At 45.8% G+C, this 72089-nt stretch overlaps 2 long non-coding RNA genes and 1 pseudogene across 12 annotated transcripts; all 3 read right to left on the reverse strand.

The window, feature by feature from the left end:
* Nucleotides 1-20667: 20667 nt before the first annotated feature.
* On the reverse strand, nucleotides 20668-22793 carry LOC123106780 (uncharacterized). The gene is made up of 3 exons (XR_006451479.1): nucleotides 22575-22793; nucleotides 21587-22476; nucleotides 20668-20995 (listed from the first exon to the last, which is right to left on the reverse strand). It is a non-coding gene; the product is annotated as an uncharacterized lncRNA (long non-coding RNA).
* Nucleotides 22794-24064: 1271 nt separating this feature from the next.
* Nucleotides 24065-30784, reverse strand: LOC123102830 (uncharacterized). Of its 11 annotated transcripts, none has more exons than XR_006449419.1 (5): nucleotides 30341-30784; nucleotides 29938-30186; nucleotides 25657-29420; nucleotides 24987-25081; nucleotides 24066-24492 (listed from the first exon to the last, which is right to left on the reverse strand). It is a non-coding gene; the product is annotated as an uncharacterized lncRNA (long non-coding RNA). The 11 variants fall into 11 exon arrangements; XR_006449418.1 differs by having other exon boundaries at nucleotides 24066-24538; XR_006449413.1 differs by having other exon boundaries at nucleotides 24065-24492; nucleotides 24987-29420.
* Nucleotides 30785-34398: 3614 nt separating this feature from the next.
* On the reverse strand, nucleotides 34399-35481 carry LOC123101278 (THO complex subunit 6-like; annotated as a pseudogene).
* Between the last annotated feature and the right edge of the window lie 36608 nt (nucleotides 35482-72089).

Here is a 72089-nt window from a genome sequence, read left to right on the forward strand (position 1 = left end):
AGCATGATGTGATGGACAAGACCCATCTGTTAGCTTAGCATAGTCATGGTTTAGTTTTATTGCTATTGCTTTCTTCATGACTTATACATGTTCCTCTGGCTATGAGATTATGCAACTCCCGAATACCGGAGGAACACCTTGTGAGCTATCAAACGTCACAACGTAATTGGGTGATTATAAAGATGCTCTAAAGGTGTCTCCGGTGGTGTTTGTTGAGTTCGCATAGATCAAGATTAGGATTTGTCACTCCGTGTATCGGAGAAGTATCTCTGGGCCCTCTCGGTAATGCACATCACTATAAGCCTCGCAAGGAATGTGACTAATGAGTTAGTTGAGGGATGATGCATTACGGAATGAGTAAAGAGACTTGCCGGTAACGAGATTGAACTGAATCTCGGACAAGTAACATACCAATGACAAAGGGAATAACGTATGTTGTTATGAGGTTTGACCGATAAAGATCTTCGTAGAATATGTAGGAGCCAATATGAGCATCCAGGTTCCACTATTGGTTATTGACCTGAGATGTGTCTCGGTCATGTCTACATAGTTGTCGAACCCATAGGGTCCGCACGCTTAACGTTCGATGACGATTGTATTATGAGTTATGTGATTTGATGACCGAAGCTTGTTCGGACTCCCGTATGAGATCACGGACATGACGAGGAGTCTCGAAATGGTCGAGAGGTAAAAATTCATATATTGGAAGGTTGCATTTGGATATCGGAATGGTTCTGAGTGGTTCGGGCATTTTTCTAGAGTACCGGGAGGTTACCGGAACCCCCCGGGAGAAGTTATGGGCCTTATGGGCGATAAGAGGGAAGCACACCAGCGCACAAAGGGCTGGTACGCCCCCCTTGGGCAGGATGCCGATTAGGACTCGGAGTAGGGGGCCGGCTCCCCTTTCCTTCTCCTTCTCCCTTCCCCCTTTCCTACTTTGTGTGGGAGGTGGAATGCTACTAGGACTAGGGAGTCCTAGTACTACTCCACACCTTGGCGCGCGCCCCTAGGGCCGGCTGCCTCTCCCTCTCCCTCCTTTATATACGGAGGAAGGGGCACCCCAAAGACACACAAGTTGACCTTTTAGCCGTGTGCGGTGCCCCCCTCCACAGTTACACACCTCGGTCATATCATTGTAGTGCTTAGGTGAAGCCCTGCATCAGTAACATATCACTGTCGCCACACCATCGTGCTGATGGAACTCTCCCTCGGCCTCAACTGGATCAAGAGTTCGAGGGACGTCATCGAGCTGAACGTGTGCTGATCGTGGAGGTGTCGTACGTCCAGTACTTGGATCGGTTGGATCACGAAGACGTTCGACTCCATCAACCGTGTTACTATCTGCTTTTGGTCTACGAGGGTACGTGGACACACTCTCCCCGCTTGTTGCTATAATTCTCCTAGATAGATCTTGCGATCGTAGGAAAATTTTGTAATACTACGTTCCCCAACAGTGGTATCAGAGCCAGGTCTATGCGTTGATGTTATATGCACGAGTAGAACACAATGAGTTGTGGGGGATAATAGTCATACTGCTTACCAGCAACGTCTTACTTTGATTTGGCGGTATTGTTGGATGAAGCGGCCCGGGCCGACATTACATGACCGCGTTCATGAGACTGGTTCTACCGACATGCTTCGCACACAGGTGGCTAGCGGGTATCTGTTTCTCCAACTTTAGTTGAATCGAGTTTGACTACGCCCGGTCCTTGTTGAAGGTTAAAACACCACACTTGACGAAAAATCGTTGTGGTTTTTATGCGTAGGTAAGAACGGTTCTTGCTAGAAGCCGTAGCAGCCACGTAAAACTTGCAACAACAAAGTAGAGGACGTCTAACTTGTTTTTGCAGGGCATGTTGTGATGTGATATGGTCAAGACGTGATGAGATATAAATTGTTGTATGAGATGATCATGTTTAGTAACCGTTATTGGCAACTGGCAGGAGCCTTATGGTTGTTTCTTTATTGTATGAAATGCAATTGCGATGTAATTGCTTTACTTTATCACTAAGCGGTAGCGATAGTCGTAGAAGCAATAGTTTGCGAGACGACAACGATGCTACGATGGAGATCAAGGTGTCAAGCCGGTGACGATGGTGATCATGACGGTGCTTTGGAGATGGAGATCAAAGGCACAAGATTATGATGGCCATATCATATCACTTATTTTGATTGCATGTGATGTTTATCTTTTATGCATCTTATTTTGCTTAGTACGGCGGTAGCATTATAAGATGACCCCTCACTAAATTTCAAGGTATAAGTGTTCTCCCTGAGTATGCAACGTTGCAACAGTTCATCGTGTCGAGACACCACATAAAGATCGGGTGTGATAAGCTCTATGTTCACATACAAGGGGTGCAAGCCAGTTTTTGCATGTGCAGAATACTCGGGTTAAACTTGACGAGCCTAGCATATGCAGATATGGCCTTGGATCACTGAGACCGAAAGGTCGAACGTGAATCATATAGTAGATATGACCAACATGGAAATGTTCACCATTGAAAACTACTCCATCTCACGTGATGATCGGACATGGTTTAGTTGATATGGATCACGTGATCATTTAGATGACTAGAGGGATGTCTATCTAAGTGGGAGTTCTTAAGTAATATGATTAATTGAACTTTAATTTATAATGAACTTAGTCCTGATAGTATTTCCAAATTATGTTGTAGATCAATAGCTCACGTTATAGCTCCCCGTTTATTTTTGATATGTTCCTAGAGAAAAAATAAGTTGAAAGATGATAGTAGCAATGATGCGGATTGGATCCGTGCTCTGAGGATTATCCTCATTGCTGCACAGAAGAATTATGTCCTTGATGCACCGCTAGGTGACGGACCTTTTGCAGGAGCAGATACAGACGTTATGAACGTTTGGCAAGCTCGGTATGATGACTACTTGATAGTTTAGTGAGCCATGCTTTATGGCTTAGAACCGGGACTTCAAAAATGTTTTGAACACCAAGGAGCATATAAGATGTTCCAAGAGTTGAAATTGGTATTTCAGACTCATGCCCGAGTCGAGAGGTATAAGAACTCTGACAAGTATTTTGCCTACAAGATGGAGGAGAATAGCTCAACCAGTGAGCACATGCTCAGAATGTCTGAGTACAACAATCGCTTGAATCAAGTGGGAGTTAATCTTCCAGATAAGATAGTGAGACAAAGTTCTCTAATCACTATCACCAAGTTACTAGAACTTTGTGATGAACTATAATATGCAAGGGATGATGAAAACGATTCCCCAAGCTCTTCGCGATGCCCAAATCGGCGAAAGTAGAAATCAAGAAAAGCGTCAAGTGTTGATGGTTGAAAAGACCACTAGTTTCGAGTAAAAGGGCAAGGAAAAGAAAGGGAACTTCAAGAAGAATGGCAAGCAAGTTGCCACTCCCATGAAGAAGCCCAAAGCTAGACCCAAGCCTGAAACTGAGTGCTTCTACTGCAAAGGAAATGGTCACTGGAAGCGGAACTGCCCCAAATACTTGATGGATAAGAAGGATGGCAAAGTGAACAAAAGTATATATGATATACATGTTATTGATGTGTACTTTACTAGTGTTCATAGTAGCCCCTGGGTATTTGATACTAGTTCAGTTGCTATGATTAGTGACTTGAAATAAGAGTTACAAAATGAACAGAGACTAGTTGATGGCGAGGTGACGATGTGTGTTGGAAGTGATTCCAAGGTTGATAAGATCACCATCGCACACTCCCTTTACCTTCGGGATTAGTGTTGAACCTAAAATAAATATTATTTAGTGTTTGTGTTAAGGATAATATGATCGGATCATGTTTATTGCAATACGGTTATTCATTTAAGTTAAAGAACAATTGTTATTCTGTTTACATGAGTAAAGCCTTCTATGGTCATACACCCAAGGTGAATGATTTACTAAATCTCGATCGTAGTGATACACATATTCATAATATTGATGCCAAAAGATGCAAAGTTGATAATGATAGTGCAACATACTAGTGGCACTGCCGTTTAGGTCATATTGGTGTAAAGCGCATGAAGAAACTCCATGCGGATGGATTTTTGGAATCACTTGATTATGAATCATTTGATGCTTGTGAACCATGCCTCATGGGGAAAATGACTAAGACTCCATTCTCTGGAACAATGGAGTGAGCCACTGACTTATTGGAAATAATGCATACCGATGTATGCAGTCCGATGAGTGTTGAGGCTCACGGCGAGTATCATTATTTTCTGACCTTCACAGATGATTTGAGTAGATATGTGTATGTCTACTTACTGAAACATAATTCTGAAACGTTTGAAAAGTTCAAATAATTTCAGAGTGAAGTGGAAAATCATCGTAATAAGAAAATAAAGTTTCTACGGTCTGATCGTGGAGGCGAATATTTGAGTTACGAGTTTGTTCTTCATTTGAAACAATGTGGAATAGTTTCGCAACTCACGCCACCTGGAACACCACAGCGTAATGGTGTGTCCAAACATCATAACCGTAGTTTATTAGATATGGTGCGATCTATGATGTCTCTTACCGATTTACCACTATTGTTTTGGGGTTATGCATTAGAGACAGCTGCATTCACATTAAATAGGGCACCATCTAAATCCGTTGAGACGACACCATATGAACTGTGGTTTGGCAAGAAACCTAAGCTGTCGTTTCTTAAAGTTTGGGGATGCAATGCTTATGTGAAAAAGCTTCAACATGATAAGCTCGAACCCAAATTGGAGAAATGTGTCTTCATAGGTTACCCAAGGGAAACAGTTGGGTACACCTTCTATCACAGATCCGAAGGCAAGATGTTCGTTGCTAAGAATGGATCCTTTCTAGAGAAGGAGTTTCTCTTGAAAGAAGTGAGTGGGAGGAAAGTAGAACTTGATGAGGTAATTGTACCTTCTCCCTTATTGGAAAGTAGTTCATCACAGAAATCAGTTCCAGTGATTCCTACACCAATCAGTGAGGAAGCTAATGATAGTGATCATGAAACTTTTGATCAAGTTACTACCGAACCTCGTAGGTCAACCAGAGTAAGGTCCGCACTAGAGTGGTGTGGTAATCCTGTTCTGGAGGTCATGTTACTTGACCATACGAACCTATGAACTATGAGGAAACGATGATGAGCCTAGATTCCGTGAAATGGCTCGAGGCCATGAAATCTGAGATGGGATGCATGTATGAGAACAAAGTATGGACTTCGATTGACTTGCCCGATGATCGGCGAGCCATTGAGAATCAATGGATCTTCAAGAGGAAGACGGACGCTGATAGTAGTGTTACTATCTACGAAGCTCGAATTGTTGCAAAAGGTTTTCGACAAGTTCAAGGTGTTGACTACGATAAGATTTTCTCACTCGTAGCGATGCTTAAGTCTGTCTGAATCATGTTAGCAATTGCCACATTTTATGAAATCTGGCAAATGGATGTCAAAACTACATTCCTTAATTTCTTAAAGAAGAGTTGTATATGATGCAACAAGAAGGTTTTGTCAATCCTAAAGGTGCTAACAAAGTGTGCAAGCTCCAGCGATCCATCTATGGACTGGTGCAAGCATCTCGGAGTTGGAATATACGCTTTGATAAGGTGATGAAAGCATATGGTTTTATACAGACTTTTGGTGAGGCTTGTATCTACAAGAAAGTGAGTGGGAGCACTATAGCCTTTCTGATAAGTATATGTGAATGACATATTTTTGATCAAAAATGATGCAGAATTTTCTGGAAAGCATAAAGGAGTGTTTGAAAGGAGTTTTTCAAAGAAAGACCTCGGTGAAGCTTCTTACATATTGAGCATCAAGATCTATAGAGATAGATCAAGATTCTTGATAAGTTTTTTCAATGAGTACATACCTTGACAAGATTTTGAAGTAGTTTAAAATGGAACAGTCAAAGAAAGAGTTCTTGCTTGTGTTGCAAGGTGTGAAGTTGAGTAAAGACTCAAAACCCGACCACGGTAGAAAATAGAAAGAGAATGAAAATTCATTCCCTATGCCTCAGTCATAGGTTCTATAAAGTATGTTATGATGTGTACCAGACCTATTGTGTACCTCACCATGAGTTTGGCAAGAGGGTACAATAGTGATCCAGGAGTGGATCAATGGACAGCGGTCAAAATTATCCTTAGTGGAATAAGGACATGTTTCTCGGTCATGGAGGTGACAAAAAGTTCGTCGTAAAGGGTTACGTCGATGCAAGCTTTGACACTGATCCAGATGACTCTAAGTCTCAATCTGGATACATATTGAAAGTGGGAGCAATTAGCTAGAGTAGCTCCGTGCAGAGCATTCTACACATAGAAATTTGCAAAAATACATACGACTCTGAATGTGGCAGACCCATTGACTAAACTTCTCTCACAAGCAAAACATGATCACACCTTAGTACTTTTTGGGTGTTAATCACATAGCAATGTGAACTAGATTATTGACTCTAGTAAACCCTTTGGGTGTTAGTCACATGGAGATGTGAACTAATCACATAAATATGTGAACTTTTTGTGTTAAATCACATGACGATGTGAACTAGATTATTGACTCTAGTGCAAGTGGGAGACTGAAGGAAATATGCCCTAGAGGCAATAATAAAGTTGTTATTTATATTTCCTTATATCATGATAAATGTTTAATATTCATTCTAGAATTGTATTAACCGGAAACTTAGTACATGTGTGAACACATAGACAACACAGAGTGTCCCTAGTGTGCTCTACTTGACTAGCTTGTTAATCAAAGATGGTTAACTTTCCTGACCATAGACATATGTTGTCATTTGATGAACGGGATCACATCATTAGAGAATAATGTGATGGACAAGACCCATCCGTTAGCTTAGCATAATGATCGTTTAGTTTTATTGCTATTGCTTTCTTCATGACTTATACATGTTCCTCTGACTATGAGATTATGCAACTCCCGAATACCAGAGGAACACCTTGTGTGCTATCAAACGTCACAACGTAACAGGGTGATTATAAAGATGCTCTACAGGTGTCTCCGATGGTGTTTGTTGAGTTGGCATAGATCAAGATTAGGATTTGTCACTCCATGTATCGGAGAGGTATCTCTGGGCCCTCTCGGTAATGCACATCACTATAAGCCGTGCAAGCAATGTGACTAATGAGTTAGTTGCGGGATGATGCATTATAGAACGAGTAAAGAGACTTTCCAATAACGAGATTGAACTAGGTATGGTGATACTGACGATTGAATCTCGGGCAAATAACATACCGATGGCAAAGGGAATAACGTATGTTGTTATGCGGTTTGACAGATAAAGATCTTCGTAGAATATGTAGGAGACAATATGAGCATCTAGGTTCCGCTATCGATTATTGACCTGAGATGTCTCTCGGTCATGTCTACATAGTTCTCGAACCCGCAGGGTCCGCACGCTTAACATTCGATGACGATTTGTATTATGAGTTATGTGATTTGATGACTGAAGCTTGTTCAGAGTCCCGGATGAGATCACAGACATGACAAGGAGTCTCGAAATGGTTGAGAGGTAAAGATTCATATATTGGAAGGTTGCATTTGGACATCGGAATGGTTCTGAGTGGTTCAGGCATTTTTCTGGAGTACCGGGAGGTTACCGAAACCCCCCGGGAGAAGTTATGGGCCTTATGGGCAATAAGAGGGAAGCACACCAGCCCACAAGGGGCTGGTGTCCCCCCCCCCTTGGGTAGGAGGCCGATTTGGACTAGGAGAAGGGGGACGGCCCCCCTTCTCCTTCTCCCTTCCCCCTTTCCTACTCCATGTGGGAGGTGGAATCCTACTAGGACTACAGAGTCTTGGTAGGACTCCACACCTTGGCGCGCACCCCTGGGGCCGGCTGCCTCTCCCTCTCCCTCCTTTATATACGGAGGCAGGGGCACCCCAAAGACACACAAGTTGATCTTTTAGCCGTGTGCGGTGCCCCCTGATGAAGCTATGTAACTAGGGTAGGGGCACGGACCTGTCCAAAAGAGCCCTACCCAAGGACATCCCTAGAAGAAGTCACCTGTCAATCAACTTGAAGGTATCCCACTCGACGGGTTCAAGACACTCGACCAAGAAGCTATCACTCGACCATGAAGCCAACCACTCGACTGCCAGGAGGCTTAAAGTCACTCTGCAGGCAAACAATCGGCTATTAAGTAGTCTTTATGGTCATTATGGCACTTTATCAGGGGCGTTACCAGTAACGCCCAACCTTAAATGTACCTTAAACCCTGCATTACTGAGGGCAGGAGAGGACCGGCGAACTCTATATAAGCCACCCCCCTCCTCAGTATGAAGGGTTTGCACCCCTGTTATTCATACACACATAATCCAATCGACCGCCTCCTGGCACCGAGACGTAGAGCTGTTACTTCCTCCGAGAAGGGCCTGAACTCGTAATCCTCGTGTGTTTACAACTTCCCAATAGCTGAGATCTAGCCTCTCCATACACACCCCCCTACATCACTGTCAGAGTTAGAACCACGACAGTTGGCGCCCACCGTGGGGCAGGAATCTTAGCGCCTGATTGGAGAAGTTGCGATTTTTCCGATCCCTTTGATCATGGTTTCGTGCGGAGTTTTGGTGGAGGGCCGCGAGATCCGCCTCGGCGCGCTCACGTTCATCGCCGACGACTCCGCCTGGCTTCAGGAGGCACCACTCGACATCGACGCGCTCCCCGTCCGCGGTGCGACGCACTTCCGCACATGCGTTCGTGGCGTCCTCCTGCGGCAGCCGTCGACCCAGTATCGGTCGGCCCCCGTGTCGTCTCCCCGCTCTGTCTCCCACCGGCGCAAGCGCTCCGGTCGGTCGAGACTTCAGAGGTGGGTAAGGCATGCCGTGGCTCGCCAGTCGGCCGCCCCACAAGTCGCGGCAATCGAGCCCGACGAATCCCTCTGCGGCCTGTTCGACCTGTCGAATGGCTCCGCGGAGACCGCATCCGAGTGCGACATCAGCGACCCAGCGGCTGAGGTTCTGACGGTCGATGGAACGCACGGTCCTCCCGGTTTCCCTCGCGCTGATGGAGGCGCGGGTGGGGGTGACCCGTCGCATCCCCACGATGAGTATCTCCCTGAACCTCTCACGTCATTACAGCGAGAGGAGCTTCGCCGCCGGAACATGGACGCGCTCCACACTCCTATCGTCGGAGAGACCCCCGAGGCCCGGGCCTTGGAGGACGCGCGCTTGGCTAACTTGGCCGAGCGCACTCGACTGGAGAATCTCCAGCGAGCACTCGACGAGCAAGCGCGTCAGCGGGCTCCCGAGTCTAGTCGACGTCAGCTCTTCCCACCGACGCAGGTATACCGAACCCCAGTTCAGAATTTGGCCGCCGCGGCCTGTATAGCAGAATCGATTCAGCCCTCCCAGTCGGAGGCTAGCAGGGGCTTGTTGCAGACCAGAGCTTTGGTCCGGGCGGCGGGAAACCAGAATTCCGCTGTTTCTCAGTCGCGGAATAGGATCCACAGTCGATCCGTTGCAACAGATACAGTCCAGTTGGCTCACAACCCGAGATCGCCCCCGAGGCGTGAGGGACATGGTGACCGGCATGATCAGTACAGAAGGAATGAGTAGTATGATCACCGATCCGATCGTGATGATCGACGTCGAGTGCCAACCCCTCCCTCGAGGAGTGGGTCATATGCGCCTCGACATCGAGATGACAGGCGCCCTCATAGTGTTGGGCAGAGGATTCCAGTCGACCCCAGGGACCCAGGCTTTGACGCGAGATCTATCCTCATTCAAGGTTTGGTTGACAGGAACAGAGCTCATCGGGAAGGCCACAACAGAGATGCGCCTGCCAGCAGCAGAGTACATGTTTCGGGGCCAGAGTGTTTCAGTCGAGCCATCAGAGCCGCAGTGATTCCTCCCAACTTCAGGTTGGCGACTGGAGTCAGCAAGTTCACCGGTGAGTCTAAGCCTGACACTTGGCTCGAAGATTACCGAGTGGCTGTACAGATTGGCGGTGGCAATGATGAGGTGGCCATGAAGCATTTGCCTCTCATGTTAGAGGGCTTAGCTAGAGCGTGGCTAAATCAGTTGGCACCCAGCAACATCTACACTTGGGAGGACCTCTCCCGAGTGTTTGTCACAACCTTTGAGGGAACATGCAAGCGACCCGCAGGCCTTACAGAATTGCATTCTTGCGTACAGAAACCGAATGAAACTCTGAGGGATTACATCCAGAGGTGGATCGCGTTGCATCACACAGTTGAGAATGTGCCTGACCATCAAGCAGTTTGTGCCTTTAAAGAAGGCATTAAATACAGAGAATTGAATCTGAAGTTCGGTTGAACTGGAGAGATGTCTCTGAACCGAATGATGGAGATTGCCACCAAATACGCTAATGGTGAAGACGAAGATCGACTCCGGAGTGGCAAGCACAAGGCAGTCGCCCAAGAAACCGGAGGAAACTCCAGTCGGAAATAGAAGCGGAAGGCTGAGCCAGCCGCCCCTGGGGAGGCCCTGGCCGTAACCCAGGGAAATTTCAAGGGAAAACCCAAAGGCCCCTGGAAGCCCAAGAAAGTCAAGGATCAAGATGAAAATGATGTTTTGGATCTACCATGTCACATCCACACCAAGAAAGATGAAGAGGGTAATTTTATTTACCCAAAGCATACCACTCGACAGTGCCGGCTCCTGATCCAGCAGTTTCAGGGCAAACAGTCCAAAGATAAGGAAAAAGAGTCGGACAGAGTTGAGGACAAGGAAGATAGTGACGATGGATACCCCCAAATCAATTCCACCCTGATGATTTTTGCTGATGTCGAAAGCAAAAGTCGACTGAAAGTCATTAACTGTGAGGTGAATATGGTTGCTCCGGCAACACCCAGTTATCTGAAGTGGTCTCAAACTGCCATCACATTCGACCAGTCTGATCACCCTACGCACATTGCCACCCCTGGGAGGCAAGCTTTGGTGGTCGACCCAGTTGTCAAAGGCACTCGACTGACCAAAGTCCTGATGGATGGTGGCAGTGGCCTGAACATATTGTATGCTGAAACATTGAAAGGAATGGTCATTCCCATGTCCAGGCTCAGTACCAGTAACATGAGCTTCCACGGAGTCATTCCTGGGAAGAAAGCCGAATCACTCGGCCAGATCGCTCTTGATGTGGTTTTCGGTGATTCAAAGAATTACCGCAAGGAAAAGTTGACATTCGAGGTTGTGGACTTCCAAAGTGCTTATCATGCCATTTTGGGCAGGCCAGCTTACGCACGCTTCATGGCTCGACCATGTTATGTGTATCTCAAATTGAAGATGCCTGGTCCCAAAGGTGTGATCACTGTTACAGGCAATCGGAAGAAGGCAGAAGAGTGTTTTCAGAAAGGCTCAAAGATTGCTGACACTCAGATGGCAGTTGTTGAGCTGCAAGAGTACCAGAAGACTGCTGATCCGAGTGAATTGCTATGAGCCAAGAAGCCTGCTTCAGAATCTGCTTTTCAGTCGTCCAGTGAAACAAAGCCAGCCCACATTCACCCGACCGACCCCAATGCTGCCTCGACTCACATCTCAACGGCGCTCGACTCCAAATAGGAAGAAGCGCTCATTCAGTTCCTCTGTGAGAACTGGGACATCTTCGCATGGAAGCCTTCTGACATGCCTGGGGTTCCCAGGGGGCTGGCTGAGCACCTTCTACGAGTCGACCCAAAGTTCAAGCCTGTGAAAGAACATCTTCGACGGTCCGCCGTCCAGAAGAGGAAAGCTATTGGCGAGGAAGTGGCTCGGCTCTTAGCAGCGGAGTTCTTCCGAGAGATTTACCACTCCGAGTGGCTCGCCAATGTTGTCATGGTCCCCAAGAAGGACAAGTCACTTCGCATGTGCATTGACTTTAAACATATCAATCGGGCCTGCCCGAAAGATCATTTCCCTCTCCCCCGCATCGACCAGGAAGTCGACTCGACCGCGGGGTGTGAGCGTTTGTCTTTTCTAGATGCTTATTCAGGGTACCATCAGATCCGTCTGTATGGACCCGACGAGATCAAAACGGCTTTCATCACCCCATTCGGGTTCTTCTGTTACATCACCATGCCCTTCGGCCTCAAGAATGCTGGAGCCACGTTCATGAGGATGATTCAGAAGTGTTTGCTCACTCAGATCAGTCGGAACGTAGAAGCATACATGGATGATATTGTGGTTAAGTCACGGAAAGGTTCCGACCTACTGACTGACCTTTCCGAAACCTTTGCTAACCTCAGGAGATATGATATCAAGCTCAATCCATCAAAGTGCACATTCGGAGTTCCAGGTGGAAAGTTACTCGGTTTCCTCGTTTCCGAACGAGGAATCGACGCCAATCCCAAGAAAGTTGGCACCATACTCCGGATGAAGCGCCCTGTGCGTGTACATGATGTCCAGAAGCTTACAGGTTGCTTGGCCGCTCTAAGTCGATTCATTTCTCGTCTCGGTGAAAAGGTGTTGCCTCTTGAAGAAGTCTGACAAGTTCGAGTGGACTCCAGAAGCTGATGCAGCGTTCGCAGAGCTCAAAGCTCTGCTCTCCACCCAGCCGGTGCTTGCTGCCCCAATCAGTAAAGAGTCGCTGCTGCTTTACATTGCAGCCACGGGACAAGTTGTCAGTACAGTACTTACGGTCGAGCGGGAAGAAGAAGGAAAGGCCTTCAGAGTTCAGCGCCCAGTATATTACGTGTCTGAAGTTTTGACTCCTTCGAAGCAAAGATATCCCCATTACCAGAAGCTTGTATATGGGATTTACATGACCACGAAGAAGGTTGCACACTACTTCTCTGACCATTCCATTACAGTCGTCAGCGACGCTCCGCTGTCAGAGATTTTGCACAACAGAGATGCAACTGGTCGAGTGGCGAAGTGGGCGATTGAACTCCTTCCCCTAGATATCAAGTTTGAAGCAAAGAAGGCTATCAAGTCTCAAGCAATTGCAGACTTCGTCGCCGAGTGGATTGAACAGCAGCTTCCGACTCAAGTTCACTCAGAGCACTGGACCATGTTCTTCGATGGATCTAAGATGATGAATGGTTCCAGTGCTGGGGTAGTATTGGTCTCCCCCCGAGGAGATAAGCTCAGATACGTTCTCCAGATTCACTTCGATTCCTCCAATAATGAAGCAGAATATGAAGCACTCTTGTATGGGTTGCGCATGGCCATTTCACTCGGCGTCCGGCGCCTCATGGTCTATGACGACTCAGATTTGGTGGTCAACCAGGTGATGAAGGAGTGGGACATCAGAAGCCCAGCTATGACTGGCTACTGTAACGCAGTAAGAAAGTTAGAAAAGAAATTCGAGGGGTTAGAGCTTCATCACATCCCCCGACTGAAAAATCAAGCAGCTGGTGATCTGGCAAAGATTGGCTCCAAGAGAGAAGCCATTCCCAACAATGTGTTTTTGGAGCACATCCGCTCGCCGTCGGTCCAGGAGGATCCTTTTACAGAAGAAGCCCCGCAACCGAAAAGTGCCACAGATCCGACTGAAGTCGAAATTCCTGCTGTGGTCGACCTAGTCATGGAGGTCTTGGCTATCACTCCCGACTGGACAATACCATACATCGCGTATATCTTGAGGAAAGAACTTCCAGAGGACGAAGAAGAGGCTCGACAGATCATCCGTCGATCTAAAGCTTTCACAGTCATAAAAGGACAGTTGTATAGAGAAAGCGCAACTGGAATCAGTCAGAAGTGCATAACGCCAGAAGAAGGTCAGATGATCCTTGATGATATCCACTCGGGGACCTGTGGTCACCATGCGTCCTCTCGGACCATTGTGGCCAAAGCATACCGAGCGGGTTTTTTCTGGCCCAGGGCAAACGAAATGGCGAAAGAGATAGTCGACGAGTGTGAAGGCTGCCAGTTCTACTCCAACATGTCGCACAAGCCAGCATCAGCTCTGAGGACCATTCCACTCGTATGGCCCTTCGCTGTTTGGGGACTGGACATGGTTGGTCCACTGAGAACAGGCAGGAGCGGATTCACACATGTGCTTGTGGCAGTCGACAAGTTTACCAAATGGATTGAAGCCAAGCCTATCAAAAATCTTGATGCTAGCACTGCTATCAGTTTCGTCAGAGAGTTGATATTCAGATACGGGGTCCCGCATAGCATCATCACTGACAATGGGTCAAACTTCGATTCAGACAAGTTCAGAGCTTTTTGCGCCTCTCAAGGCACACGAGTCGACTACGCGTCGGTCGCGCATCCCCAGTCGAATGGACAAGCTGAAAGAGCAAATGGTCTAATTCTCAAAGGACTGAAGCCTCGACTGATGCGTGATCTCAAGCACGCAGCAGGCGCTTGGGTCGACGAGCTTCCGTCAGTTTTGTGGGGACTGAGGACCACCCCGAACCGGTCGACTGGAAGAACACCATTCTTTCTGGTTTACGGAGCCGAAGCCGTCCTGCCGAGCAATCTACTTCACAACGCCCCCAGAGTCGAGCTTTATAACGAAGACGAAGCAGAGCAAGCCCGGCAAGACGCAGTCGACCTCCTAGAGGAGGAGAGGGAAATGGCTATGATCAGATCGACCATCTATCAGCAAGACTTGCATCGATTCCATGCCAGAAATGTGAAGAGCCGAGCCTTCCAATAAGGAGATTTGGTCCTCCGAGTGGATCAGCAGAAACCACACAAACTTGCTCCTACTTGGGAAGGCCCCTTCATCGTCACCAGAGTCCTCCACAATGGAGCATATCACCTCTACAATGTTGATCACCAGATCGACGAGCCACGAGCTTGGAATGCGGAACTACTCCGCCCCTTTTACACTTGAGTTCTCCCTTGGACGAGATGTAATAAGAAAAAATTTCTGCAGTTTATTTCTACCAAAGACAAGAGTGTTCCAATAATTGCTGTCACTTTTGTTTGCATACGAAATCCCCCAGTAGGTGACTTAGCTGCAAATCCGTTCCACCTAAGTTTGAAAAATCCTACCGAGTGGAGAGCCAGACTCCCACTCGGGGGCTTAGCTGCAGCCCAGTGCTTGCCTAAGTGTTCAAAAATCCTACCGAGTGGAGAGCCAGACTCCCACTCGGGGGCTTAGCTGCAGCCCAGTGCTCGCCTAAGTGTTTAAAAATCCTACCGAGTGGAGAGCAATCCTCCCACTCGGGGGCTTAGCTGCAGTTCAGTACTCGCCTAAGTTCTCCCACCTAGAGACTTAGCTGCAGTCAGGCACTCGCCTAAGTGTTTAAAAATCCTACCGAGTGGCGAGCAAACCTCCCACTCAGGGGCTTAGCTGCAGCCCAGTGCTCGCCTAAGTTTGAAAAAATCCTACCGAGTGGAGAGCAATCCTCCCACTCGGGGGCTTAGCTGCAGTCCAGTACTCGCCTAAGTTCTCCCACTTAGAGACTTAGCTGCAGTCAGGCACTCGCCTAAGTTTGAAAAAATCCTACCGAGTGGAGAGCAATCCTCCCACTCGGGGGCTTAGCTGCAGTCCAGTACTCGCCTAAGTTCTCCCACCTAGAGACTTAGCTGCAGTCAGGTGCTCGCCTAAGTGTTTAAAAATCCTACCGAGTTGCGAGCAAACCTCCCACTCGGGGGCTTAGCTGCAGCCCAGTGCTCGCCTAAGTGTTTAAAAATCCTACCGAGTGGCGAGCAAACCTCCCACTCGGGGGCTTAGCTGCAGCCCAGTGCTCGCCTAAGTGTTCAAAAATCCTACCGAGTGAGAGCAAACCTCCCACTCAGGGGCTTAACTGCAGCCCAGCGCTCGCCTAAGTACAGGACACAACCCAATCCGCAAGGAGTTACGCCACAAATACAAAGTTATTCCGAGTGAAGATCGAGTTCCACTCGACGGATCAAACCATGAAGATATTCAACGAGAAATCAAGTTCAGATAAAGCCTAAAGGTCCCAGACCTCAGATCAAAGTACTCGAGCCCTCGGCTCGGCAGAGTTTAACGGTTACAAATCCACTCGGCATTCCGAGGCAAATTTAAAAAGTGAAGCATAAAAGTTTTTCATTCCTCAGGAGGAGGACTGGAAGGGCGACGAACTCGTCCAAGTCGATCCCGTCTGCAATACGAGTGGCAGCGGCGATGAAAGTTTCCATGAAGTCTTGAAAGTTGTGCTTCCTGGTATTGGCAACTTGGATGGCGGCCAGCTTTTCCTCTCGCGCCTCCTTGCAATGGACGCGGACCAGAGACAGAGCGACATCAGCACCACATCTAGCGGAAGATTTCTTCCATTCCGCCACTCGACCCGGGACTTCATTCAGTCGAACCATCAGAGACTCGAGGTCGTTCTGAAGCGTCGTCCCAGGCCAGAGCGATGTGTCGATCCGCGACATCGCAACTTTCAGTCGAGCCAGATAGTCAACCACGCTGGCAATACGAGACTCCAGACGGAGCACGTTCACTGCAGCCTCGTCCTTCACAAGAGAGTTAGCAGGGTCCAAGCCTGGCTCCACTCGACTGGTCTCCTCTTCAAAGTTCTGACAGAATTCTGCAAACACGACTCAAGAGTAAGACAGTGGCCCTACACAGGCTTGGTAACTGCAAGACAGTCAGGTCGGAGTAATTACCTTCAAGCATGACAAACAGCTTCTTGGCGAGTCCACCGAGATAAGCCTCCAGATCGTTCCTCTTCCCCACCAGCTCACTCGCCTTGTCGTGAAGAGCCACGTTGTCGTTCTTTAGTCGGCTGACCTCTCGATTTGGCTACCTCGAGAGCAGCTTTCAGCCCGGAGTTCTCCTGCTCAAGAGCTCCGACCGAAGCCAGTTTCTCTTCAGCAAGCCTCGCTTTGTTCAAGACCTCCTTCTGTGCCTCTGCAAGATCTTGATCCTTCTTCTTCAGAGCTTCCTCCAGTTTATCTGCGGTGCGTCGAGTGAAATCAACATCAAGAATGGACAAGAAAGAAAAGCCACTCGTCAAGAATGGAGAACCTCACCAGCCATACCTTTTGCTTCTTCCTGCGCCTTCTTCAAATTCTCCTGAGCAAGCTTCAAGTTAAGGTTGAGCTAGATCTGCTGATTCTCCAGCTCAGTATAGTGAGCTACAAGTTCACAAGATTTCTGTAAAAAGAAAAATCAGTCGACAGACGTCCAAGACAAGTTGCTTCCGAGCAACTAAGATACAATGATGACGTTTCTAAGACTACAGCCGAATCAAGAACATTCGACAGTAGTCTCGGGGACTACACCCAGTGGGTACACTCAGCGTGCCCCCACTGTAAAAAAAAAGTCGACTCAGTCCCACTCGACATGGCCTGACCAGACCGAGTGAAGAAATACAGCTACAGCAACACAATATAAAGACTACAGTCGACTGCCAGCAGTCCACCGTAGTCTCGGGGACTACACCCAGTGGGTGCACTCAGCGTGCCCCCACTGTAAAACACACCCAGTGGGTGTACAGATACAAAGATCTTCGGAAAAGAGGTTCTTCAAACAGCATATCGTGAACAGACCAAGTGTTGAGTCGACTGACCTGGACGTTACTCTGAAGAGCCGAACTTGCGTCGTAAGCTGCTTGGCTGGCCTCCCGAGCCACCTTCACTTGCTCCATCATGATCCCCGCCTGGCGTATAACCTCTTTTGCAGCAGCCGCTTGGTCCTCAGGGACGGGGTATGCGGCAAAAAGCGAATACGGATCCGCAGTCGACGTCGAGGGCCGCACACTCGTCAGAGGAATGGAGAAAATCACAGAAGCCCGAGTGGTGTCGCCACCATCCCGAGCTACGGCCTCAGACGCCGGAGCGGATTGGGGGGTCTTGTCAGCCGACGCCCTCTTGTTCCTCCTCACTCTTAGCGGTTCGTTGTCGTTGTCATCCGGGAGGTCGATAACATGAGGAGGAGCTACAAGGAAAACGTTCAATCGACCAGAGTTGCAATAAATGTTCAGTCAACTCAAAGCGGAACGTCAGTAATCGTACCAGGGTTGGAGGTAACAGCATCCTCCATCTCTTGGTCGTCGTCCTTGGCGGAGATCTCAGAAGTAGCAGCACTGCAAATCTCGAAAGTCAGTCAGTTGGCTCAATGAATCGACCAAGGGTCTGTCCACGGTCGACAAAGGAAAGCAAGTTTTGTTATTACCCGGAAATGGTAGGGACATCCATCTTCATCTTGGGCAGAGCCTTGGGCGGCTTGGACGGCGTCGCGCGTGGGTGCTTGGGAGCCTTCCCAATCGGCGTAGGAGAAGAGGCCCGAGGGCGTTTCGACGACTGCCCAACGGGAGCAGTCGCCTTGCCACGTTCCCGCCCTGGATCGTGTGCGAGCTTGGATCGCCCCTCCGGGCAGGGGGGTTCAACCTCCTCCTCCTCCTCTTCGCTGGAGTCGACGTTGTCGTCTCCCTCTCCTTCACCGTCGGACTCCCACTCGCCTTGGTCATCTCCACTCTCACCTCCGCTCGCCTCCCCTTCCTCAGTTGGCTCCTGTGCCCCGTTGGGCGTCGAGTACATCTCGGTAGTCGCCTGGAAAACAACAGACAAGACGAAGGTCAATCGACCTACTCAAAGAAGACCGATGAAGAAAACAAGATCTCAGTCGGGAGCATAAAGTCAGACCTGATCCACTTCATATGAGTTGTCGAATGGAACAACCCTCCTGGCTCCTCGGGGGTTGTCTTTGTTCCCCGTGATGCTCGACAGCCACCCCTCCAGCATCTCGTCAGTGACCTCCTCCGGGTGGACCTGAGTGGTGTCGTCGAGACCCGAGTACAGCCACATCGGGTGGTCACGAGTCTGGAGCGGTTGGATGCGCCTCCGGAGGAAGACCTCCAGCAAGTCCATACCAGTCACGCCCTCACGGACAAGCTCAACCACTCGACCAGCCAGCACTTTGACTTGGGCCTTTTCCTCCGGCGTCACTTTCAGAGAAGCAGGTTTTTCAGCTCAGTCGAGAGAGAAAGGGGGAAGATCAGTCGACTGTCCTGGGGTCGCCTGGTCTTGACAGTAGAACCAGGTCGCCTGCCAACCGCGGACCGACTCCGGGAAAGTGATAGATGGAAAACAACTCTTTCCCCTCGTCTGGATCGCCAGGCCCCCGCACAGCTGGATCACCTGCGTCCTTTCGTCACTCGACTTGGCCTTCTTGACCGATTGGGAACGGCAGGTAAAGATGTGCTTGAAGAGTCCCCAATGGGGGCCGCAACCCAAGAAACCCTCACACATGGAGATGAAAGCAGCAAGGTATACGATGGAGTTGGGAGTGAAGTGGTGGAGCTACGCTCCGAAGAAGTTCAGGAAGCTCCGGAAAAAAGGATGGGGCGGCAGATAAAATCCGCGGTCGACATGGGTGGCTAGGAGCACGCACTCACCGTCGCGGGGTTGAGGTTCGATCTCTCTCCCCGGGAGACGCGCAGCTTCGTGGGGAATGACTCCCCCCTCGACCATGTCGTCGAGATCTTCTTGCCGGATCACCGACGGCATCCAATCGCCCTGGATCCAGCCTCGGGGCAGAGCAGGCCTTGAGGAGGATCCGCCCCGAGCAGACCTCTTCCCCTTTCCCTGCGCCGTCGCCTTCTTCGCACGCTCCAGAGCGGATGTCTTGTCCTTCGCCATCGTCGCCGGCAAATCTTGCACGGGCCTGCGGTGCTAAGGTGAGAGCGGAGGTGGCGGAGGAACTTGCGAAGGGAGAGAGGAAGAAGAAAGCACACTGTTTGGAAACCCCGAGCCGGCGACTTATAAGAGGCCGCTCCCGAGTGGCTGACTGGTAGGCCCAGGCTATCCAGTCAAATCCCGCAGCAGACGCGCGCGCAGTACGTGGCGAAAAGGTGGCGCGGCAATCAAGGAGCTTCCGCTTTATCGCTTCCGATTACTGCGGCCGCTCCCGTCCCGCGCGCTTCCCGAAATCCGAATCCCGCGACATCCGCGGGCTGCAGAACAACTTGTCAAAACAGAAGACCCCGCTCGCGCCGACACTCGGTATGTCACAAGTAAAGAAATTCACTCGACGAAAGGCCTGGAATGGATCAAAGCGACTGAAAGAGGTTGATGACGTCATCCGTGACGATTGATCCAAAACAAGGCACTCATGTAGCCCGAAGAACCAGTCGGAAAGATCCCCAACTCTTTTCCCACTCTAACCTCAATCCATTCGGGGGCTAATGATGAAGCTATGTACCTAGGGTAGGGGCACGGACCTGTCCAAAAAAGCCCTACCCAAGGACATCCCTAGAAGAAGTCACCTGTCAATCGACTTGAAGGTATCCCACTCGACGGGTTCAAGACACTCGACCAAGAAGCTATCACTCGACCATGAAGCCAACCACTCGACTGCCAGGAGGCTTAAAGTCACTCTGCAGGCAAACGATCGGCTATTAAGTAGTCTTTATGGTCATTATGGCACTTTATCAGGGGCGTTACCAGTAACGCCCAACCTTAAATGTACCTTAAACTCTGCATTACTGAGGGCAGGAGAGGACCGGCGAACTCTATATAAGTCACCCCCTCCTCAGTATGAAGGGTTCGCACCCCTGTTATTCATACACACATAATCCAATCGACCGCCTCCGGGCACCGAGACGTAGGGCTGTTACTTCCTCCGAGAAGGGCCTGAACTCGTAATCCTCGTGTGTTTACAACTTCCCAATAGCTGAGATCTAGCCTCTCCATACACACCCCCCTACATCACTGTCAGAGTTAGAACCACGACACCCCCCTCCACAGTTACACACCTCGATCATATCGTTGCAGTGCTTATGTGAAGCCCTGCATCAGTAACTTCATCATCACCGTCACCACACCGTCGTGCTGACGGAGCTCTCACTCGGCCTCAACTGGATGAAGAGTTCGAGGGACGTCATCGAGATGAACGTGTGCTGTTTGCGGAGGTGCCATACATTCGGTACTTGGATCGGTTGGATAACGAAGACGTTCGACTACATCAACCGTACTATCCGCTTTCAGTCTACGAGGGTACATGGACACACTCTCCCCGCTCGCTGCTATGCTTCTTCTAGATAGATCTTGCGTGATCATAGGAAAATTTTGAAATATTATGTTCCCCAACAATTAATCACCCTTCCGGTGAAAGGATCATCCCTTGGTGAACCTTGCCTTCCCTCCAGTAGGCTGGCAAAGCACAGTTTGTCAGCCAGGGCACACCACAAAAGTCTGACAGTGGCTGAACAATCATTCTGTGATAAAAAAACATAGTAAGTTAGATTTTGTGATGGAAGAGAGATAATCAACAATTATATCATAAGTCCATGAAGTCCACTTAACAGTGCTTAGGTTCGACTTTCAGATTAGTAACACACACATTATGTTATGTCAAGAAGGTGTGAAGCAACACTAATGATCACATCTAAAGTGAAAAATCAAGAGTGGACATCTACGCTCATAGTCATAGTTACAGTAGTACTTTTTCACTGAATTAACATGCATTTGCGAAGAGATGCTAATCATCCATGTGGCCATTCTCTGCATCATAGATGTATATATTTAGTAAGCGTAATAGACTGAGTCCAATAGGCGAGAGACACTGCACCAATCTATTTTCTTTCCGGGCAACACACTGCACTGACTCTAAATTGAACTCTTCTAAATTCATCTCGCCTTCACCACAAAGCTCCAAAAGATAAAAAGGAATTAGCCAAACGTTGAAAAAGTCACCAAATATATGAGCTAGATGAGAATAAACAGATGAAGTGACAATGATCAATAATAAACACTTGGACAGGGAATAAACTACCCCTACTGAATTAGCTGAGGTGCAGCACCGTGACCTTGCAACAATAGCCCACGTGGAGGCGACCCGGCTTGCATTCCCGATCCACAACAGTTGTGGGCAGACGCTGCTCCTACTGGAGGATTCTCCAATCGAATCCAGGCTTGGCAGTAGCACCTTTATGAATGTAACTCAACTGCTTGAATGTGTCACTGGTGAATATATTCATCAATGGAATTTGACATGTCAAGCAAAAACTTGATGTAGTTTCAGAAGATCCATTCCACATCCCAAGACCCGTGTACAAACAACAACAGATACTTCTCCAGTGAGAAACCGTCTCAATCTTTCTCTTATCTTTTTCATTGCTTTCTCATCCTGAATGGAACTTACTCCAACCCAGTAGCAGCAGTAATTGCTTCAGACAAGAGATCACCAACTCTAGAACTCACAAATACAACAGCAGGAGGTTTGAAGTACTGCTTACTCTTCATTATCTCAAAAATCTTCTGCTTCTGCTTAGACTCCACCCAAATTACCACTTCTCTAATTGATTTGTTTGGTTTACCTAGGTTCCCACAAGAAATACTCCATGTATCAATCATGGTGTAAGACAGAGTTTGACAATTTATGAATGTACTGTTGCTGAAAACATCATGACCTGTGGACATGAGAGCGTGCCAAAGATATGCATGGCCTAATCTCTGAATCCTCTCTCTAGCAAGCAGTCCACTTCATCCAAAACAAACACAGAAACATCTATAATTAAGGTCGACATTGCATGCAGAGGCTGGGCTTCCCTGCCACTGGTTCCCCGTCCTCCGCGACCAACACCACCAAAACAGCCAGGCCGCCGAGCTGCGCTACACCCCGGTGCATCAGCACAGCAGCCCGTTATCCACCGCGGCGTTTGGATCGACCATGGGCGGCGGCGCGGTCGACCATGACCTGCGGCGACGGGGAATTCGACCAAACTGGTGGTCATGGACTCGGGGGAAAGGAGGGGAGGCGCTGGGGAGCTGGAGTCTTGAGAGAGGAAGGCGCACCTGTGGTGGTCGTCGGTGGTAGGGGCTGCCGGGGTGGTGCCGCAAAGGGCGGCGACGGCGCGGGAGGGAGTCGGGGTCGTAGGCATTCTGGTTTGTCTTTGCGGCACCATAGTAGCATGAGCGGGGGAGCTGCCAACGGCCGCGGCGTCGGTGGCGACGCATGCGACGGGGGGAGGGTGGCGACGCGCTGGAAGCTGGAGGTTGAGATGGGATCGGGAGGTAGGGTGATTTTTTTACCTCGTCCATATACCGGTTCGGTTGACTTATATACGGACGACGGGTTGAATACCCTAAATCACAAGGGCTATTTTGCAAAAACGCCATGACGGTGAACCCGATAGACTCAACCCATGCTTTATTTATTAATTACTAGCAAAAGAGCCCGTGCGTTGCACCGGGCGAAAAAAGGAGCACCACCTACTTCATGTGTCATTGTGCATCATTTTTTATATCCAATTTTAATAAATGTCGATGAAAAGTTGAATGTGAAAATTTCCTAATTTTTAATAAAAGTTGACACTTAAATAAAAATTGGAACACTTTCTCAAGAACAATTAATGTTTTTTTATGAAACTGAAACATTTCTCTGAAAAAGAACATTTTTAATAGATGTTTTGCTTAAAAGAACGTTCTTCAGGAATAGGAATGTTTTGTTTTTTGAGGGGTAAGAACATTTCTCTCAAAAATATATATTTTAGAATGTTTTGTTTTTTGAAAAAATAAATTTTATTTTCAATTTTTCTTTGCACTATTTGGGCTTGGCCCAAACATAAGGACTTGGCCTACACAAACAAGAAGACACCATCGCTGCTAGACGAACTGCACGCACTATCTCTATGCACGTTCCCCATTTCACTATCCCTAGTAAATGTTGCAGCCGGCCGGCGTATCGCGCGCTGCTCTCCAGTGGCATAGATCGCCGATTTCTTCTGTGGCAAATCCCCAGCGACGCCTTGCCATGTTGCCTCGTCGTTCTAGATCGACGCCGTCTGTTCGGGTCTCTGGTTTGGCGTCGACCTGGACGAGGTTCTGCCTCTTTGTGTGATGCAATGCTCGGCCTGGATTGAGCAAAAAAATACTTGTGCGTTGCAACGATTAAACAAATCCTTACACACATTTAGCACTATATTGTGCTATCACTTCTCTTTTTCATCATCGGGGGCCATTTTGTCCACCTATTCACAACAAACGTGATCAAGCTCAACCGTCCATGTCGTCTAGAGTCGAAACAATGGTCCATCTTCAACTGCGACACCACGCACACACGTCATCCAACACAGTACGGCGTAGCCGAACTGGAGCAAGTCCACACCCACCCACAGGCATCGCCAGAGAAGTACATCGCCTTGGGCATGGTGGTCATCGAGGCATTCTTGCCGTCCGAGCACACTGGCCCTGATCAATTCTGTCGGCGAGAATTCTACTAAAATCAATAGAAAGGATAGCTGGATGAATTGTTTTGTTGGAAATCAAACACGCTCAACTAATAGCTAGCTTTGTGGTACGTTGCAACTTGCAAGCTATCGTACTGAAAAAATGAATATATTCTGAAATCTGTATCCACGGGGGAGATAAAACTTGCTAACCAGCACAACACATCATTTTTTATGACTAAAGGGCCAGCAACCGAGGAGGAACAATCTTGTTTGTGCTTAATGATGGTTCCTGAACTTCATGGAGCAAATTGACGAGGTGTTGATTGCTGGATTTGGTCTAAAGAGGCACGCCGTGGGAGATATCCCTGGTGTCCAGGTTCAAGGTTGTCATGGTATCTGGTGTCAGGTTCAGGCAACCATCATTAGGCACAAACAAGATTGTTCCTCCTCAGTTGTTTGCTTTCTCTTAACAGTTGTCAGCAATCTTTGCCATGTGGTTGGCGTTGTAGTACATGCCTAGACGCAGGGTGTGAAGCATCTCCCTGTTTGGATGCTCCTGGTCAGAATGAATGGTAAACATAGTTTACGCTGTAAATAAGACTGAACAAGGATCAAACAATATTTTCTCATTTTGATTAAGCGCTAAGGGATATAAATTCTAGGCACCATAATTTCTTTCCTTATTTGATTTACCATTCATCTTTAAACATGATAAATTTGACGTTATAGTAAAAATAAAGCATAGTATAAATTGCAAACTTGTAATGGGAAGAAAAATAAAAAAGTTTCTTCAGTTTTTGGACAACTTTCTCACATTTCCTCTGGACCTTGCTATCTAATATTTATTTCAAGTACAAATCAGACACATGAAACATCATGCAGTTCATTCACAAATTTTACTTCAGAAATTATTTGAAAATAAATTGTGCCTCTCGGCTGATGCAAAAAGTGAAATGTCTGAAAAATATAACTTCATAGATTATAGTGTCAATATAAAAATTACATCCCAATAACTTTTTGAAACACATAACAGTACCAGAAAAATCAGATTCTTCTAGGAAGGTGATATTCGTGCCCTTCTTGCGCCCCAGCTTCACATCGACCGTCGAGATCTCCACCGTGATCGTGTTTCTACACATAGCCGCCATGAGCAAGTAGCGTTTAGTGTTTATTTTAGCTACCAAAATAAGTTTCTTATTTTATTAAAGACATGCATCAAAATTGACAGTAAATAATCCAGAGACCGAGCAGGCTAAAATAAGAACCGTCCAAATCAATAAGACACGGTTGAACTATTTGATTGAAGTAACAAAGATATTGCAGTGCAAATAATCTAGCTTTAGGATAGATCATGAACAATGGTGACTGCCGCTGCAGTCTACTAAAGAAATCAAACAGACCCAACCGATCAACTACAAATTTTTCAGGATTAATCTTTGGAACACATGTACCTCATACTGAGGTTAAATAATTCAGAATGATTGAGTGAGCTAAAATCTGAAGACGGCTTAAGATTACTGAAAACTGCTCAAATCAATAATACAACTAAATTGTCAGATGGAACCAAAAGGAAATTGCATTTGTCAAGTTTAATCTGGACCAACTAAGACAGTCTTCAATATTCAAGAAAGTAACGGATCTTGATTCTTAATCAGCGATAACAAATGACCACATGCATACAACAGAGGGAAGGAGAAGATACTCACATGTGTACCCACTTGAATTTCCTGCAAGTAAGAAAGGGTAGGGAACATAATTATAGTAGAAGGATTCAAATGGATGAACTGAGCGGTGAAATCTTCCTGGTTATTATCAATCACAACATCGACCAGAATAGGCGGCGAGGTTGAGACTCAGGGGGGTTGGGAGCAGCAGGGCTGGTTTCTTGGACGGGCCGTCGGTGTGGCTGTCGAGGAGTAGAGGCCATATCTTAGAACCTGTGAAGGACAGAGAGCTAGCGAGGAGATGAAGGCGAGATGAATCGGCCGCTCGCTGCTACCGAGTCGCTGCCGTCGCCTACCTGTACTCGGAGGCGCCGCCGCCGCCGGCTGACTGCTCTCTCCTTGTCAACCCCCCTCCTCCTCTCTCGGTTAGGCGTCTAGATATGGCTGGGCGAGGGAGGGAGCGGCGAGGATGGTGGTGGTAGATGGCGGCAGCAGCGAGGGGAGGGGCGGTCCGACCTGCCACCGGCCGCCTCCGGTGCGAGGCGAGGCGAGTCGGGCGGAGGGTTGGCCTGCCTCCGGACGCCTCCGGTGCGAGGCGAGGCTAGTTGGGCGCGGGGTGGCCTGCCGCCGGTGAGGCGAAGCCGTTGGGGAGATGCAGGTAGGCGTGCGTGTGCGAGAGGATGCGGGCGACCCTTTTTTTTCACGGGAACCGTTATTTTACTTAGGGATGTGACTGCGGGTTAATTCCTAAAAAGCACAGGGATCTTTATGCAAAAACACCGCGACAGTGAACCCGGAGCCCCAATCCGTGCTTCATACAAAAATTGACGTATTTTTAATTAAAACAAATATGCATTCCACATACTAATCAAATGCTCAAATTACCAATAACATGTCTCCAGTCTCATAATACAATAACTAATTAATCTAACTCCAAAGAGAAGGCATAAATATGTAACTGGACAGGATATAATAGGGCACGATTAATCCCTACATGGCTATTAATGGAAGTAAGCAAAACTGGCACTGCTGGTGGTATGAGGTAATGAACACATTGAACTAACTAAAGTGTAAGCAGAAGCTGAATACATTATATATCTTTATGTACCTGAAAGCACCCTCAGAATATTTTCACTTCATAATAATAAATATAACAGATTAATAACAAAAATGACCAGGAAATTATGTTTTTTAGTACAATGAAAATGTGACATTCTTGCCCAGGGAGGCATCCCTTTATGGTCTGCACAGAGAAAATCAATAAGAAATAAAGTTAATATAGATTACTAACAAAATTGACCAGGAAACTAAGTATTTTCAGTACAATGAAAACGTGGCATTGCTTGTCCTCTGAGATGCATCTCTTCATGGTCTGTACAGAGAAAAGCGTTTGTAGCTTTTAAAAGGCAAAGTAATATGTAAATGTCAGTAGGAAAACAGAAAAAACAGTATTGACCATTGATATATGCAAATATGTAAAAAATGGTGTGAGATCTGCATGTACCTATAACAGTCCACCACTATGACAATATATATAGAGAGAGGAAACATGTCATTCCAGCCCACTCGCAGCATGCACCAATCCAAATATTTCACATCATTTTCTTAACGCAGTCTTGCAAATGATTATAAACATATATCAAGCGCTACACAAAAGTTGATGCCAGGATTACGTATGCTCCATGATATCTAAAAATATATTTTAAGCACTGATAATTGATACGGAAGTGCTTCTATGATATATCTTAAGTAACAAAAGCTATGTAAAAGTTAATCTTGATGTATCAAATTTGCCTTGGAGCGTTGTTGCCAACTTCAGGCCTTTATTTCAAATTTCAAAGCCAAATAGCTTCATCCCTTTGTCACAGAGGAAGAGGTGCGAAAGAGATAGAACTGGCCAAATGGTGATAAGTCGAAAGCAACCAACCAACATTTAACTCCAAATGTTAGAAGGGACCGCAAGACAACCAATCTATTTGGCCACACTAATCAAATTCTGCAATGGGGCGCCTGAGGATTAGGCCATGATGATGATGATGGGCATCGAGAAGAACTATGCAATCTGATTATACTCAAATATAGGTTCAAACAATGAGAAGAAATGACAAACGTTGTAAGGATAAGATGTGCTCGTATTTACCTTGAGTTAACAACCTAGAAAATGTGACGCAGCAATCACTTGCTGTCCAAACCTCCTAGTACATTGTGAATCATTGTCTGATCTAGAAAACACAGTTAGGAAAAGCAATACAACATCCAAGGATATGCACATACTGACCGATGCAGCAAAACCAAACGCAAAAAAATCATTGGATGGTCAAGTCTCCTATATTGCACATCATCGCCCTATTATGTAGATCTGCAGGTAGCCGATCACATGAGAACCATGATCAAATGCAATATGCCTGAAGAAACAATAGAAGTGAAATATTTCAAAATCTAATTTCGGAAGAAGCAAGGTCCTTTGCTTACATGAGAACTGTGATGATACAGTCAACACATCAGTTGATAGTTGCATTGGAGATAAAGAAAAGTAAACTATCAACATCTCTTTCCTACAGGTGTTATCTATCAACATCTCCATCTTTCTCACCCATCCTATATCTCCCTTTGCTCCAGTTCAGACCCATAAATTTCCCTCAACCTCTCCATCTCCCTTCGTATCCTCCCCAGTCACCACCGGCCGCCCCCTCCGCCGTCTTGCTAGATCATACCATGACGCCACCTACTGACCAGCTTGCGAATCCTACCATGCTTAACAGTTGACTACCTGAACCTGTACACACCAAAACTACATGTGCACAAGACACTTGTATGCTCCTGCTAATTAATCAAGCCTAAATTCACTTGTTTGACCAGATGGATCCTCTGTTGATTCATCCGCTCTGAGATGGATGGATCAGATCCCTGGCTTCACTTGAGCACATCTGGGATCGATGAGTGGGTCACTCAACTCCATCGTCTGAAGCTTCTGCTCCAGCCCCCGGACGGGCCTCAAACCTCGAATTCATCGATCATACGGTGGCATAAAACTACAATATCATCTAAAACAACTACTGCGAGGAACTCAAATCAAATAAAAAGAGACATATATTGTTCAAAGAGAAATTTGAGGTGCTTCGCATTAATCCATATAGAAAAAGAGCAGCAATATGAAGGCACGACCCACAACTTGCTCAGGCTACTGTATAGTGTGCATTGTTCTGGGAGCCATGATCCACCCACAGCAGAATCCCTGACCTTACATAATATTATGCACAGAATTATCCAAATTGCTACTAAAAGCTACCAGCCAACAGCAAGAAGAACAAAAAGAAATTCTTAGTCTTCTATATGTAAGTGTTTAAACAAAACTTCTACCTGGCTTTTCAAGGGAAAAAGGTAGAAGGATGTAAGCTAGTACTTTAGCACTAAAAAGTAATGTTGCATTAGAATAGTAGGAGTACAGAAAAAAATAGAAGAACCATCTCAATAGCAGAATTCTTCTACCATCAGAATTCTCACTACCACCAAGATCAAAAGCTCAGCTCGACAAACTGATTTAACTAATGCTAAATAAACTGATGATTTTCTGAAAAATTTCTCCAAGTAAACAACACACCTCTTGCAAATGTAGTTGTCGACTTGAATGGAATACTCGCAGCAGTGAGCAGTCAACATGCCTGTTGTATTCTCTCTATGACCATTTACCCGCCAACCTATTGCAAGCCCACAACTACACGGTGCTACTCATTTGTTTGGGAGATTGCAGACGCAGCTGCAAGTCAACATGTGCTCCAAGTGCATGTCTGTAGCTCCATGTCGTTCTGTGATGTTGACAACATGTGCTTAGCTCAAGAGATGGAGACATTATAAAAGAATCATCATTTAATTATCTATGTATGCCATGATAACATAAAAAGGACATCACATTGCTGGAGGCATGAAACCAAGTGCCAGATTATATAGTTTCATATACACTTTTATGGTTTTATTCATATATCATATGGTGTGTCGACAAAATGGCACTACTGCATTAGATGCATTAATTCTGAATATGCAAGTCTAGGACAGTACTGCTCTAGTAATAATATATGTGTCACTATGAGCTAATTTCCAGAATATTCAGTTAGCAGTTGGATGAGTACTATTTTATATCATCTCAGATTCCTATCAACATGTCATCCATAGTCCTTGTTCCTATCATGATGTGATTCTTCAGATGGACACTAATATGATAAATTTTCTATGCACACAATTGTAACCTGCCTTTATATTAGTATAAATAAAAACAGATACTAAAATAGTTATCCAGGAAGGGTAGCTTCCTAGTTGTAATTATACCTAATTGTAGAACTCTGGGTACGATCTAGTGTGAACGACGCACCTCCTGACCTCCAAATATATTACTTTGCAGCGGGAACAATCAAATCGATCAACATATTGGATTGGCCTGCTTGGGACGTAGCTAGTAAGTCAGCTAGCTTGGATTGGGACATAGCTAATAAGCCTCGTGAAATCAATCCAGTGGCCTGCTTGGACGTAGCTGGTAAATCAATCCCAGCCGAAAACGTCCCAAGCACCAGCAGGAATCTGCTAGTTAGTAATAAAATCGATCAGCAAAGATGGTATATGTTCCGATCTTGGAGAAGTATGGCATAATATTATTCACTTCTTTTTGTTGCCAATGAACACTAAATTGCCCACTTGCTATTAACAAAACTGAGATTACCACGAGCAAGCCCACCTGCTCTCACGGCGCTCCTTCCGCCGCCACCACGAAGCCAAGATTGATCCACCACATCCAGGAATCCAAGGGAGAGGAGAGAAAGAGAGAACCGATCGATGAATTCCGATCGGCCGTCCCGAACTCTGCTTCCGCGCTCGCCCAACCTCGAGCGAAGTGGGTGCGCCGAGCGGGGCAGCAGGCTTCTAGGTCCTTAGCGAGTGCGGCGGCCGGCACGCGGCGGCGTTGGGGGCAGGTGGCCCACGGCGGCGTCGGGGGCGTGCGGCCCGCGGGGGCGTCGGGGGCGGGTGGCCGACGTTGAGGCGGGGCGGGGCAGGACGTGGCGGCGGGCTGGAGGAGGAGGCGGCGGCGGCGGGCGGCGCGCGGCGCGCGGTGAGGCGGGGCGACGCGGGAGGTGGCGGCGGACTGGAGCCCGAGATGGGATGGAGGAGGCAGGGTGTGCGAGTCGCTGGGCTGATTTTTTTTCTTTTCTCTCATACCGGTTCGGGCTAACTTATGACGAAGACTGCGGGTTGAATACAGAAAATAGTAGGGGCTTTTTCGCAAAAGTTCCGCGACGGTGAACCCGGAGATCCAATCCGTGCTTTATTATTATTAGGGAGAGAATATACTAGCAAAAATGTCCGTGTGTTGCAACGGGAGAAAAAAGATAGTGTTTATCACCGAAATTAATTGGATTTTTTTCTTTGGCGGAACGCATGTGCTTTACCATAAAACAAACACCAGAGCTGGATTCCATCTCGTTCGTTGCGGACTAATGCAAGTGGGTCCAACAAGCCAGGCTTGTTCGTAGAGGCATGGGCTTTGGTGGACACCCTGGCATGCCATCACCCATGCATATGTGTTTCATGAGTGTGGCGATGAGCTAGTCGGGCATGTCGATTGTGGAAGCTGTGAGCCGCTTCCTCGTCTCCTACAATGCATCATCGCCTCATCGGTTTACAGTATAAACATCATATGTCTTCGGAAAATGGTCGACAACTCCTTATTTGGAGTAAGAATTTAACCACGGTGAGATCGCCACAATCCTATGATAGCAACCTGGAAGATGTAGCCCAAACATTAATGTCCTTGATGGCCCGGGTACCACTAATGATCAAAAATTGCTAAAATAAGTCTAGGAACTGTAGTGTTATGAATTTAGAAGCATCACCTCCTCTACATTGTTATGAATTTTGCTTTTGCTAGCCCACCACCGCTGCATGACGGATTTAATCCAACTTCAACCCAATTCAAGTCCCCCTTTATTTGTACACCATTAGCCACCAAGGATCAACGCCAATTTTACGGTCTCTTTTAAATATAGATTTTCGTTTATTCATGATAGCACATATGCCCGTGCGTTGCAACGAGAAAGAAAATTGAGGTGTCCATCAAATACCCATCGCATGTCGAGGTATAAAACAAATGCATATCATGCTTTAAGGAAAAAAATCATCGCACTTTCCTAGTGAGTCATTTATTCATGTTGGCACTTTTAATATTCGCAACGTCCTCCTCTCGTCGATGATGGTAAGGTTTTTGGTATCCACAATTAATGTTTTATTATGAAGCCGCGTTCATGTACTTTGACGACACGTCCTTCAGCTTCGTACTACCATCAGATGGAAGAGTAGTGGTGCATTGAATAGGAATTTTTTATAGAGATTTTTTAAAAAAATATTCAAATGCAAGCCATTTTTTGCTATGTTATTTTTTAGAGAAGATTGGTTGTTTGGTTTGCAAGGTTATACTCCATTTTCCTTTTTTGCATAATTTGGACTTGATCCAAACACAAGCATTTCACGTAGACATCGGATAGGCTCTTTCTTTAAAAAAGACGCGCACGTTGAGAGACCAGAACCGCACGCACACATCTCGTTTGTTCATCAATTTCAAGCTCCTTGCAATAGATTTATTTTTCTATGTTTTCTCTCTCCCGCCACTTTGAACAGAAAAGAACTATTTTCTCTATTGTCTCGAGTAAACCGCCACCGCTGGCCAGAGACCCCATACGCCTCGTTGTAGTCATGGCCGGCCGGCCGCGTGTACGCCTCGTCATTGTAGTGATGCCACGTTTCAAAGCCCTATTCTCTAAAAACAAAATGAACATTGTAACAACCTGCGAGCTTCTTCCTTGCTCTAGCTTTCTCTAGAGCCGAGCAGCAGCGCAGGCAGCGCTCGAGCACCTCGGGTCCGACCCTCACGCCCTCACGCCCTGCCGTTTTTCTTCTTTCACCCCTGTCACCGTTGTCCCAGCCTTTCTTCGCTCGTTCCGTTCCCTTTCCTTTGCTCCTTTCATGTCCCCCATCTGCATATCTGCAAGCTAGCCTGCCAGAGACTGAATTTACACTTCCTTGTTTCTGTTAATCTCCTTCAGGCCCACAGTGCATGCATGTATGAGTTGCTTCCTTTTCTCAGCCTTTGCTTATTGATTCCCAGACAGCTCCTTGATAACCAAGACATTGAAAGGCCTATATAAATTAGTAGGATTGGATTTAAGGACGCGAGGTGGGATTAATAATACATGAAACAAACTTTTCATCTTAGCAAACCAGCTCAGTTGGTGCCGACAATAGCTAGGCGAAGATGAGGTCGTGAGTTCAATTCCAAGTAGCATCTAATATTTTTGCCACGCCCTTTATGTTGGCTAGATTAGTTGGGCCACAGCCCAAGCTGCGTGCGGCTTTCCATCACGTAGGCTTCGTTCGAGTCTCATCCCTCCGGACGGAAGTTGTGCGTGGCGGGCCACATGAATAGTATCAAAATTTAGTACCACCTTGAATATGTTTTAAATTCAAACTGAAAGCGTAAACTCACGGGAAGAAGCGTATTGTGACGGTGAACCCATGGAGTCAATCCGTGCTTTATTATTAGGGAAAGAAATATACTAGCACAAATGCCCAAGCGTTGCATCGGGTGAAAAAAAACCACACTTTCCTAACCCAATTGCTCAAGACCCCCTCTCATTCCAGGACACACCGCCAGGCATGATGACATGAACAAACTCTTTGAAATCCTCCATCCTGCCATGAAAATATGTACTGCAGAAAAAATATGAACGTATTTCAGAAGTGTACTAAAGGTGTGTGGAATTTAAATCATAGAAATATCTATCTGGTTCTGAGTATCTCTTCATGCCTTTGTTGGAGTTTCTTAGTGATGCCCAAAACATATCGCATTATACCGTAAATAGTAAAGTCAATTTTAGTACAATGTTTTTTGCTCCACTACGGAGGTAACACGAATTTTCATGAACCAATGTTGGCTAGGTTTAGGGACTGTAGCATAGCACTATTCATGCCCAACAATCAAGCACCTATTTTTAACCGGTACTATCTTTTCCATTATAATTCTCAAAAATTTATTGTACATGAACAATAAATAAACAATTTCTTTATTATGACTTAGACATAGTATTTTCTAACATAATTTTTCCCGGTGATTATAAACAATAAATAAATAATTCTAGCATAATTTTCTCTCGAGTTATGGATGGGGTAAAACTTCGTTCATGGGATTGTAGCTAGTGGCAGAGGATGAAAAAAATTTGAGGGGGGAGACTTTTGATTGATTTCTAGGTGGTTTACATTGTTCCCACAATCTTTTTAGAGATCAATCAACTCATGACGGGACAAAACAAATGACAAAAGATAACCAGGCTATGTTTGTCTGTCAATCCCAGAAATCCCTCCCTTTCCTTCTTTATTATCAATTCTGGAATCCCTCCTTTCCTTCTTTGTTCTCTCCATTCTTCCTTATTAGGACACTTTCTTCTTATTACGGGACGTCTGGCTTCCCACTTTTTTCCCGGAATCCCTCTTTCCTTGTTATTATGGGACAGCTTCCCACTTTTCCTTTTTTTTGCTTTCAATCCCCGAATTCCCTCCTTTCCTTCTTATTACCGGAAGGGTTCCCACTTTCCTATTTTTCTTTGCTGTCAATCCCGAAAAACCCTTCTTTCCTTCTTTATTTTTAGGACGAGAGAACTGGTGTATCACCGGCTGCCGCGAAAAGAGATCCATCATGTTTGAAAGAAGCATAGTGGAGAAAATCATACCCAACAGAAGCATAAGGAATCAAGCATTCTACAAGAAGAATGAGGACAGAATGCACATAAGAGGCTGGTGTGCTGCTTGCTTTCTTCAAACAGTGTGAAAGTATGCAAATATGAAGTACTGACTTGTTTGCTAATTGCAATGGCATTATTTTCTGATACTGGAGACCGTGCACCCCAATGGCCTCTAGAAATTGACAGAAACATATATCAAAGTATGGAGGGCGAGAGAACTGGTGTATTCCTCAGGAACAAAGAACTGTCAGAACTGGTGTATTCCTCAGGAACATACTACATTATTGTTTAGTATAGAATCCTGCTCATGCTGAGGGTTAACCAAGTCAAGTATTGGTTCAACATGATCTCCTGGGGGGATGCAATGGTAAAAAAATAGCTTTTTCTTCTTACTGAAAGTACATCTATGTAAGAACAGGTGGTTAAGCACAATCCCAGCTAATCTAGCAAACCGGGCCACGAATGAGAGCTCTGGTACATTAATTTGTAGAGAGAGTGGCAGAAAGCAGCTCTACATCTCATGCCATCTTCAACCCCAAATGTGGCCGTCATCCCCGCAGCTGTCACAAATCATAGACCACGTTGTAAATTTTCCTTCTTGATTGAGAACACCTTGGCAGAAAGAAGAGGCTTTTACCTGAAGAGTAGCGGCTGAATCAGATCGTTGTAGAACTTGGCGTCATAGACGGCGGCACTATGTGCTTGGATGATGCAGACGGGTCGACCAGCGCAGTGGCAGCCGGCTGAATCAAATCAAGGGGAACGGGGTGTTTGTACACACAGAATAGAGTAGGGAGTGGGGGAGAAGGGGGAGGGGGAGGCGAAAACTGGGGGGCGCCGTGGGCGGAGGCGGAGGAGGAGATGCAGGAAGACAGCGAGAAGGACCGTCGCTGGAGGCAGCGGCGAGGAGGATGTGTGGGTCGGGTTCGTCGTGGTGGTCGTAGAAGACGGCGCGGAAGAGGGTGTGGCAGGAGAGGTCGCGCTCCCGCAGGATGCCCTGCCGGTACGCGCCCTGCCGGTACGCCCCCTCATCCCACTCGCGTGCGTCGAGTCCTGGCTGCGCCTGCACCGTCGTCGTCGCCGTCGCCATCTCCTCGGGATTCTTTGCTACTGGCTGCACTCAAACGGGATATGTGGGCCTGATTTACTGGGCCGAAGCGCACGGGCGGGCATCGTTCGATGCACACGACGTGGTACGTGGTTCCGTGAATTAGTACCACCTCACGTATATGTTTTAAATTCAAAGTGAAAGTGTAAACTTACGGGAAGAAGCGTATTGTGACGGTGAACCCACGGAGTCAATCCGTACTTTATTATTAGAGATAGACTAGTACATATGCCCATGCATTGCAATGGGAGAAATAGCATGGTGTTCATTGAAATTTAAACAAATATGCACTCTAAAATCTAATCAACTGCATCGTTCAAGACTTCAAGTAAAAGTACATTTGGATTCAAGATGTAGCAGTTTATTAATTATTTTTGCTAGCAAGTATTTGATAGAAGATAAAATCAATCATAGCATGTATATATAAAGCGTGGGTTGAACAACTGGCTATTAAAAATATGGGTAGAAAAGGTGGAATATGTACTTTTTTGGCCTCCTTAACAACCGTATGCAATTAGTGGAGAGAAGGTCTGTGAAAATGCACTGGTGGCTGCCCCTGAGGCAGTTTCAGGTCAAACTAAAGTGTGATGGAAGGTCATCTGCAACATCTAGACTGTCGCCTGGTGACGAGGAGGCCAGATCTTTGTCAACTCCAACCGCCACACATCAGGGGCCCCTCCAACAACCATTGTACCCTATCTCCACCACCCAATTTTATTGCTTGAGATCCATGCACATGATTGGAAATAGAGATTGTTCATGTCCTTCAGTCTTCCTATTAGTACTGCTTATAAATTGCTTATCACAGACCATTGCGTCTCAAAGTGGGGTACATGTCCTTCTTGCTGCACGTGATGCAAAAGTTCTGCAGCTTCCAGGTTGGACCTACAGTAGTTATCAGAAACAGTTCTATACATGCCAAAGGATGGTACAGAACCAAAGGTCAATAACATCTCCGAAATCTTCTTGGCATAACATTTCTTCCCATGGCACCAAAGGTCACTCGTGCATATCAAAGGACATCTTGCTTGGTTTTAACTTTCCCACTGCATCTCAGCAAGAAAATCAAGTGACTGGTCAAATTCCTTCAATATATATATATCATGTATACAACAGAGCATTGTATCTAGCTTCACATGGAAATCTTCCATTTATCATATTATCAGACATTTCCACGTATTCCTGTCTTCATAATTCCCCGATTGGGACACCAAAACTGATGTATGTCTAAGCTCAGGTTGTTCGGACTTTATTTTGCTTCAGAACATATCTTTCCAAACGAAAGAAGAGCTAAGCTGATTTTAGTCAACTGAATGACTAAACCATGCTTTCATCCACTACCCTCAAACAAATGAAATACCAGGTAATGCAGAGGACAAGATCTCTAAGCGCTAGGCTTCAGATGGAGGAAAAACTAGAAGCCTCTGGCTGACTGCTGCAATGCTTCTCATAGTGGTCGAATCTTAAGTTAAGAACTGATAAAATAGGTGTTATATACTGATTAAGAACAAAGAAAATAATTGTTAATTTGGCTCACTACTCAGATCGGTTTCAGACATAACATCATTGTTTCCGAAGATTTATTTCAAAACTTTAAGTAAAGTAAGGACAGAAGATCTGCAAAACACATTGCAAAATCCTAAAAAGGTCTAAGACTACAATCATGCCTACAAAAATAAACTAAGTAGTTATCGCCAATAATTACTTGCCCTCCTAGTTAAATTCTATTGGAATTCGCGGGAAATTAATTAATTTAGTAGCCAATGGAATGCATGTACGGGACCACTCTTACCATACAAATCTAGCAATTGCTTTCACGAAGAGAGAGGTGTGGATGGAGAATTCCATGGGTGTAAGTTGGACCAGATGAGTGGATAAAGTTCTTGCTGCAGATTGCTAGACATTAGCCGCTTTTTGGATAGACCGGAACTTCACATTTACCAGAGAAAACATCAATATATTGATCTCCCATCCTGAAGCGCACAAGGAGAAGGTTATCACATGTTTAGAGGATTATTTCATATCACCATTAAACAAAAATCACATGTGCCTACTACAAACCTTATATCTTTATGTTTGCAAATCGAACTACAAACTTGAAGCAAAATCTGCAAAAAATTTGGGTATTAAAATTTGCCATGTTGCAATTCAGTGTTTACTTTGAAATTTTTGAAGTAAATGAAAATTCAAAGTTGAGAACATACCTTCCAGAAGAATAGTACCATTGAGGCAAAACAAACCCACAAGAAAACATGCCAATAATTTTCATAATAGGCATTTCAACAATAGGAGGTGTGATGAATTGTTTAGCATACACCTCCTTGTTCTTGGTAGTGTCGGTGTTGCGCAGCTGGCCGATGAGCTCAGTTGGGATGTTGTGGTCAGTGACATGCATGATAGATGAAATCTAGACATGTACTATTAGAACTTAAAACAAACTTAAAGTCTTTGGGTTCATGCTAGAGTTCGCAGTGCTTGCAGTGCTGATGAACCACTGCTTGTCACTAAAGAAGACAATGGCAGGGGTCTCCCATATGGATTACTCACTGAGAAACATGTCGACGACAAGTTACCATGCCATGATCACAATGCAGCTCCTGTTGCCTAAACTGAACTGAACCACACTCATCTTTGACTTGCCCTTGCAGCTCCCGGCTACTTCTAGTCACAGGATCAGATCGGAACCTACACCTGCAAAGAGTGAGATCTACCAATCAAATACTCCACCTTCCACTACTATGGGATGCTGCTAACGTGACACTATGATTAGAGACCCTTCGAGAAACTGTGTGCGATGCAATAATCGCAAACGGTTGTGTATGAAAACCGTCAAAAAAGGTGAAAACATTTGCGATGGAGGATGCATCAAACACGGTTCAGATTTTAGTTGCATGTGTGATGAAGGGCATATGATTCAGTTCAATTAACCGTTTGCGATGATGAGGAACAAAAGAAACGGGCAGCCACATGAAGGCGTGTGCGATACACAACATAAGGTTCACTCGGATGAACTGTTTGTGATTAGGCAGCACAAAAGAAACGGGCAGCCAGATGAAGGTGTGTGCGATATACAACATACAGTTCACTCGGATGAACTGTTTGTGATTAGGAAACACAAAAGAAACGGTCAGCCAAATCAAGGTGTGTGCGATATACGACATGCGGTTCACTCGGATGAACTATTTGCGTTGACACAAGAGAACAAAAACAGTTCAACTTAACAAGACGTGTGTGTTGTGCGATGGGATTGCATGTGGTTCACTCGGCCCTTGTCGTCAGTGTGTGACCTCTATGGCAACTGTTTGCTCCCTAGGCGCCTCTTCGTGTACTGTGGCAACCGTCCACCAACTCTGCGCCCTTCCCTCTCGATTTGGAACTGTTGTCGCACGCTAGCTCTTCCTCCCTCCTCCATTTGCCTTCACCCTTCCTTCTGCCATTGTTTTATCGTCTTCTCCATGGAGGGGATAAGCTGGAAACAACCCCATTATTCTTGCCCCAATTTGAATGATGATGCGGTGGAGGAACTCACTGATCGGTGCGACGTCATCACCTCGGCTAGCATGGCAGGTTCGTTCAAGACCATTCTCGACTCAACTAATAACATCATTACAAGGAACCCAAGGGTCCAGGAGCGGTTTGATCTCCCCTATCTTCTTCGCCGTGACCCTGCTGACTGGCGCAGGGACGAGGGAAACCTCGCCTTGTGTAAGTTGATGCCGCTTGATAATGATACGTATGATGTTAAGATGCCATCGCTTGAGGGCAAGGCTTGGGCAGGCGCAAATGGAGATTGGGTTGTTCATATTGGGTACAACTGCGAGTGGGAATTTGTGAATGTGTAGTTGTGTATACTCGTCACCGGGTTCCACTTCGAAAAATCTCAGACGACTGCCCAGAGGTTGAGTACACCGGTATTCTACGTGAGTTCAAATACGATCATGCTGACTGTCGTCTACGGAAGATAGCAATTTGTCGAGTTCCTAACAACTCTTGGGGTTATAGGAATGCTTATGTTGTCGCTATCTTTGACAAGCTTGTTGCCATTCTTCATGGTTCGACTCGATGGATATTGATCAAAAATCAGTTTCTATACACAGATGAGTACTGTGATGCAATTCAATACGAGGGTCTTGTGTTTGCTACCACCACTCATGGCACCATTTTTGCATGGAATCCTCATGATTTCGGTACGTTTGTCTTCCACCGTAATTATAATTGTTTCATCCATATGCATGCGGGTTAGCTAGTTTCTCTTTAATAATTAACCTTCTTGTGTTTCCAAGGTCCTGTGAACATTCCACCACCTATAATTGAAAATTTTATTCACGAGCACGAGGACGAGCAGGACCCATATACTCAGTGGCGCCTGGCAACTTATTCCGATGGATCACCTCTTCTTGTCTGTATACGGGGCACTGCTGATGTTACTAAGGAAGCAGGTGTTGTCTCGTATGGTCCCACTCTCCGGACCTATTCTAACATCCGTTGCAGGGTATTCGGGATGGATACTAGTGTACTAGCGCCAACACCTTCTCCCTAGTTCAGTATTGAAAGTCTTGGAGGAAACTCGCTCTTCCTTAGACAAAACTATCCAATGATGGTCGAAGGCGATCCAGCTATTGTTGACACAATGTTACTACCATTTATGAGAAGCAAATGTATCTATACCTCGGACATTACTATGATTCCCTACCGTCCCAATATGGGTCCTGACATAGGCCGCTTCAGCCTCGATGATCAGTCCTGCGTTGGTCTCCAGATTGACAGTAGTTGGCCCTTCCTAGAGAATCACTTTTGGTTCAAAGCAAGCGTTTCCAACGCCGACGAGTGGTCGAGCTGAAATTCATTTCATCGCTTTGTTATTTGTTGTGTGAGAAAAACTTTACTAGAATGTTTTGTTGGAAATGATCTATAATCCAACATGTATCCTCGTTGTCGTTGTGGGTTGATGACTTGTTGTATGTAATCAATGGTACATTTGCATATGCGTCCATGAACTCACGCCTGCTAGTGGTGTCCATATGAACAGTGCTAGTGATTTTAGTTGCAAAAATTAGATAGTGCTAGTGATTTGTAGCTGCATATTTTGACAAATCACAGTGTTACAAGGTTGACAAATGGCAATGTTACTAGATAAACAAATGTCAATCTTTCCAGTTTGAGAAATGGCAACATACCCAAAATGACAGATATGCAAATCTTACCCAATTGTTTGTACGTGGTTGCACACGGGTCATGCAAAACAACCGTTTGCGTTGAAGGGATGCAGAAATCCTGCTAGGCACATTTTCCCTTGGCTTCCTGGGGAAGCTATCGGTTTGCATACGGGTGTTCTAACTAAAACGTTTGCGATGAGTGTTTTATATTTAAAAACCATTGACGTTTTTTTCAAAAGAAAATCGTTTGATAAGTCTATACATTAAGAGAGAGAAATGCAAGTTCGTTCAAACCATATCTTTCATTCAGTCACACCGTGAATTTATATTCATATGATCGAGAATTTGAGATACAGTATTAAACCCCAAAAAAACTATTTCCGGCGGCGGCGGAGTCAGCGTGCCGTGTCGTCGTTGCCGTTGTCGTCCTCCGGGACGCCATTTTTGAAGTCTTCAAGGCAGCACAAAATGTTCTTCACTTGTAAATCAAACATCATGTTGTCGCGCGATCGACGGGCGGGGCACGGGAGGACGGCAACTAGCGCTGCTGAGAGGAAGCGGTCGACAGCAGCGTCCCATGCTGCCGAGGAGGGGGCACACGGGCACGGGCACGGGCGCGACGGGTGCAGCCAAACGCATGGGGACCGGTGCCGCGATGTGTGGAGGGGCGCGCACGGGCGCGGCGGGTGCAGCCAAATGCACGGGGTCTGGCGCCACGGTGGGTGGAGGGGCGCGCACGGGCACGGGCACGAGCGTTGGCGCTGGCATGTACACGAGCTCGTGCGGGTCCGCGGAGACCTCGCTCATGCCCACGGCTTCCAGCTCTGCGATAGTGCTCGGCGACCAGCCCGTCAATGCTACGGGGATGGTCGTTGGCGCGGGCGCGGGGATGGGAGCTGGGACGGGAGCGGGGGCAGCAACCGCCGCGGCTAGCTCGTTCTGGGCCATGTCCATGAGGCCCCATTCCTCCTTATTTTCTATCTCCTCCAGCTCGGAGTCAACTTCACCAAACTTGAAGACTAGTTGCAGATGATCATTCTGCGCCATGGCGGTGGAGGTCTGCGGGGGGGAGGGGAATGAGAGGTGAACAGTAAGGCCGCCCGTATTAAACAATGGCTCGGGCGCCATTAATGGAGAGGAAGGCGGGCGGCCATGGAAGTCAAAGGGCTCGCTTCCCAATGAGCCTGCGCATCGTACATCTCGCATGCTTCCCGGTGAGCCTGCGCATTGGAGGGCAGCTTGCACGCCTCTCGGTCAGCCTGCGCACCGGACTGCGCTCTCACGCCTCCTGTTCAGTCAAGGTCAAGCAGCTGCCCGCACGGCACCTCCTACAACCATTAAAACCAAGACACATGGTGTCACGCCGAATGGTTAACAGAACGCACACAGTTTGAATTATAAAAACGTTTGAGATATTTGATGTCTACTACACAACTTTATTCTTATAGACGTTTTTGGGCCTCCAAGTGCAGAGGTTTGTAGGACAGTAACAAATTTCCCTCAAGTGGATGACCTAAGGTTTATCAATCCGTAGGAGGCGTAGGATGAAGATGGTCTCTCTCAAGCAACCCTGCAACCAAATAACAAAGAGTCTCTTGTGTCCCCAACACACCCAATACAATGGTAAATTGTATAGGTGCACTAGTTCGGCGAAGAGATGGTGATACAAGTGCAATATGGATGGTAGATAAAGGTATTTGTAATCTGAAATTATAAAAACAGCAAGGTAACTAATGATAAAAGTGAGTGTAAATGGTATTGCAATGATAGGAAATAAGGCCTAGGGTTCATACTTTTGCTGGTGTAAGTTCCCTCAACAATGATAACATAATTGGATCACATACCTATCCCTCAACATGCAACAAAGAGTCACTCCAAAGTCACTAATAGCGGAGAACGAACGAAGAGATTATGGTAGGGTACGAAACCACCTCAAAGTTATTCTTTCCAATCAGCCTGTTGGGCTATTCCTATAAGTGTCACAAACAGCCCTAGAGTCCGTACTAGAATAACACCTTAAGACACACATCAACAAAAACCCTAATGTCACCTAGATACTCCAATGTCACCTCAAGTATCCGTGGGTATGATTATACGATATGCGTCACATAATCTTAGTTTCATCTATTCAACCAACACATAGAACCCCAAAGAGTGCCCCAAAGTTTCTACCGGAGAATCACGACGAAAACGTGTGCCAACCCCTATGCATAGGTTCATGGGCGGAACCCGCAAGTTGATCACCAAAACATACATCAAGTGAATCACGTGGTATCCCATTGTCACCACAGATACGCACGGCAAGACATACATCAAGTGTTCTCAAATCTTTAAAGACTCAATCCGATAAGATAACTTCAAAGGGGAAACTCAATCCATTACAAGAGAGTAGAGGGGGGAAGAAACATCATAGGATCCAAATATAATAGCAAAGCTCGCGATACATCAAGATCGTATCATCTCAAGAACACGAGAGAGAGATCAAACACATAGCTACTGGTACATACCCTCAACCCCGAGGGAGAACTACTCCCTCCTCGTCATGAAGAGCACCGGGATGATCAAGATGGCCACCGGAGAGGGATTCCCTGTAACACCCTCGATGCGGCTATATCTCCTACGTGTCGAAGCACGACTTAGAGGCATAACCTCAAAGCAATGTCGCAAGTAAGGCAATCTTCACAACATCCCATGTAATATAGATAATAGAAGGGGAAGGTACATAGTTGGCTTACACTCGCCACGTCAAACAAAGTACATAAATAGCATTACATCATCCAATCACTCATGGCCCGACTACGGTGCCAAAATAAAAGATCAACCCAACATGCAACACAGTCCCGATCGCCCCAACTGGGCACCACTACTGATCATCAGGGAAAGACACATAGTAACGGCGTGAGTCCTCGTCGAACTCCCACTTGAGCTCAAGCGCGTCATCTGGAACGGAGTCATCAGGCCCTGCATCTGGTTTGGAAGTAATCTGTGAGCCACAGGGACTCAGCAATCTCGCACCCTCGCGATCAAGACTATTTAAGCTTATAGGTAAGGCAAGGTAATATGTGGAGCTGCAGCAAGCGGCTAGCATATATGGTGGCTAACATGTTCGCAAAAGAGAGCGAGAAGAGAAGGCAAAGCACGAACGAATCACTAGAGAACCAACTACGGCAAACATTACTCCAACACCGTGTTCACTTCCCGGACTCCGCCGAGAAGAGACCATCACGGTAACGCACACAGTTGATTCATTTTAATTAAGTTAAGGTTCAAGTTATCTACAACCGGACATTAACAAATTCCCATCTGCCCATAACCGCGGGCACGGCTTTCGAAAGTTCAAATCCCTGCAGGGGAGTCCCAACTTAGCCCATGACAATCTCTCACGGTCAACAAAGGATAAACCTTCTCCCGAGACATTCCGATCAGACTCGGCATCCCGGTTCTACAAGACACTTCGACAAGTTAAAACAAATCCAGCAACACCGCCCGAATGTGCCGACAAATCCCGATAGGAGCTGCACATATCTCGTTCTCAGGGCACACTGGATAAGCTAAGCATACGGGAGCCAACGTAACCCAAGTTGCCAAGGGACGGCCCCGCACGGTGCTCTAGGTTCGACCAACACTCAGAGGAGCACTGGCCCGGGGGGGGGGGGGGGGGGGGGGTTTAAATAAGATGACCCTCGGGCTCCGGAAACCCAAGGGAAAAAGAGGCTAGGTGGCAAATGGTAAAACCAAGGTTGGGCCTTGCTGGAAGAGTTTTATTCAAGGCGAACTATCAAGGGGTTCCCATTATTACCCAACCGCGTAAGGAATGCAAAATCCGGGAACATAACACCGATATGACGGAAACTAGGGCGGCAAGAGTGGAACAAAACACTAGGCGAGAGGCCGAGCCTTCCACCCTTTTCCAAGTATATAGATGCATTAAGATAACAAGATAATATAATGATATCCCAACAAGTAAATAATGTTCCGACAAGGAACGATCTCCAATCTTCACCTGCAACTAGCAACGCTATAAGAGGGGCTGAGCAAAGCGGTAACATAGCCAATCAACGGTTTGCTAGGACATGGTGGGTTAGAGGTTTGACATGGCAATTTGGGAGGCATGATAAGAAAGTGGTAGGCATCGTAGCATAGGCATAGCAAAAGAGCGAGCATCTAGCAAAGCAAAGATAGAAGTGATTTCGAGGGTATGATCATCTTGCTTGCAAAGTTGTCAGAGTTGACTGGATCCTCGAAAGCAAACTCAACGGGCTCCTCATTAGCGAACTCGTCTCCCGGCTCTACCCAAGCAAGACAAAGAAGCAACAAGAACACAATCAACCACGTGCAAAGCTCAAACAACATGATGCAAACATGGTATGCTATGCGGGATGCGGTATGTGATGCATACGCAAGATTTGACAAGGAATGAATGAACCTGGCCTCAACTTGGAAATCTAAGAGTGCCACTGGAAAGGTGAGGTGATTTCGGTTGAAATCGATATAAAGAACACCGGAATCGGATGCACGGTTTGGAAATGGCAAGCAATTCAAATATGGCAACGGTCTGCGATAAACATCAAGTAGCCATCTAAATGCAACAAGTTAAACATGCTAAAGCACCCAAACATGGCAACAAAATACATGGCAGGGATCCATTCATGATGCTTAACAAAAGATGAACACTGAGCTACGGCCAATTCATCCATTAACAGGTTCAAACAAGCATGGCAAAAGTGCAATTGGTAAACAGATTTCAGACTTAGTGAAATTAACACTTGTGTGGAATTTCAGATCAGGTAGCACACTTTGAAGCATGAAAACTATATGCTACAGGAACTTAACATGGCAAAGTAAAGCATGGCATGGAGCTACTCAAAGATCTTAACAAAAGTCCCTTAGTTACCTTGAGCCAAAAGGGATCATAAAATACAATTGCAAGCATGTGAACATGGCAAAAACATAAACAGATCTCAGACTTAGTGAAAAACTGGAGCATGCGAATCAGATATCAAGTAGGGATGTTTACGAGCTCGATGCACTCACTACAGAGCAATTCATGATAATATAAGCATACATCCATCAAGAATACACATTATACAAGCTAGACATGGCAATAATAACAACATGGCATGCACGGATCAACTACAATATCCTCGGCAAAATCGCTAATAAGTACACAATCTGCCCAGATTCACGAAATAGCAAAAGTAGAGCTCGATTGACTCAAGCTAGGGTGCTCCATAATTGCAAACAAAGACATGGATGGGTAGAGAACTACAAGTTTATAAAATCACCCTTACTGATCATCCTCAAAAGAGACACGTATCACTAGGAAACAACATGAACATATGGCATATTGATATAAACAGTCCAAGGACAGTGGAATTGCTAAGTCCCTGAAATCAGCATTAACGAATGCACCACTTTGCAAGCTTGTGCTAGTCACCACACACATCACAAAAATACATGGATAGCACCTCTAGAAAGATGGCAAAGCATATAACAAAACTCATGTAGAGCTCAGGGGCATATCATGCACACAATAATCATGGCAAAAAATGACAAATAGCTATTTGGTGCAGCAGATCTGACACTTAACTTAAATAGCACTCTTCCAACAGCATTTCGGGCATCAAGATAACTCAAATGAAAATGATGCAATGAGATGAAATGATGTACTCTCTGAGACGAACATTTTGATATGCTATATGCCCAAAACGGATCTACGGGTGCAAAGTTACGGCACGATGAACATGGCAATAAAATTAAGGTTTTCTGAGAAAAGTCAACCGAGGGGGTAACTCAGATCCAGATCTAGCCGCACGAAAAACGAGGCCGCCAGAGTCTTCGCCAGAGTTGAGGGTCGCGGTGGCCGGAGACGACGTAGAAGGCCGAAGAGGGCTTGGGGGCGCCGGATCCGGGGGTGGCCGCGAGGATGGGGCGGCGCGGCAGGGTCGGGCGACGCTGGAGCTCCGGGCGGCGGCGCGCGGCGAGTCGACGGCGATGGCAGCGGTGGTCGGCGCGGGTCTCCGGGCGGCGGCGCGGGAAATGAGGCTGCGGGGCGGCGAGAGGAGGAGGGCGCCGAGCGGCTGGGCCGCGGGGGCCTGCCCCGGGCCGCGCGGGCTGGTGCGGTCGGCGGCGATGTGGGCGCCTCGGGCGCCACGTGGCGTTCCCGTAGTGGCCGGCGGGGAAGCGGACAATGTCCGGCCTGCGGGTTTTTGTCCGGCGGCGGCGGGTGGAGGTGGATCTAGGGTTTCGGGAGAGGGGAAACGAGAATTTCGGAGGGGGTGTATTTATAGGCATAGAGGGAGCTAGGAGAGTCCAAATGAGGTGCGGTTTTCGGCCATGCGATCGTGATCGAACGCTCTAGATGATGGAGAGGGTTTTGGTGGGTTTTGGGCCAAAATGGAGGGGTGTTGGGCTGCAACACACACGAGGCCTTTTCGGTCCCTCGGTTAACCGTTGGAGCATCAAACGAAGTCCAAATGGTACGAAACTTGACAGGCGGTCTACCGGTAGTAAACCAAGGCCGCTTGGCAAGTCTCGGTCCAATCCGGAAATGTTTAACCCCCACACATGAAAGAAAGGTAGAAATGACCACCGGAGGAGAACGGAGTGCTGGAATGGAAAACGGACAACGGGGAAAATGCTCGGATGCATAAGACGAACACGTATGCAAATGCAATGCACATGATGACATGATATGAGATGCATGACAACGACAACAACACACGGAGACAAAAACCCGAACCCGAGAAAATAAAATAACTTAGCATCGGAAATGGCAAGAGTTGGATTACATATTAGGTAAATCATATTCGGGGTGTTACATTCCCCCTCCGGCATGGTGCCGGAACGGGTCTAGATTGGTTTTCGATGGCTACGGAGGCTTCTGGCAGCGGAACTCCCGATCTATTGTGCTCCCGGATGTTTTTAGGGTATATGGAGATATATAGGCGGAAGAAGTATGTCAGGGGGGCCACGAGGGGCTCACGAGGGTGGAGGGCGTGCCCCCTGCCTCGTGACCTCCTCACAGATCCCCCGACGTGCACTCCAAGTCTTCTGGGCTTCTTTCCTTCCAAAAATGAGTTCCGTGAAGTTTCAGGTCAATTGGACTCCGTTTGATTTTCCTTTTCTTCGAAACCCTAAAATAGGGTAAAAACAGAAACTGGCACTGGGCTCTGGGTTAATTGGTTAGTCCCAAAAATGATATAAAAGTGTATAATAAAGCCCATAAACATTCAAAACAGTAGATAATATAGCATGGAGCAATCAAAAATTATATATACGTTGGAGATGTATCAATATTAAAGTGGCAATTGTTTTTTCAAAATGCCTTTGTTGGTTGTCATTATTCGAGTGCGCCTTCTCTCGAAATGGACACGAAAAATACCACATTATGTCGTGTGCCATTCCATGATAGCATGCCAAGTTTCATGAATTTCAGACGAGTTTTAGATTTACTAGAATTTAAAAACCAGGCATCTCAATGTTTTGTCGGCAATCAACGGTGTCCTGGTGTTTGGAATTCATTCCCATTTCTTGCATGGGACCTAAGCATGCACCAAAGACACATATTTGATTTTTAACCAATTTATATGCACTCGAGCATGTGCATGTAGTTCAAATTTGAATTATGCACATAAATGCATTGAAAACTCAGTTAATGCATAGAAATGTCCAAAAGAACCCCAAAAAATCACAAAAACTAACACGACACTCCTGTTCTTCTATGTTGACACGGAAAAAATTTGGAAGCAATAAGAGGCAGTGGATATCGTTTTGCCCCAAAGGTGGGACGTTCCCTACTGAAACCATGATGCTTTATTGTGAGAAGTTCTGGTTTGTGAGAAGCATATACCCAAAGCTACCCCAAACGGGACAAAATTTTTACCACAGCATGCTGATACTGCTCCCTGAAAGCATGCCAAGTTTCATCAATTTCACACGAGTTTTGGATTTACTAGAATTTAAAAACGAGGCATCTCAATGTTTTGCCGGCAATCAACGGTGCCCTGGTGTTTGAAATTCATTCTCATTTCTTGCATGGGACCTAAGCATGCACCCAAGGACACAGATTTGATTTTTCAACCAATTTATATGCACTGGAGCATGTGCATGTAGTTCAAATTTGAATTATGCACATAAATGCATTGAAAACTCAGTTAATGCATAAAAATGTCCAAATGAACACCGAAATATCCCAAAAATTGACACAACACTCCTGTTGTTCTATGTTGACACGAGAAATTTTTTGAAAGCAATAAGAGCCAATGAATATCATTTCGTCCCCAAAGGTGGGACGTTCCCTACCGAAACCATAATGCTTGTAGTGAGAAACTCTGGTTTGTGAGAAGCATATACCCGAACCTGCCCCAAATTGGAAAAAAATTAACACGACATGTTGATGCTGCTCCATGATAGCAATGCCAAGTTTCATGAATTTCAGACGAGTTTTGGATTTACTAGAATTTAAAAACCAGGCATCTCAATGGTGCCCTGGTGTTTGAATTTCATTCCCATCTCTTGCATGGGACATAGAAATTCACCCAAGGACACAGATTAGATTTTTCAACCAACCTTAGTGCATTGGAGCATGTGCTTGTAGTTCAAATTTGAATTATGCACATAAAATGCCTAGAAACCCAGTTAATGCATAAAAATGTCCAAACGAACCCTGAAAAATCACAAAAATGACACAACACTCCTGTTGTTCTATGTTGACACTAGAAAATTTCTGAAAGCAATAAGAGGCAATGGATATCGTTTTGTCCCCAAAGGTGGGACGTTCCCTATCGAAACCATCATGCTTGTTGTGAGAAGCTCTGGTTTGTGAGAAGCTAATACCCGAACCTGCCCCAAATGGGACAATTTTTTTACCACGACATGTTGATGCCGCTCCATGATAGCATGCCAAGTTTCATGAATTTCATACGAGTTTTGGATTTACTAGAATTTAAACACCAGGCATCTCAACGTTTTGCCGACAATCAACAGTGCCCTGGTGTTTGAATTTCATTCCCATCTCTTGCATGAGACCTAGAAATTGACCCAAGGACACACATGTGATTTTTCAACCAACTTTGATGCATTGGAGCGTGTGCTTGTAGTTCAAATTTGAATTATGCACATAAAATGCCTAGAAAACCCAGTTAATGTATAAAAAAGGTCAAACGGACCCCGAAAAATTCCAAGATTGAACACAACGCTCCAGTTATTCTATGTTGACACTAGAAAATTTTTGAAAGCAATAAGAGGCAACGGATATCGTCCCGTCACCAAAGGTGTTACGTTCCCTTTCGAAACCATCATGCTTGTTGTGAGAAGTTCTGGTTTGTGAGAAGCTTATACCCGAACCTGCCCCAAATGGGACAAAATTTTCACCATGACATGTTGATGCCACTCCATGATAGCATGCCAAGTTTCATGAATTTCATACGAGTTTTGGATTTACTAGAATTTAAACACCAGTCATCTCAACATTTTGCCGACAATCAACAGTGCCCTGGTGTTTGAATTTCATTCCCATCTCTTGCATGAGACCTAGAAATTGACCCAAGGACACACATGTGATTTTTCAACCAACTTTGATGCATTGGAGCGTGTGCTTGTAGTTCAAATTTGAATTATGCACATAAAATGCCTAGAAAACCCAGTTAATGTATAAAAAAGGTCAAACGGACCCCGAAAAATTCCAAGATTGAACACAACGCTCCAGTTATTCTATGTCGACACTAGAAATTTTTTGAAAGCAATAAGAGGCAAAGAATATCGTCCCATCCCCAAAGGTGGTACGTTCCTTATCGAAACCATCATGCTTGTTGTGAGAAGTTTTGGTTTGTGAGAAGCTTATACCCAAACCTGCCCCAAATGGGACAAAATTTTCACCACGGCATGTAGATGAATTTCAGACGAGTTTTGGATTTACTAGAATTTAAAAACCAGGTATCTCAACGTTTTGCCGGCAATCAACAGTGCCCTAGTGTTTGAAATTCATTCCCATCTCTTGCATCGGACCTAGAAATTCACCAAGGACACACATGTGATTTTTCAACCAACTTTAGTGCATTGGAGCATGTGCTTGTAGTTCAAATTTGAATTATGCACATAAAATGCCTAGAAAACCCAGTTAATGTATAAAAAGGCCAAACACCCCCGCATTCCCATTTCTTCCATGGGACCTAAGCATGCACTAAAGGACACATTTGATTTTTCAACCAATTTGTATGCACTGGAGCATGTGCATGTAGTTTAATTTTGAATTGTGCACCTGAAATGGTTAGAAAACCAGTTTAATGTATGAAATGTCCAAACGAACCCTGGATAATTCCAATTCTTTTACGACACACATACAGTTGCATGTTCACTGCAGATAAAAGGTCTAGCAATTCAAACACCGTCCATTGCCGATGTGACCCCATTTTGTAATTCAAATCAAGTAGATCCCACACAGTTTATTCTCAGCAACCGTGTGAGATGTAGTACAAAATATCTTGGAGCACCGTCGGTGTATAGTACGTCTATGGCTTACGCGAGAAGGTGCGTTGGCTACAGTCCACAGCCGGCGTGTCAAGCACACTAGCTCGCTCCCCCAAAACTCCCGCCTCTGCATCCCTCGCAATCTCGAAAATATCTGCCGCCTGGAAGGTTTTAATGTTTGATAACACACGATTAGTATGTGTGGACCGTGTGCAATGTCTGTTACTCCCGCTCTGCTTCAGTCCCTTGATTCAAATTTTCAGTAGCCCCGGCATTTTACTCCCGCCTCTGCATCCATCGCAATCTCAAAAATATCTACTCGCCCTTGATCCAAATTTTCAGTAGCCCCGCCTTGTTACTCTCGCCTAGTAAAATTTTCAGTTGCCGCAGTATTTCCTCAAACACAACCTCCGCTCACACAAACACACACAACCCTCGAAACCATTGGTAGGTCGTCGCCATCGCCGGCGCCTCCATCCTCAACCTCTACCTGTGTGTCGGGGAGCTCGAGTAGCTAATGGCCAAAAAGAGGTTTATCGTGGCCTTTTCGCCCGACGCCGGCGAGGTTGCCGCCGAGGTGTCCCCATCGTCCTCTGCGGGCCCGATCCGCCGTCGTCGGTCCCCCGATCTGCCCGCCGCCGCGCCCTACGCCGGTTTGAGGACTTCCCCGTCCTTCCCCGGACACGGCAGCCGACGAAGTCCTACCTCGGGGTCCGGTAGCGGCGGTGGGGGACGTGGGTCGCTGAGATTATAGATCGAGAGACCCACACCCGCCGGTGGCTCGGTAGCTTCCACACGGGTGAGCTTGCGGCCATGGAGTACGACCGCTGGCAGGTCTGCTACCATGGCACGGTGGCTAGGCTCAATTTCCCCTTCGGCACACGTCCGGTTCACCTCGTTCCGCCGGAGCCAGAGGTGGTGAGCTTGGCTATGGCACGGGAGGACCGCGAGGCATGGGAGCATCTCGAGGCCGAGGCCGCCAGCGAGGCCTACATGCAAGAGCTCCACCGGCAGCACCCGGAGCTCGTGGAGGCAGAATGGGCAATCTTTGCCGGCGCGGAGGGTGGCAAGGTTATCGCGCTCTCCTCCGATGACGAGGTCGAAGGTGGTGAGGACGGCAGCGCGGAGGGCGGTGAGGTTATCACACTATCCTCTGATGACGAGGTCGAAGGCGGCGGCGACGACGGCATGGAGGGCGTCGAGGTGGGCCCTGAGGACGAGGAGATCGACGTCGATGAGTGGAGGAGTGCCTTCCCGAAGACCCCGACGACGGTACTGGCCCGGACCCGGCTCGCGGCACACCGTACATGACAAGGAAGGATTGGCTCGACCTCTACTTCGATCGAAAGTAGTTTAGCTTAGTTTAAATTTATGTTTTATGTTCGGTTATGCAAAACTATCTATGTTTATGTTTGAATGCATGCTACTTTCGGTTGAACCTGATTTGAACTTGATCAAATTGAAGTTTACAACCTTAAGTTTAGGGGATCGACTAGAAAAGGCCAAAAATTGCTGGAGTATATATATATCCACTAAGGGTTTTAGTCCTTTAACTTTTTAAAGATCGTCTAGAGATGTCCTTATGACTTGTTTATTTTACTTCTTCACAATGTGATGCTCTATATGTGCAACTATTTGTTGTGTAGTTTAATTTTATCAATAACAGTTTCAACAATACCACTATGAACTACGATATTTGGTTGTTGTTAAGGATATTGCAGTTAACATGTCCTTTCTTTTTTCAATTGTTGTTTAGCAACATGCATTGTACTGAATGACTAAATATGCAATCTCAGACTACATAGCAACAAGGAAGAGTGTTACCTTAATGTTCTGATGATGTCTAGATATACATGTAATAAAATCTTATATAACTAGATGATACCCCGCACATTGCTGCGGAAAATAAAAGGTTAAATTTAACAAAATATGTTGTTCAAATATTTGATGGTAGTGTTTCTAAAAAATATTCAATGGTAGTAATAGCCTGAAAACAAATAGTAGGAAATAAGTTTTTTTAAAGGAAGAAAGAAAGTTCAGTATAAGCAAATGGAAATAAACAATAAACTAATTTAGGATAAAAGGAAATACAAACATATCTGGTTAGAGGAGGCATGAATTTCACGTACTATTCATATGTAGAGGAATTAAGTTTATAGCTAATCAGTTATGCATGTACTCCCTCCTTCCATCTATATAGGGCCTAATGCTTTTTTTAAGGCCGCCTTTGACTATTGATAAGATTAATAGTACATGACATGCATAATGTGAAAATTATATCATTGAAATCTCCTTTCACATACGAATTTAATGGTATGCTTTGTGTAAGTTGCATGTCATATATTATTGCCCTAACATTTGGTCAAAGTTAACCTCGAAAAACGCATTAGACCCTATATAGATGGAAGGAGGGAGTATCACTTATCTTGGAAGCATTGGCTACGTAGCTTCGCAAGGAACTAATCGTCTTGCATGCATGCATGCTAGTACCAGCGAACGACGTGCACACATGTAACAACAGTAGCATGCACGCACGCGCAACTCTAGTTTGTGAGGTTGCCGATCCTGGCGCGTGCTGGGCGTGCCCGACCTCTCATTGAGTAGTCCTTCCTCCGCCGCTGCTGGCTAGAGGGTGCCTGTTACTGCTTCTCCCTGCCACGACGGGGAAGGTCCGGTCTCTGCTTCGTCCATGCGCCACAGTAGGCCCTTCGCCCGGGCCGTCCCCTACTCGGCTCCTTCGTATCGGGCGCCGCCGTCCTCTTGGACGACCGCATCATACCGTTTGCATCGCACCATGGCGTACTCCTCGTGCATTTCTGCGGCGGTGCCGAGGCTGCAACCAACTGTCCAGTAGGTGGCACATACTCCGAGAGAATAGAGACATACCTGTGTTTTTCCTCTCCGCTGTGTTGCGACTTGTTCTTCCTCAACTTGACACGAGCGTGCGCGTGCCTACGCTTGCCAGACCTTGGCAAGAAGACAACAGGGATTGCGAAACAAAAAAAGTAAAGCGTGCAAGGGTCCGCCGCTCACCAGATAAAACCATGGCGTTCCTTGGCTGTAACTGGGAGGATGCTTGAGCACGTACTCGAAAGAGATGGGACTCCACCTTTCATCTGTTCCCAACGGCTTGATGTCTATTTATGATTGATGGGCGACTTGAGTTACAGAAGACGAACAGGGTCAGGAATCAATGCGTATGGAAGAGAAAGCACGCAGTTTGTTGAAAAAGAAAGGAAAATGTTACATTATGCAGTGGAGAAGTTGAATTGGTAGGATCTACTGATAGAAATCAATGGGCGGGGAGTTAATTGGCCAGAATTCATACAGTCCATGCATTGAGGGAAACTCCACCGTGCGTGTGGCACCAGGAAAAAGGATGACATGGCCGTGGATAGCTCTCCATTTGCTGAGTTGGAAGCTTTGATGAGGTGGATAGCTTGCATGCTTAGATAATTACATGTAGTGGGGATCAATCTCTTAGGTATACTAGATGGGATGGATCTAGATGGGATGGATGGAGTGTTGTACTACACCATTTTTCAATTGTTGTTTAGCTTCTAATATTAACTTGGTGCTTTTAGGTACATATATCATTGTCAAAGATCCACACTTCGACCCTTTCTACGTATGGGGCAATGAGATATTCATGAACCAATATCAAGTGAGGAAACTGATAAAGATTGTTACTGAAATGGGTCAAAAGATGTCAATCGAACTATTTGTTTACACTTTATGCAAGACAAGAGTGAACTGTCGGATGGTAAGTAAGAACCCTGTAGCCTTCTTTTTACTGCCCGTAATGAGTTGTGTTAGATGACAATATCTGAATCTTTTTTCTTTTGCAGTGGATCCTGAAGAAGTTTACTCAAGATTACCTCTCAAACTACATGATTGGCGGTCGACCATCACAAGGGGTTGGACTAGAGTCCTGCATGCCTTCTGCATCCAGACAAGCACAATAGGGCCATTCCGCCTCACCTTGTTCAGCAACTGGAATGTCTGTCGCCTCTTTCTTTATCATCTGTAAATAGTACAAATATAGAACCCTGGTACATCATTCTTTATTTGGTGCTTCTGTAATTCTTAAACATATGTACCTGTGAATCGAATAATGCATTGGTTGTTTGAACCTGATGGATATGAATAAATCTATAGCCTACTTTCAAGTTTAAATTAGATACAATTTTAAATAGCAACAATTAAATTAGGGCAAAATTACGTTGTGTAGGTCATTACGGCACACACTATTGGTAAAACACAAACGTTTGCGACATACACCATAATCCGAGACGGTTCACAGAGAGGAAACGTGTGCAAGCATGCACACAATTGTCGTTTGCAAAGCGTCTGTGATGTCAGACACTATCACATACAGTGAGAAGAAACTAAATGTGTGTGATTGTCTACCTATCGTACACGGTTTATAATCATGAACTGTTTGTGATGTGCCGGGCATCGTAAATCTCCCGTGTCTAGAATCTGCCTAGAAAACTCCCGCGCCTGGAATCTGCCTGGTTTTAGGCAGAACCACAAAACTCCGACTGTGATGGCAATGCAAGCACAAACGAGTGACAAGGATAAAGCGTTTGGGATATTCGAGATATTGGAAACAGTTATACAGGGACAACTGTATGCATCAAGGCTCCCTATCTCCGACGGTTTCTGGGTCGTGTGGGAAGGACCCCCTATCGCCCACACTCACTTGGAGACGGTTCCATATGTCGTCGCGGAAAGAGGTTAAAAACCGTTTGTTTAGGACCGGCGCGCACCAGTGTTCATAAATCTCGGCATGTAAACCTCACAGAAATCGACTACATATACTAAACGCTGATAATACATCAAATTTAAATGAAAGCAATACCCTGATCTGAACCCTCAAAAGCACAACCTTACGCCCCTAAATCAGCAGCACAACTTCTGAAAATCACGAACTCGTGTGCTAATAAAGGAAGCCAGTTTTATTTTCGAACAAACTGACAGAATGCCGAAAAGGAGACTTGTTATCAACTAAATTTATCGTCACAAGTTTTATTCCATTTAGGATATATACTAAGTAATGTGAAATTAAAAAACAAAAAATCGCATCCCGAATTTTCCTGTAGAGATCAGCAGCGACAAAGAACTTTACAAGCAACAAACAGTAGCACGTAAGCAATAGAGCATTGTCCTTATCATTTCTCCTATCTCCTAAATTCCCAATCATCTTGTCCCTGCACCCAGCACCAGCCACTCCACGTCTCCACCTCTTGTCTTTCCCATGATGGGGTGCCGACCAGTGCACACCTTCGTTCCCACATTGCAGGTCCCTATCACCCCGCTGCTCTTCCTCCTTGGCGCCGGCCTCCTCCCTTCCCATCCTAGTCCACTTCACCTACACCTTGACTAAGCATACATGTATCAGTTCGAGTAGAGGTAATTTGGAGGCAATCTAGTTATTACTGTATCTTGGAATTAAGGCCGGATGAGGACCATGGCAGCAGTTGTTCCACATCCGATGTTCCCGCACGCCCTGTCTCCTCCACCGACGCCCACAAGGAGGGGCGGCCTACCTCCTCTCCACACGCCGGGGTGAGCGGGTGCCCTCCACGAGGAACTCCGGGTTGAAGAGGATCTCCAAGAGAGATGTGACCTCAAGGGTGGGAGGAGCTGACGAATTCTCTATTCGATTCAGCCGGTGAGGACCTCGTCCTTAGGGCTATCTCTCTTCTCGCCGTCCGACCTCCCCGCCCCATGGCCTGGACCACCACCACCCCTGATCCTCTTCTTGCTACACTGCACTAATCCAGACGGAATCTAGATCACCGTCAATCACTTGAAGCTGGAGGCCTGCTAGGCAATGCGCACGCCTCCTCTTCTACAACCTACAGGGTGGTCCGCGGAGGCCGGAGGCGGAGGAGAGGTCGAGATGGCCGGAGGCGAAGGGGAGAGCTGGAGCCCGAGGGCAGGGGAGGGAGAGGATGAGAGAGTCGGCCGGAGGGGAGGGAGGGACTGAGGGAGACTGGGAATTCTCACAAATTCAGGGGTTAATTTGTAAAAATAGAACGTTTTCTTAGATCCACTTAAACACGGATTGCGGGTTCAATTACCAGAAAGTATAAGGACTTTTTCATAAAAAACGACGCAACGGTAAATCCGACAGACTCAACCCGTGCTTTATTATTACTAGCAAAAGAGCCCGTGCATTGCAACGGGAGAGAAAACATAACACACGCACTTAACTCAACAACCATCACTCAAGACCACAATAGGTCCATCTCCTTTATTTTTGGGAGGCATCATATTTGTGTTACCACTTATCCTCCTTCTCACCCTCGCCGGCGATGGCCTCAATGTTCACACAAAAAACAAAAAAATGTGTTGAATATGGTTAATCCTAAGGCGCCTTTCTCTCCCTCTCTCCCTCTCTCTCTGCTTCTCTCCTCCCTCTCTCTCTCTCGCTCACTTTCTCTCACTCTCGCGATGAGAAATCTGTTATTTCCCCTACGACATTTTTCAAAGGTATGCATGTGCAGTTATCGATGTTTTTTTCGTATATCGTTATACTGGGGTGTTTATTTGCAATCCGGATCGCCGTCGGTATGAAAAAAACGAGTCTTGCGCAATAAATTATAAGTTTGCTTCCATAACAATATTTTAAAAATATTTAATAGGTAAAACTAACATCATATTTAGATTCCACATATTTTTCTAATAAATTTTCATATATAATATGTTAATATCAAAGTTACGGTTTAAAAGATACAGATAATTTAGAAAGTCATTTGGTTTGACTCAAATATATTCCAAAATGATATTTAAAAATACTTAACAAGTAAAAATAATCTCATATTCATATTCTACATTTTTTTCTAATCAAATTTCATATATAACATGTTCAAATCGGAGGTACGGTTTAAAAGATATGGATGATTTTAAAAAGCATTTATTTGACTTAAATATGATCCGCGGATGAATTATCTAAAACATCACGGGAGGTTTCGAAAAATGTAAAATAACGGTTCGGGTGTGACTTAAATCCGGACGGCGGGTTGATTTTAAGAAAAGACAGGGACTTTTGTGTAAAATACGAAAATAATGATTCGTTTTAACTTAAAACAAGACTATGGGTTCAATTCTCTGAAATAGAGGCACTTTTGTGGAAAAATGTCATGACGGACGAAAGAAACCCAATTTGCTTTATTATTACTAGCAGAAGAGCCCGTGCGTTGCAACGGGAGAGAAAACATAACACACGCACTTAACTCAACAACCATCACTCAAGACCACAATAGGTCCATCTCCTTTATTTTTGCGAGGCATCATATTTGTGTTGCGCTTATCCTCCTTCTCACCCTCGCCGGCGATGGCCTCGGTGTTCACACAAAACAACAAAAAACGTGTGTTGAATATGGTTAATCTAAGGCGCCTCTCACTCCCTCTCTCTCTCCTCCTCTCTCCCTCCCTCTCTCTCTCCCTCTCTCCTCCCTCTCTCTCTCGCTCGCTTTCTCTCACTCTTGCGATGAGAAATCTGTTATTTCCCCCTACGACATTTTTCAGAGGTATGCATGTGTAGTTATTGATGTTTTCTTTTCCGTATATTGTTATAGTGGGGTGTTTATTTGCAATCCAGATCGCCCGTCGGTATGAAAAAAATGAGTCTTGCGCAATAAATTATAAGTTTGCATCCATAACAATATTTTAAAAATATTTAACAGGTAAAATTAACATCATATTTAGATTCCACACATTTTTCTAATAAAATTTCATATATAATATGTTAAAATCGAAGTTACGATTTAAAAGATACAGATAATTTAGAAAGTCATTTGGTTTGACTCAAATATATTCCAAAATAATATTTAAAAATACTTAACAGGTAAAAATAATCTCATATTCATATTCTACATTTTTTTCTAACCAAATTTTATATATAACATGTTCAAATCGGAGGTACGGTTTAAAAGATATGGATGATTTTAAAAAGTATTTATTTGACTTAAATATGATCCGCGGATGAATTATCTAAAACATCATGGGGGGTTTCGAAAAATGTAAAATAACGGTTCGGGTGTGACTTAAATCCGGACGGTGAGTTGATTTTAAGAAAAGACAGGGACTTTTGTGTAAAATATGAAAATAACGATTCGTTTTAACTTAAAACAAGACTATGGGTTCAATTCTCTGAAATAGAGGGACTTTTGTGGAAAAATGTCATGATGGACGAAAGAAACCCAATTTGCTTTATTATTACTAGCAAAAGAGCCCGTGCGTTGCAACGGGAGAGAAAACATAACACACGCAGTTAACTCAACAACCATCACTCAAGACCACAATAGGTCCATCTCCTTTATTTTTGCGAGGCATCACATTTATGTTGCCTCTTATCCTCCTTCTCACCCTCACCGGCGATGGCCTCGGTGTTCACACAAAACAACAAAAAACGTGTGTTGAATATGGTTAATCTAAGGCGCCTCTCACCCCCTCTCTCTCTCCTCCTCTCTCCCTCCCTCTATCTCTCTCCCTCTCTCCTCCCTCTCTCTCTCTCGCTCGCTTTCTCTCACTCTCGCGATGAGAAATCTGTTATTTCCCCCTACGACATTTTTCAGAGGTATGAATGTGTAGTTATCGATGTTTTCTTTTCGTATATCGTTATAGTGGGGTGTTTATTTGCAATCCGGATCGCCGTCGGTATGAAAAAAACGAGTCTTGCACAATAAATTATAAGTTTGCTTCCATAACAATATTTTAAAAATATTTAACAGGTAAAATTAACATCATATTTAGATTCCACACATTTTTCTAATAAAATTTCATATATAGTATGTTAAAATCGAAGTTACGGTTTAAAAGATACAGATAATTTAGAAAGTCATTTGGTTTGACTCAAATATATTCCAAAATAATATTTAAAAATACTTAACAGGTAAAAGTAATCTCATATTCATATTCTACATTTTTTCTAATCAAATTTCATATATAACATGTTCAAATCGGAGGTACGGTTTAAAAGATATGGATGATTTTAAAAAGTATTTATTTGACTTAAATATGATCCGCGGATGAATTATCTAAAACATCACGGGGGGTTTCGAAAAATGTAAAATAACGGTTCGGGTGTGACTTAAATCCGGATGGTGAGTTGATTTTAAGAAAAGACAGGGACTTTTGTGTAAAATATGAAAATAACGATTCGTTTTAACTTAAAACAAGACTATGGGTTCAATTCTCTGAAATAGAGGGACTTTTGTGGAAAAATGTCATGACGGACGAAAGAAACCCAATTTGCTTTATTATTACTAGCAAAAGAGTCCGTGCGTTGCAACGGGAGAGAAAACATAACACACGCGCTTAACTCAACAACCATCACTCAAGACCACAATAGGTCCATCTCCTTTATTTTTGCGAGGCATCATATTTGTGTTGCCGCTTATGCTCCTTCTCACCCTCGCCGGCGATGGCCTCGGTGTTCACACAAAACAACAAAAAATGTGTGTTGAATATGGTTAATCTAAGGCGCCTCTCACCCCCTCTCTCTCTCCTCCTCCCTCCCTCCCTCTATCTCTCTCCCTCTCTCCACCCTCTCTCTCTCGCTCACTTTCTCTCACTCTCGCGATGAGAAATCTGTTATTTCCCCCTACGACATTTTTCAGAGGTATGAATGTGTAGTTATCGATGTTTTCTTTTCGTATATCGTTATAGTGGGGTGTTTATTTGCAATCCGGATCACCGTCGGTATGAAAAAAACGAGTCTTGCACAATAAATTATAAGTTTGCTTCCATAACAATATTTTAAAAATATTTAACAGGTAAAATTAACATCATATTTAGATTCCACACATTTTTCTAATAAAATTTCATATATAGTATGTTAAAATCGAAGTTACGGTTTAAAAGATACAGATAATTTAGAAAGTCATTTGGTTTGACTCAAATATATTCCAAAATAATATTTAAAAATACTTAACAGGTAAAAATAATCTCATATTCATATTCTACATTTTTTTCTAATCAAATTTCATATATAACATGTTCAAATCGGAGGTACGATTTAAAAGATATGAATGATTTTAAAAAGTATTTATTTGACTTAAATATGATCCGCGGATGAATTATCTAAAACATCGGGGGGTTTGAAAAATGTAAAATAATGGTTGGGGTGTGACTTAAATCCGGACGGCGGGTTGATTTTAAGAATGGACAAGGACTTTTGTGTAAAATACGAAAATAATGATTCGTTTTAACTTAAAACAAGACTATGGGTTGAATTCTCTGTAATAGAGGCACTTTTGTGGAAAAATGTCATGACGGACGAAAGAAACCCAATTTGCTTTATTATTACTAGCAAAAGAGCCCATGCGTTGCAACGGGAGAGAAAACACAACACACGCACTTAACTCAACAACCATCACTCAAGACCACAATAGGTCCATCTCCTTTATTTTCGTGAGGCATCATATTTGTGTTGCCGCTTATCCTCCTTCTCACCCTCGCCGGCGATGGCCTCGGTGTTCACACAAAACAACAAAAAACGTGTGTTGAATATGGTTAATCTAAGGCGCCTCTCACTCCCTCTCTCTCTCCTCCTCTCTCCCTCCCTCTCCCTCTCCCTCTCTCCTCCCTCTCTCGCTCGCTCGCTTTCTCTCACTCTCGTGATGAGAAATCTGTTATTTCCCCCTATGACATTTTTCAGAGGTATGCATGTGTAGTTATCGATGTTTTTTTTCCGTATATCGTTATAGTGGGGTGTTTATTTGCAATCCGGATCGCCGTCGGTATGAAAAAAAAAGAGTCTTGCGCAATAAATTATCAGTTTGCTTCCATAACAATATTTTAAAAATATTTAACAGGTAAAATTAACATCATATTTAGATTCCACACATTTTTCTAATAAAATTTCATATATAGTATGTTAAAATCGAAGTTACGGTTTAAAAGATACAGATAATTTAGAAAGTCATTTGGTTTGACTCAAATATATTCCAAAATAATATTTAAAAATACTTAACAGGTAAAAATAATCTCATATTCATATTCTACATTTTTTTCTAATCAAATTTCATATATAACATGTTCAAATCGGAGGTACGGTTTAAAAGATATGGATGATTTTAAAAAGTATTTATTTGACTTAAATATGATCCGCGGATGAATTATCTAAAACATCAGGGGGGGTTCGGAAAATGTAAAATAACGGTTCGGGTGTGACTTAAATCTGGACGGCGGGTTGATTTTAAGAATAGACAGGGACTTTTGTGTAAAATATGAAAATAATGATTCGTTTTAACTTAAAACAAGACTATGGATTCAATTCTCTGAAATAGAGGGACTTTTGTGGAAAAATGTCATGACGGACGAAAGAAACCCAATTTGCTTTATTATTACTAGCAAAAGAGCCCGTGCGCTGCAACGGGAGAGAAAACATAACACACGCACTTAACTCAACAACCATCACTCAAGACCACAATAGGTCCATCTCCTTTATTTTTGCGAGGCATCATATTTGTGTTGCCGCTTATCCTTCTTCTCACCCTCACCGGTGATGGCCTCGGTGTTCACATAAAACAACAAAAACCGTGTGTTGAATATGGTTAATCTAAGGCGCCTCTCACTCCCTCTCTCTCTCCTCCGCTCTCCCTCCCTCTCTCTCTCTCCCTCTCTCTCGCTCGCTTTCTCTCACTCTCGCGATGAGAAATCTGTTATTTCTCCCTACGACATTTTTCAGAGGTATGCATGTGTAGTTATCATTGTTTTCTTTTCCGTATATCGTTATAGTGGGGTGTTTATTTGCAATCCGGATCGCCGTCGGTATGAAGAAAAACGAGTCTTGCGCTATAAATTATAAGTTTGCTTCCATAACAATATTTTAAAAATATTTAACAGGTAAAATTAACATCATATTTATATTCCACGCATTTTTTCTAATAAAATTTCATATATAATATGTTAAAATCGAAGTTACGGTTTAAAAGATACAGATAATTTAAAAAGTCATTTGGTTTGACTCAAATATATTCTAAAATAATATTAAAAAATACTTAACAGGTAAAAATAATCTCATATTCATACTCTACATATTTTTCTAATCAAATTTCATATATAACATGTTCAAATCGAAGTTACGGTTTAAAAGATATGGATGATTTTAAAAACATTTGTTTGACTTATATATGATCCGCGGATGAATTTTCTAAAACATCAGGGGGGGTTTTGAAAAATATAAAATAACATTTCAGGTGTGATTTAAATCCGGACGGCGGGCTGATTTCAAGAAAAGACAGGGTCTTTTGTGTAAACTACGAAAATAACGATTCGTTTTAACTTAAAACAGGACTGCGGTTTGAATTCTCTAAAATAGAGGGACTTTTCTGAAAAAGCCATGACGGACAAAAGAAACCCAATTTACTTTATATTATTATATATATCTTTACCTAATAATAAAGAGAATTGGGTTTCGACCTACGTCGTCGCGTGTGATTTTGCATAAAAGCCCATTTGTTTATATGAAATTAACCCGCAGTCCTCATAATAAGTCACAAACACAACCCGGTACGTGCGAGAGAAAAAGGAAAAGAACAGCCACAGCCCGTCCTCCTCAACCATGTCTGCCTCTCGATCCCACCTCCAGCCCGCCGCCACCTCCTGCCATGGTCCGTCCCGCCTCACCGTGCGCCGCCGGCCGCCGCCGCGCGTCGCCAGTGGGCCCACCCCTATCTATGGATCGAGGTGGGTCAACGAGCGTGTGGGACGGCAGGCGGCTCTCCCGCTCGATCTGATCGAGTGAGATCTGCACAAGGCGGTGGCAGATGGGCTGGACGCGCGAAACGACGACGGCGTCCAGATCCAGGCGAGCGGCAGATGGACCTTGCAAGGCGTCTGGGTTCTCCTGGGTGGCGCCATGGTTGCGCCGCCGTGCTCCTGAAAGAAAACGAGGAAGCATGAGGGGAAGAGAGAGAGAGGAAGAAAACCAAGAAAAGGGAGAGAAACGAGGGGTGGCACGGCATGGCGAGCATGGCGGCGAGAACCCAAGCTGCTCCCTCCAGCGCGCCCCCTCCATGGCTCCCACACTTCTTTTTTGTTAAAACAATGATTTCTTGGTGAGGATTAGTACTCAAAAATAGTCCCACCTCGCTCCTGTGCATCCAATCCAATCACTTTATATACACGAGCGACTTTGCCGCATCAGAAATCAACCAGTGAAGGTGGAACAGAACGAAGGAACTTACAATCCTTTAAAGAGGAAAGAGGGGAGAATACACGCAATCCATAGGATCGAAGAAACAACTCTCAATCAGATAAGCGCGCAATCGGCAGCCAATAGCAAGGCAGGGCCCGGCCAGGAGCACGGCCTGCACGACGGACACTACCCAGGGCGCTTTGCTCGATGGACCCGCGATTGGAGAGGAGGCCGGTCCGACCCCGCCCCTCGCCAACTCCGGCGTCCTCTCCTGGCACCGAGGGACGACGGGGCTATGGCTGGAGCACACCACGGGGCGCATGGGTGTGTGTGGCTGCAGCACATCACGCGTGGGAGGTGGGTAGGGGTGGAGAAGAGGAGCCAGCGCTCCTGTGGGTGCTCTGGTGATGAGGTCCACGCAGGAGATAACTCTCGATGGGGATTCTTTTGGTTCTGCTTTTTTTAATGGCTCCACCGACCAGAAGCTGCTGGATATCGCCAGGTGTGCTACGGATTGCAAAAAATAAAATCCTGGATGAACACCTATTATAATTGTACTTGCTGTTGTTCGTTGTCACTTTCATTGTTTAATGTTCATGCTTATCAAATGTTATCACATTATCACATACAATAAATTAAAATGAGTGAACTATTAGAGCGTACACGGCGTGACCTTCACATGAAATTTACCAGAAAATTTTGCCTTTTTTATGGTGATGATGAGAATGCGCGAGGTTTGATCTTTGTGCTAAGTTCAAATGGTGCAAAAGAAAAAAAACAGAATATAAGCTTGCAAACCAAGTGACCAACATTTTTTATAAAAAATTCAACATAGTAAAACCTATTTGCTTTCGAATATTAACAAAAAAAGTTGTATATAAACAATCTCACTTGAATGCACCACTACTCTTCCATCCAAAATAAATTCATGCCTACCAGATCTTATGAACACATTATCAGATACTATAATTAAAATTGAGTGAAATATTAGACAAGGCATACACGGCGTGACCTCCACATGGAATTTACTAGAAAAAATTGCCTTTTTATGGTGATGATGGGTAGTGCGTGAGGTTCAATCCTTGGGCCAAGTTTAAATAGTGCAAAAGAAAAAGAACGGAACATAATCTTGCAAACCAAGCAACCAACATTTTCTAAAAAAATTCAACATAGTAAAAACCCATTTGCTTTCGAATATTAACAAAAAAATTGTATATAAACAATCCCACTTGAATGCACCACTACTGTTCCATCCGAAATAAATCCATGCCTTCCACATCTTATGAACACATTATCAGATACAGTAATTAAAAGTGAGTGAAATATTAGACAAGGCGTACACGGCGTGGCCTCAACATGAAATTTACTAGAATTTTTTTCCTTTTTATGGTGATGATGGGGAATGCGCAAGGTTCGATCTTTGGGCCAAGTTCAAATAGTGCAAAAGAAAAAGAACGGAATATTTTTTAGAGAAAAGGCCAGAGCCCGACTTTATAAATAAAGCCACATGGCAGCGTCACGAGACCAAACAGGAAAGAGATCAGTTAACGAGGAGAACGCACATAGCGCACGGAACGAAAAGTATATAAGAGTAGCCAAGAAATGATAGATATAGGCAACTGCCATACACGGCGCGCAGGCCGGAAAGGAGTGAGACCTAAACTCCGCAAACAGCACCACCAGGATTAGACGACAGGATCCCGTCCGGAGATGTGAGATGCCGAAGCCCGGATTTTGTCGATGAGCAGGTCCAGGGCATCCTGATCAACCTCCTTAGTCAATGATCTCCACTGCTGCAATAATATACATGATTTGAAAAGAACGTCAGCAGGCTTAGATGGGAAGATATGCTCAATAGTAAATTTGTTCCTAATGGTCCACAGAGCCCAACATAAGGCACCCATGCCAACCCAAAACACCCTCTTGGTGACCCCAACCAAAGCTTTGGCTAGGGTTCGAATATTGGAGAAAGAGGAGGGGTTCCAAGAGACCTGAAGCCAAGATCTGACACGGCACCAAACCAGCTTGGCCAGCACGCAATTGAAAAAGATGTGATCAGAGTTCTCCAAGGCCCCACATAGATGACAGAAATCCGAGCCAGGCCCATTGCGCTTTTTAATCTGGTCAGCAGCCGGCAGGCGACCACGAAAGGCTTGCCAAAGAAAAATTTTAATCTTAGGAGGAACTTTGGACTTCCAAACACAAGAGAATCTGGTCGAAGGAGTACCACCAATAAGTCTAGAATAAAGCGACTTGACCGTAAATCTACCTGAGGCCGAATGAGGCCAGACTACAGAATCGGCCGACTCCGAGAGCACGGGGAAGAGGGCAGAGAGACTTTGCCAATCTTCCAACTCTTCAAGAGACAGGGCCCGACGAAAGGCCAGATCCCAGTTATTAGCCGCCACCTCCGCGATGGAGATACCCGGATTAGGACAATAAGAGAACAAAACCGGAAAACTCTCAGCGAGGGGGGCATCCCCCGACCACCAGTCCAACCAAAAGCGGACTGCCATCCCATTACCAACATTAAATTTAACATATTCCAGGAAAATAGGTCTGACTTTGACAAGGGATTTCCAAAATTGAGAGCCGCGCCTCGCGGTGGCAAACAGCGGGTTGGAATGTGGGAAGTATTTAGCCTTAAGAATCGAGAACCAAAGCGAGTCAGCCCCACTAGTTAAAATTTCCCACCACCACTTGATAAGCAAACAAATGTTCATCACCCGAGTATTAATAATACCTAACCCCCCACGGTTTTTAGGCTTACACATATGCTGCCACTTGACCAGCCTATATTTCCGTTTGTTATCCGCGGAATTCCAGTAGAAGGCTCCCCTATGTTTGTCGAAGCCAGCATGCACGCCATCCGTAAGAAGATAGAAGCCCATAAGAAACATGGGGAGAGAGGATAAGCAGGAGTTAATTAGAGCAACTTTGCCAGCATTGGTATTATATCTGCCTCTCCAAGGGAGCACCCTGTTCCCCACTTTAGCGACCGCCGGAGCGAAATCTTTAGCATGGAGCACGCCAGGAGAGATAAGAAGGCCTAGATATTTAAAGGGAAAGGAACCCAAAGAACAGTTCAGAAGCCTGGCAACCCGCAAGGCTTCCGCCTCATCCACACCCGTCACCAGGACCTCACTTTTAGCGAAATTAATCTTAAGACCCGAAACAGCTTCGAAACACAACATGATGAATTTAAGATTGGCAATGCAGGTGTCATCCAGCTCCACCAAGATAATTGTATCATCCACATATTGCAAGTGGGAAACACCCTTCGGAAGTAAATGAGAGACCACAGGAGCAATGTGACCACAACGGGCCACCCTGGAAAGCATGCACGAGAAGGCGTCGGCCACAAAATTAAAAAGAATAGGGGAAGCAGGATCCCCTTGGCGAAGGCCCCTACCATTGGCGAAGAAATTGCTAACAAAACCATTAACCGAAACGGCAGTATGGCCACCCGAGACCAACTGCATGATACGATGAACATAAGCACCGTCGAAACCTTTAGCAAGAAGGACCTGATTGAGGAAGGGCCAGCTAACGAAGTCATAGGCTTTCTCAAAGTCTAGCTTAAGGATAACCGCTTTAGCTCTCCGAGCGTGAAGATCATGAACAATCTCATGAAGGGATAGGATACCATCAAGGATGAAACGCCCTTTGATGAAAGCAGATTGATAAGGACTAATAACTCTATGAGCAACCGGCGACAAACGATTCGCAAAGCCTTTAGCCGGGAATTTGGCGAAGTTGTTAGTCAAAGCAATAGGTCGGAATTGGGAAATAACATCAGCACCCTTAACCTTGGGGATCAGGGTTATCGCTGCATAGTTCAGGCGGGAGATATCGACAGTACCAAGACAGAAGCCCTGGATAACATTACAAACCAGCTGTTTCAACTAGGGCCAGAATTTCCGAAAGAAAGGAATAGAGAAGCCGTCTGGCCCAGAAGCAGCATTAGGATTGACAGTGTTAACAACATCCCAAATTTCCTAATCAGAAAGAGGGATCATCAAAGAGGCATTCTCCTCGGGTGAGATTTTAAGACCTATGTTCCAAAGGGAGGGAGAAATGGAGAAGCCCGATGGAGGTTTAGCCCCCAACAACGAAGAGAAGAAATCCACCACATGAGCCATAATAACAGACTACTCCAAAGATCGCACACCATTAATGAGCAGGCTATTAATACCACATCGTCTACACCTGCCGTTTGCGATCGCAAAGAAATATGCCGTAGGGGAGTCGCCTTTTAGAGTCCAGTTTAGAGTACCCCGTTGACGCCAATAAATCTCAGCCTGATGGTGTAACTGTATTAAAGCAGCCTCCAGATTATAACGAACCGCCCAACCATCATCAGAGAGCCCAATAGAATCAGCCGCGCGATACAGCGACAAGATCTGTTCTTCGAGGAAAGATTTGGTGCAACGATCCTCCGCCGCACGATTACGAGACCAACCTCTGAGGAATTTACGCAGGTTATAGGAACACGAATGCCAATCATCCAAAGGCCCAAAGAAGCGAGCATTGGATGATAGAGAAAGGGAGATCTTCGCCGCAACCATATCGACAAAGCCATCCACAGCCAACCAGGAGGCGTCAAATTGAAATCTAGCCGGAGGCCTGAGGCTAATGGAACCATCGTCACGAATTAAGGGGGTATGATCGGAACCGATAATGCATTTGGCGTAAAGAGAGGCCCTAGGGAACAAGGAATCCCACCTGGGACAAAGGAAGACTCTGTCAAGCACTGATCTAATAGGGATTGACTGATGATTGGACCAGGTATAACGAGCTCCCCCTCGAAGCAACTCACGAATAGCATTGGCACTAATGAAGTCGTTAAAGGCATTAGCCAGCGGCCAGGAGAAGTTATCATTACTTTTGTCATTAGGGCACCGCAGAAGGTTAAAGTCTCCCCCGATAACCATCGGTAAATTACAAGCATCGATCTTCAACGAAAGTTCATTAAGAAATAAAGGCGACAAGGAATGGTCCGCAGGCCCATAGACGACGATAAACTCACAAAGAGTATTCTGAGCTTTATGAGAGAGAACAACACTGGCCCAAAAGATCCCATGATCAAAAGCAACAAAATCAAAAATATCTTTATTGGACCCTATCAAGATCCCGCCAAAGTGCCCCGAAGCAGGTAAAAAGTTCCAATTAAATCTGTCCATGCCCACAATAGCAGAAAAGTCATTAGGGGAGAAGGATTCCTTGAAGGTTTCTACCAGCCCCACAAAGTCAATAGAGTTAGAACGAACCAGATCTTTAAGTTGGTCACGGCGCCCCCTAGCACCGAACCCCCTAATATTCCAGAATAATGCCCTCATTTATAAGAAAGATTCTTGATTCCAAGGCTCGACCTGCAAGGGGCCACGCAGGGTTTAGCACGCTTATTGGTGCCCCTTTTAGACAAGTTGGATTTGGGCTGGCCACTACCAGCGCCCGCGTCCACGACCGGACCACTACTAGAAGCCCCTACCTGAGAGGCAACGGCCTCTTCGGCTTTGGCAATGGCAGCCTGAGCCATCTCGTTAGCCCGAATAATAGCAAGAAGAGAACTAGGAGAACCAGCAAACGAATCAACCACCACCCCCACATCCGACATAATATTTAAAAGATGATCATCCGAAAGAGAAGGTAGAACCAACCGAACCGAAGAAGCAACAACAGAGGGAACGAGAGATGTACCTGGGGGAGGGAGATCCTTCGCCGCAGCCCGCTTTTCAGCCCGCTCCAGGACAGAAACACCTGAATTCGCCACCCGCCTTCCTTTGCGAGCCGTGGACACAGGGGATCGAATCGCAGGCGACCACACAGCAGGAGAGCCAACATGGGGACCCGAACGGGACATAGATCCCAAATCTTGATCAAGACGCCGACAAACCCCCGTCATGGAGTGCTTCGAGCCCGACGAGTTCCGGCTCTTAGCCTAGAATTTGCGCACTGAGGATTTCTTCTTCCGGAGGGACTGGGATTCCACCACATCACGAGCCGAGGAGGTCGGAAGATATTCAATTCCCGATCGAGTGGGGGAGAGCGGGCGGACAGGAAGATTGGAGCAAGCACCAGAAACGGGGGTAGCAGAGTAGGGAGGGAACTTCGACATATCAGCACCACCAGCAGGGACATTGGGAGCAGCAGACGGGATCACCGAATCATCACGAGGAGCAACACCAGAGGGAGCTTGGGATTGAAACAACTCACGTTCAGAATCTGCCAAACCATCCCATTCAGATTGGGTGAAGCGGAGGTTAGACCCATGGCTCTGATTAGGGCCACCCAGAGATCCGTCCCCCTCCTTATCATGCTTGTCCGAAGGGTTAGAAGGGGGAGGTGGAGTCTGAAAAGCAGCCGCCCCCTCCACCCGCACCCGAAGCTTAATACCATTGGGAGAAGGGAAGATATCAATCGAGCCATGAACCCGTTCAGGATCCACACACCAAACCTTCATCCTAGCAGGGCCAACCTTGTTCAGAGAGTCTTCATCCACCTCGATGGGCTTCCCAATCAGAACCCCGAAAGACATGGGAAAAGCAGACGAACGGAGACCAGCAGGCAAATCGTCAATCAAAACCCAGACTTGAGAGAGAGGACCAACTGCCGTACCACTGCAAGAAGCCGCTTTAACAGAAACCACCAATTGATTGAGGGGCAAGGTGAAGCTAGTGCATGAGGCAATCATCCGCAAACATTCTTTGGAGGGAAACACCACAGAGAACTCAAATTCAGATATCTACACAACTTGCTAGTCCCATCCAGCCTCATCCCAAATGCGAAGCCCTTCCAGAAGAATTTGGGGCGAAATCTTTTGATCCTTGACCGTAACAATCGCAGCATTAGACAGAGCAGGTGCCACCTCCCGGACAGGCAGGTCACCGTCGAAGGTGAAAAAGGCACAACCGGGGAGGCCCGAGCCGAACTGGATGACCGCGGGAGGTTTCTGCCTAGCCATGAAGTTGACCGTGAGGTGACCATTAGAGCGACAGATCAGGCAAAAAGGAGGGTTGGTGCAGCGAGACTGGAAATGGCCAGGCATGTGACAAGCGAAGCAGGTGAGCGCCGAGGGGTTGTTATGGGAAGCAGAGGACGGGCGGGATTGCGAAAGCGACGGAGGAGGAGGAAGGATCCCATCCCCCATCCCCGGAAAAGGGGGCGCCCTAGAGGCCGGACCGGGCGGCCGACGCGCCAGCCCCGCGAAGGACCGAGGCGGCGGACAAGCACCAGCACCAACCCCAACCGAGCGAGGAGGAGGAGGAGGGCGCGACGGAGCAGATGGACCGCGGCCCACTCCCGGAGCAGGAAGGGAGGCAGAAGACGAAGAAACACCACCGCCAGAGGCCACTGCCGCCTCCCACGGGTCTAGCACCGGAGAGAGAGAATGGCCAGATCTAGAGCCCTGCGGGCCGGATCCGGGCACACCAACCCTCTCCGAGCGCTGCGACCACTCCGGACCCGAAGCCCGAGCCTCGCGGTCACGAGCCACCTGCTCGCGCCGCCTGTTCCGCCTCCAACTTGGAACGGAGCGAAGCCTCAAGCTCCAGATCCACCGCGGAGGAAGGGGAGTCCTCACGGCGTCGCTTGCTGCCCGAGAGCGCCTCGCAGGAAGAGCCCCGCGACTTGTCCATGGATAGCACCACAGCAAAAGGAAGGAGGAGGGGTGGAGGTGGGGAGGATCTAATGAGGCGACGAATGGGAAGACGGTGACAGCGCAGATCGGAAGCGGAAGCCGGAAACCCTAGCAAAGGGGAGGAAGAGCCGCGGGGGATCCATAAATAGCCCGTCCGAGCCGTGCCCAC

Source organism: Triticum aestivum, chromosome 5A (assembly GCF_018294505.1).
Source record: "Triticum aestivum cultivar Chinese Spring chromosome 5A, IWGSC CS RefSeq v2.1, whole genome shotgun sequence".
Classification (NCBI taxonomy): Eukaryota; Viridiplantae; Streptophyta; class Magnoliopsida; order Poales; family Poaceae; genus Triticum; species Triticum aestivum.